The sequence below is a fragment of the Acartia tonsa genome, chromosome 4 (assembly GCF_053477335.1).
Source record: "Acartia tonsa isolate MP-2025a chromosome 4, ASM5347733v1, whole genome shotgun sequence".
In the NCBI taxonomy this organism is placed as follows: Eukaryota; Metazoa; Arthropoda; class Copepoda; order Calanoida; family Acartiidae; genus Acartia; species Acartia tonsa.
Genome location: NC_137263.1, coordinates 28,668,610 through 28,740,698, shown reverse-complemented (window position 1 = coordinate 28,740,698; position 72,089 = coordinate 28,668,610). Strand labels below are relative to the sequence as shown.

Here is a 72,089-nt window from a genome sequence, read left to right as displayed (position 1 = left end):
ACTTTGTTGTCCCAGGAATCAATATACCAAAAATCAGATCAATCAGATGATTAGATCACATAAAAATTTGTTGTTAAAAATGTAAAAAATCAACATGTTTAAAATGGACGTACGGACATTTTGGTGATGATTATAGAGTTGCTATGCTTTCTAAATCGTACCTAACTTTTAAAGGAATCACCATGCAAAATTTGAAATCGATAGGACAATTCTAACATGCCTAAATTTAAAAAAAAAGCTATCCGTTACGGACGAACGTACGGACGGACCGACCCTAATTATAGAAAAGCTTCGCCTTTAAAAAGGGGATAAATTTTAAAACTTTTGGCCGAAATATCACGAAAGACGTCAGGTTATAATAATACCTTATTTATAGGTACTACAAATGGCTTCCCTTCCCCAATATATATTTGGGTTGTGCTATAATACCAACTTTTAAAGATATTTCATATTTTTGATATACTTACTCATTCCTATATACATGGGTAATACTATAATACCAACTTTTATAGATATTTTATATTTTGCCATTTACAAGCAGAACATCTTGTGTCGTTTATTCGATAGTTCATTCATAACATACCTTTGCATACAAATATGTATTACAAACCAAGCACACACACGCACACACACACACACACACGTACACACACACACACACACTCACAAATACTGATACAAACTCACTACCAATAAGCAACAGGAAATTGTTAACTTTAAAGATATCTAATGGAAATTCTATAAATTTAGTAAAACCTAGAAATGTCAGATTAATTATATGGTATATTATTGTACCAAAGCGTGGCTAACAAAGTATTATTTTAAATCTAAATGAAATTTTACGATTTTTATTTCAAGCAAATATGTTGTCTTGTGTGAAAATTATTAATATCATACGAAAGAAAAAACATTTATATATATCAACAATAATGGTTAAAAGGTGCTTTTATGCTTGCTTAAAATGTATGAAATAAAACAATGGTTTGCCTAACATAAAATAAGGAGAAATAAAGTGTTTCCAGCAAGGGATGGGGTAAGGTGTCTCGACTCTCGGAACAAACCTTGCTGCCGTCAGCATGTCGGAGAATGGTGGTCTGAGCCCCGCGGCTCAACAGAGAAGTCCGGAGCTACAGCAAGAGAAATGTGAGGCTGGACAAAAGAGAAGGGGGAGGGAGGGGGCCCAATATCTCGCAGTTTAGAGGCTGGTGCTGTAGTGAGAACGGAACTTATTTATTCAAATTAAATATAATGAATAATATAAAGTGCCTCAAACTAGTTTCGTTAAATAAAGATTAATTATATTTTTCATACTTTATATATAGTTTGCTTTTAACTATTACAGAATTTCAAATATTTTTATTTTACTATTTCTATTTTTACTAAACGTTAGCTTGTATTAGTAACCTTTTTATATATAAACAAATATTATTTGTAGTGAGGGCTTTCCATTAATATAATTTATCATAATGTGTTCATTAGTTCATTTTATGGGTAAATTCTAATTACCCAAGACCTGTAACTAATTATATTATAAATCATTATCGCTCTTAAATAATTTTTGATTCAGAGATTAAAACATATTTTATTTGTTGTTTTTAAGGTTATATCAAACTATTTATTTGATAGAAAAATAAACAATAGGTACAAGTATTTTTTTTATAGAAACAGCAATATTTATCTAATGGTTTTTTTTTATCAAAGTTCATTTTTTATGAGATGAAAGCAATTCAGCTGATGCTAATATTTTTGATTTTTTCGCAAATGTTTTTTTTTTATTAAGTTTTAATCAATTTTAAATTTTCCCCTTTGAGTTTGCTGTGATAGAAAGTTTTTGTATTACAAAACTTCCCTTATATGATGTCCAAATAGTCCTAGTCAGTTGTTATTGGGATTCAATTTATTATACACACACACAACTATATTAGGTTTATTTTTGGTATTTCGTGTTAAAAATTTTAAGAATAACAATAAAACTAATCCTTTAAAAGGATATTCTAACTAAGAAATGTGCAAAGTGAACCATGAATGGTGTGTGTGTATGTACATAAAATATAATCTCTTCACAAAATATGGCCAACACAATAATTCAAATAAAATAAATGGAAATAAATCCATGACAATCAAGCTAACCCACTTATACATTTTGAAAGCGAAGCCTTTTTCATAATTAGGATCGACCCGTTCTTTCTTTAAGATGGGAATTAAACCTTAATTTTATTTTTCTAACTTTAGGACAACATACAGTAGAAATGTACATATAAACTAGCATGTCTTTCTTCACTTACTTTAAATAATGAATTAAGATTAAGATTAAAAATAACAAGAATACAAAATTCAAGAAGAAAAATGAAATGCCTGTTTAATTGATTTAGAATCCCTCCCCCTCCTCACAAAAACGTACAATGAAAAAGAACAAATAAATTCGAAAGTTTTATATAGTCATAAGGAAAAAGTATATAATTGTTAAATATAAAATAAATATAAAAATCTTACTTAATTAATTTTTAATTAATTAATTCAATAATTCTAAAGTATCCAGTGCAGTCCTATTTTCAATAATCTTTTCTTCAGATAAACGAATATGTAACGAGTGAATGAATAAATTTATTACATTGATTTGTAATATAGGCTGAAATGTTGAAAATACATTTAATTGCTTTTATAAAATATCACATAGGTATTAAAAGACAATTTTTCAAAGATAATTTAGACTAAATCACAATAGATTTATTACCTCAGGTGGTCAATTATACACAATAATTCGTCCAACTTGAAAAGGAATTCCAAGCAATTTAGTCCCAAATGATTTAATTCCATAATACCAGCGCCAAAATTTTTGGACATTGTTATTTTAAACCAAATCTTAATCTAATTCTTCTATTCAAATGAAAGAAATGAAGACAAAATTAAGATACAAAATTTTTCGATTCAGCCTTAGTTGCTATTACAGTCAGAGACGTTTAGTTCTTTTTGTTAATTTACTTTTACTGATAGTTGGATGGACAGACCCTAGCTATAGATTAGCTGCTCTACTAAAACTAAAAAAATTTATATTATGATTCCTTAATATTTAGTTTGATTGCATCAACCTAATATCAGATCAATTCATACGCCTTTAACCAGGGATCGGAAGCCTCACGTAAGCCGCGTGTAAGCCTCAGTGAAATCGTGATTTTATCACTATAAAATTCAGCTGGATGTATAAAACGGCTCTTTAGCAGACAATCCTTCTTTCTAAAATTTTTTTTTCTGCTCACTAGCAGGTTTAAAACTGAGGCTTATGCGCGGCTTACGTGAGGCTTCCGATCCCTGCCTTTAACTATTTTATGTCTTTTAAAATTAGTATAGATTGCATATTATTTTGCGTAACTTTTATGTGAGTTACACGCACTAGTATGTATGTGTACGCTGTCTGTGAGCGTATGTGCACGCCTGTGTATGTGTGAATGCACGCATGTGTGTGTGAGTGTGTGTGAATGCACGCCTGTGTTTGTGTGAATGTATAAACAAATATGAAGCTATTAACAAGTTGTTTATACAACTGGAAATCTTTAAGTTAGAAAATATTGAGTTGAAAGTCAGACAAGATAACTAACAATGATGAAAGTAATGATAAACAAAATACTAATTTTGGTGTCTATAGCCTGCCATTATAAAAAGCTTTTGAGCTCATTTAAAGATTGTTATTTTTTTATTTCTAATTATATGCAAATTTTGTTCAGATTTAGATTAGATGAACCAGGGAATTTTTAGTTTTGTTCAAATTTATATAGAACTTATAATTTACAAATACAATTCTCAAGAACTAGAGTGTTTTTAAAAAACCTAGATTTTTGTCACTTTTTCCAGCTTGTTTATTTCACTTGCACAAGAAAAGTATTTTTAAAAGCGAAGCTTTTCTATAATTAAGGTCGGTCCGTCCGTACGTCCGTCCGAGATAGATAGCTTTTTTTTCGTTAATTTAGGCATGTTAGAATTGTCCTATCGATTTCAAACTTTGCATGGTGATTTCTGTAGTAGTTATGTACGATTTAGAAAGGTAGCCACTCTAAAATCATTACCAGAATATCCGTACGTACATTTTAAACATTTTGATTTTTCTACTTTTTTAACAACAAATTTTTATGTGTTCTAATTATCCGTTTGATCTGATTTGTGGTATATTGATTTCTGAGACAACAAAGTACAATATTATAAGCGAAGCAACTCTATAATCAAGTCCTAAAAATGTAAGTATGTCCACAAACATTGTCCTGTATCAAGCAGTTTTTCAACAAATTTACTTTTAATTTTGCTTCGACTCTTATACTTTTATGTTCTGATTATTCAGTTCTGACACTACACAAGTGTTAATGTCCGTTTGTCCTACCGTTTCAGTGCTTCGCTTTTATGGATGTTGTCATCCTTGTTTTTTAGTGATAAGTTAAATCTTTTATTATATATGTAGACAATTGACAAATAGACAAATATTCTACAGAAACAAAGAAATTATTAAATACAGTTGAGGTCGACTAACCAGGACCAACACAATATAAAGAATTCTATTAAATAACTCTAAGAATAAAATTGACGTACATGTCAAGAAAAAAATTTTCGTCATTTCAACAAAGCTTTTGATGAAAATGACGATACTGTAATGCCTGTAGCTGTTTGAAATATTTTATGCAAAAAATTTGTTTTAAATTTAAAAATACGCAGTTGATTGTATAAACTTTGTTTGCTAGTCTTATTTTAATATGTAGTAACTGTACAAAGAAAATAGCAGATGAGTAAGATACTGATAAAAAAAAGTTTCATTAACAAGTATACAAAAGTATTTTTATATTACAGAATTTAATTAAACTGCGATTTTTGTTGTAAAATAAAACCAAAGGTAAACCCCAAAACTGAAATAAAATCCCTAGGATTCTATTTCAATTTTGTAAGAAGTCATATCAGACAGTATTGTGCCTTAATATACTCAATTTTAAATCTAGAAAGTAAACATAAAATAAATAGATATATGCTGAAATAGAATAAAGCAAATACCAAAACTTCCATAACAAAGATGGAATGGCCCGGGGATAAAAAATAAAAAAAAACTAATCAGCATGTTTGAAATGAAAATAATATTTCTGCTGATGATTATGAAGTTGCTACCCTTGGAAAATTTTGACTTGTTACAGTAATCTTCATACACGTTAGGACGATTTTAACATGCTTTTATTTCAGATGAGAGCTATCCGTATTCGTACGGACACACCCTTAATGTTTTGTAATGATAGTGTCCCATCATCCAAAAAAGTGATGTCTTACTTTATCACTTTGGCTTTAACTACCAAAGTAACTTTTTAGTAGTGAAGCTTCTTTATAATTCATTTTGTCTGACCGTCCACCTATCAGGCGTCCCCCAATCAGTTCATCTTATGCTATTGGAGAAATTTAATTTCAAAACCCGCTATTTAAAAAAGATTGCAGATATTATAGAGATTCTTAACTCTAATTTGCATCTAAAAAACAATTTACTTGGTCTGTCACTAATGCTACCAAAGACAAACATATATATTTATATTTTAAAGGTTTTGTGATTTTCTGTTTTCTGTTCCCGTTCTCTCTTTCTTTTCTTCATCTATTTTTATGGGAATATTTGTTCTATGACTTTGTCTATTTCTTGTACTTATGAATGTTATCATCCTTGTCGTGAATACTTCTCTTATTTGAATTACCCTTCGATGAAAATAATATTAGTCTTATCGCATATATTAAATGAAGACATGGTCATATTATTAATTTATAATATTGGTATCTTCTGCAGTCTGCTTGTCTCTCATAGCTTATCTGTGTATGTGGTGTGTGTGTGTGTGTGTGTCTGTGTGTATGATAGTATGAGTGTGTGATGGTGTAATGGTATGTTGAAAATATAGTAATAATTACACGGATATATGACTGTAAAAAGAAAATGGTTAGCCTAATGTTCCAGACATAAATTTGTGATGCTGCCCTTTCCTAACCAAATTCACCCATTCTTAAATCATTATTTCAATAAGCTAAGCTTTTCTATAATTAGATTGATTTCAAACTTTGCATGATGATTCCTATAACATTAAAGTATGATTTAGGGCGCGAAGCAGCTCAATAATCGTTACCAGTCCGTAAGTTCACTTAAAATATGCTGATTTTTAACTTTTTAAAACAACTTTTTGTATTACATAATTATACCATTCATCTTATTTTTTGGAATAATGATTCACAAGACATCAGGGCAGAATATTATAAGCATCTTCATGGTCAAATCCTAAAAACAATATTTTCTTTTACTATATCCTGTGTTTACAAATTTGCAACAAAATGTACAATTTTATTTAGACTTACAAATAAATTTTTTGCTTATTAAGTTCTGACACTCTACAGGAGTTATTGTTCGTTGTCCTTCCTTATGATTTTACAGCTTCACCTTGACATCCTTGTTTGTAAACGTAGCAGTCAAAAAATCTATATCTGACTTTCTTGCCCTTTCCTAACCACATGTACAAATTCTATTGTAGCAACGCTGTGCAAATGATTCTATCGTTGACTTTCTGCAGTACATCTCTATACATTCCTTACACACACACACACACAGCTGGCAAGATAGCCTAAAACTTTTTTTTTATATAGTGTATCACTCAAATATTTTATTCAAAATCTTGCTAAGTGTCAAATTAAAAATCCAAAATAAAATGCAATAAGCGACCTGAAGGCTGGGGGAAATATGCTAATTGACAAATGGCTTTCAAAATCAAGTTGCAAAGCTTATTTTTTTTTGCAAAAAACGGTAGCAAAGAAGGTCATTGCCATTTTGTGCAAGAAAAAAGCATCCACAAATTTTATAGAATTTAATGTCGATATGTCGCACTCACTTAAAATGGTAATTGTTGCTGTTGGAGATAAATGGCAAGACTGCGATCCTCACCCCAGAAACATTAATAAAATAATAAAATTTTGTAAACACTTACTTTTCCAATACTTTGCCTTACAACTTTGCACTTCACAAACAATTTTAGTTGTTTTTTTTACGTTTACATTGTAAGTTTTAACATAACAAATTACAAAAGAAACATAGTTATGATATATTGATGATTCCCCCCCCCCCTCCCCCCAAACCCTTATTATTTTATTTATATGAAATACAGTACATATATCCATAAAAAAAAAAATCAAGGTCGGTAACATCCTGTTACGTTCAAATTCATAAAAAATCCAAATGTGTTGATAGATTCAAAGAGGAGGAGGGGGGGGGGGGGTTGAAGAGGTGTTTATCCCTCCCCTCCCCTAAAACTTTAAAGCCTTTTCTTTTACCCTCCTCAATGTTTTAGAAGAAATACATTAGATCATCCAACTCAAATCCTTCATTTCACATCCTGACAAGCTTGGAAGTCCTTGCTCCCTGACCAATAAAATATTGATGTAATTATTTAAGATAATAATTAACCATAGAATTATCATTGCAAACATAACAGCTTTTACAGGGATATAACCTTCCTCATAATTCTTTCTTCTAATTCTAAAATTGATGGCTGTGAGTAAAAATTAGCATTTATGAGTTAAAAAGGAACATAAGTCATTTGCATCAAAATGTGTAATAGTTATTTCTCGTATCGTATTATAAACGGCTTTCCGCGGATATAGAATGTACAATTATAAGAAAACTAGTTTTTTTTAGCCCCGTGGTGCCGAAGGCACCGGCTAAAAAAACTAGTTTTAATCTTATGATTGTACATTTCTATATTCGTAGAAAACTGGATATAATACGATGCTAGACATAGTTTTTTCTTATGGATGAGAACCGGTTCCTATCCACCGGATTCGAATGAATACGAAAAAAAGAATTAGCGTAATAAAATGGTATAAACACAGCATACAATTTATTTACAGTATTGTTTTTCAATAAAACTTACAAAATATCTACAGTACATAACCGTAAGAATAAGCTTAAAACATTTTCCCTACCTATTAGCTTTCTTATTAGCCCAGCTTCACTTTAAATAGAGCGTATTCATTTGTTCTTCGGGCAGTTAAAGTACTGTAACGTTAAAACACAAAAGTAATTATTGTCTTTGATGTGCCCATTTTGGACAGTATTGGCTTGGTTTATACAAGTGCAATTTTCTTTAATAAATATAATAAAAAATATTATAAAATTATCAAATTAAAAAGTTACTGCAGAGATTATAAAACAAACTCCTGGAGATTATTCATTATAGTTTTCCTTTCTCAAATTCAAATCCGATATTCTCAGCTTAATTGAATAAGACGATGAATTCTTTCCAACTAAAATTGTAATTCTTCAAGTTGGTTTCACTAGCAGTGGTGCATAAATACAGATAGGAAAACTTTTAAAATATATTGGAACAAACTTCCAGGGCAGAGCAGGTTTTCTTTATACTTGAATTCATTTTAATTATTTCAGATTAGAATTATCAAATCATAGATATTCGAGTTTAGCACGACTTGAATTTTACCTTTTTAAGTCAATCAAGTAGCAAACCATGTCGACTTTTCATCTCCGTAAATCCTTTTCTAATTGAAATATTGTTTTATTATAACTCTAGAAGTAAAATTAACAAGGAACTTTGCAAACCTTTAAAGGAGGTTATTTAAATCTATTATTAATTTAAAGAATCTATGCAAATAGAATAAACAATTTAAAAAACACTAAATTTATCATTGATGTTTGTTTTCAATATAAATGGAAAGTTTAGAATGACAGCGGTCATTAAATATTTATTTAATACATTTTCATTTATTTTTGATTTTTGCTCCAGTGAGTTTTCATTTTTCATTAAAAATATTGACAGATTACCTATTGTTATGTCTTTATGACAGAGGAATTTTATATTTGTCAAGATCTTCCATAAGTTTCTTAGAAGATAATTTGATTTTGTCTGTCCCATATGTGGTTTACTCTGCAGATATCAGAGATAAAGGGCTGAATCTATTTACTAATGAGCATCTATTCTATCAATTACTCTGCCTGTTCGAGAACATTAAAGCCACTCGAAAGATGTTTTTAATAGCGAAGCACATGAGCCTGTCTGCCCTAAGTTGTAAATTTAATTTACTCTGTTATAAATCGACATGGGCAGCGGTTACACCGATGGGCATTTAGCATATTATGTACAAGGTATTTCAGAGGGCATTGAAACTCTAGTCGCAAAATCAATATTTATTTCTCTTCTCATATAAAAGATAGATAGTTGGATTTTCTCAAGAAGATTTTTATAAGAACTGAACATCTACTCACTTTGTCCGTCTAAACAATCTTTACAGGTCTGGAAATTTGTGTGATAATTGAACTTCCACGCTGTAACTCATTTGCTATCCATCTATTTAGCTCTTCTTTACGTTTTTTAAATCAATGAGTTGCGCTTAGTATCATTGTTATCATTTTATCCCCTAGACATTTAACACCTCATATTATCTGTAGGTCAATATATCGCTACAGAGACAATATATGTATTATTATTGTTGAAACTTTTATACTTGGCAGCCTTAATTCAAGAGAATTTAAATTTATTGTTTGGATTACACTGACCAGAGATCATTTCATCAATTCATTTTCTCCATCCAACTATCCTATTATATAAAGTAGTAAGCGTTTTTTGTCTGTCCCGAAGGATCTCGATAACCGCTCAACCGATATTGTTCTCTTTTACATTGAAGCTTCTTATAGGTCCTGGGAAAGTTTTAAGCTTTTTTGGGAAGGGTGTGTTCACCCCCCCCCCAAAAAAAAAAATATTATTTTATTCTTTTGTAAATCAAATTTAAAATGAGATGAGGTCGAGGTCGAGGTCGAGCAATGAGTGCTCCTAGAGGCTTCTAGGGGCGTAGCCGCTAGTAAGAAAATAAATAGCTTGAGATTACAACTGCATCAAAATTTTAAATCAAGATTCTTATGACTCGATCTTAGCCACCTAAGAAAGTCATATATATTTGTTTGTTCAATTGGACAAATTAATAAATAAAATATGTCTGTTTGTACTTTTAATAAGGATAAATGAGAAATATTTTTGTTATTATAAGAAATAAAAAAAAATGTTAAAAGTTCCTGAGAATTATTCCACACAAATAAGTTTTTCTTAATATTTTTTAATGCATTTCATGATGGCAATTATATTTTCATTTGCAGAAAAGATTGAAATGCATATTTTGAATCAGCTTCATGTTTCCGGAGTTAGAAACTTTTGATAAGAAAGAATTCTCAGATATTTTGTTGTTCTTCTGTTACTCTTGTGTTCATAGAAGCCTGAACCTGGAAGAATCTTTTATTTTATAAATATGAAGAAACAGTGCATTTTTTAAAGCAGCTGTCATAGTTCATCTTAAAATCTAAAATCATCAGAAATCTTTCTAAAAATTTTAAATTAACAAAATTATCCATTTCAAAAAAAACTTTAAATAGATTGACATAATTTTGTTTTCGTTACATTCTAGTTTATTTAACTTACTCATACATTATACATTGCATTTCTAAAGGAAATGACTACCAAATGTTTTATTTTTCACCCTAAAAATTTTATCCAGTTGTTGCATTTGCAGTTTATTTGGGGAAAGGGGGCAATGATTTCTTCAGTAGGAGGCAGTAAAAAAGGAAGTATATCTGTTAGGAAGGAAAGTGTTAGGAGGAATATTTTTCAAATAGAAAGATAGCTTTAGCCAAAGAGAGAAAAGTATTAAAGGGTGTAAGAGAGGGGGGGGAGGCTGTCAAAGTATTGCAATTTCATTGCGTCCAATGAATTAATGGGCTCTGCCACATCTTCAAGCTCAATGTACAATAACAAAAATTGTATCATTTCAAATTTTATTCCAAGCATGGAGAGAAAATATTTTAGTTTAATAATATAGATATAAAACAAGACTAAATTACTAACTCATAAAAGTTTGAACTGATTCTGGGAAAATTATCAACAGGATTAAAAGTTTAAATTTATTAGCCAAGTTTGACGAGGTGGTACTTTAGTATTACTCTTTAAACTTGAAAGAAAATTATTTTGCTAATTATTAAATTTGGGCAATAAAGTAATAAGGTTAATTTAATTTGCTATGTGAAAATTTAAAAATATAAAGTAAACATTTGTAATCTTATTTACTTTGTTAAAATAGAAGAAACAAAAAAATAAAAACAATGACTTAAACCACTATATATAATCATTCAATTTTCACGAGCAACGTTTATTTGTAATTTATGTTTTTTTCATCTTAAATAATACTAATTGACTAATATAATATTTTAAAATTGTGTAAATATAACCCTGGCCAGGCAAAACAATACGTTTTTGCAGTCCAGAAAACATATTTAATTGGCAGCTCTGGTTGTATATACATGGTTATAAAATCTTTATCTGCAGTCCACATATATTTCTTCAAAGTTGCCAACTTTTCTAATGCAAGTTAGGAATATTTGTTTTTAAAAACTCTGTCTGAGTAGGCCTGCATGTATCCTTTGGCAACTTTACTAGCCATAAAATAATTGGATAAAGTTGGCAACTCTATTTGTGCAGGCCAGGAAATGAAGGTAATTTTGAGTCCTGTTTATAAAATCTTTTACATTTATCTTTCTTTGCGTTTCCGATATGATATCTGAAGAAATAGGAATAAAATGCAATAACCGATATTTGATGTTTTATGATGTGTTTTATGTTAATACATCATTCATATATTCATTGTTAAAAATTAATTTGTAGATTTTTTGAAGTTTAAAATATTATTAATATTTATGACTGCTGAACTTTACAATAATCTTTATTTTGCTGTTATCGGTGTTCAAAAATTCATAAATACATGTCTTGATGAATTCCTTAACATGAAATAGCATAAAACCATCCTGGAACCTAAATAAGGTTTCCCTTAAATGGAGAACTCAATCGGACAAACTAAAAGACCTTACTTCTATAATGGTTACTTTTAGAACAGACTTGCTTCTAAAAAAAAAACATGTTTCTGTCATTTCTCTTGTGGTCTTTACAAATTTTTTATTAAATCCAGTTTTTGCATTTTTCTCTTATTCATTTTACAAACATAAAATAAAGCCAATATTTTCCATGAAAGATTTTTTATGAACTTATAGGTAAAAAATTGCTTTGATTTTAGTCTCATTAAAACTTGTCCAAAAAATAAAAGCTTTGTTTCTTACTAAAAAAAGATAACAAATTTTTAAAAAGTTCAAACAAAATATCAAGAGAACGAACACTGTCTAAATCTCATTTTCGATAGATATTACAGACATCTTCTATGTATTTACTAAAAAATATTATATTGATATACATATTAAGATATATATTAGTTTTCCGGAATTTTAAAGTTAGGGGTAGATTTGAAATCTGCATCAAATTTTGAGGATTTTTTATAAAATTCGTTTTTTCTATAATTCTTTATCTAAAAGCGGAAATGCAATTTAAGTTAATTAATTTTGGCATCTGTGATTGGTGGATTTAAAAAATCTGCGCTCTGATTGGATGGCGTACATCATTCAACCAATTAGAGCGCAGGTAGCTTAAAATCCACCTATCCTATTGGTCAAAATTAATTAACTTAAAATGCAATTCCGCTTTTAGATAAAGAATTATACAAAAAACGAATTTTATAAAAAATCCTTAAAATTTGATGCAGATTTCAAAACTCCCCCTAACATTAAATTCCGGAAAACTTATATATCTTAATACATATGATATATCATATTTGATAAAAGAGTTATTATTTGTTGTGCAAGATTTGGCTTATTATTTTATGTCTCAAGTCTTCATAAATCTTACTCTATTTTCGCAAAACTAATTTTACAACATTATTATAATTTCTTTTTCTCTACATGATTTGTATTAATGTTTGTAATAGCGCGCAGCTACTCTGTACAAGTAGGAGTATGTCTACACGTCCGTCAAAGTATGTTAACAAACAAGGATGGCAACATCAATAAAAGTTAAGTATAAAATCACCGTTACGGTCAGATGGACGGAAGTGTTGACCTTAATTAAAGAAAAGCTTCGCTTTAAAAATTATGATTTTTCTTTTAAAAATGGCATTATTGAAATATTGAAACTAAAACAATTTAGTGAGAGTAAGTCATTAAATATTCGAAATGTTTTAACTTATTAGAATCAATTATTACAAAAAAATGATAAAAATAACTTTAAATTTCAGATAAAAAAATGTATCCGATTTTTAAAAATTGATTTAGAATTACCTAAATTTTAAAAATCAAGAATTTTGATTACCTCTTGTTCATTATGTTGTATGTGAAAAGTGAAAAATGACTAAATAAGTGAAAAAAATAATAATCTAAAAAAAATTGTTCATAATGTTTGACTTTTTGTTGACTGTTTTGGTTCTCACGCTACCAGCACCAATACTTAGCTCTTTAGATAAAGGTAAGTCAGCGACGCTCCTCTAGAATTTGAAAAAGCCGTCTATCAGTCTGTCTGTAAGAAACGGTATTAGGATACGCGAATTTTTCGGCTGCTATTGAAGATAAACAGCTGAATTTTGTTGTGAAGATTTCCTACACCGAGTATGCAGTACATAATATATTTGATCCGTCTGTCTGTCGGTAATACTCTGTAATGTATCCATAGGGAAAATTTAGAATTTTTTTATGATTCTGCTAACTAATTAGCATCTACTCCATAACTCACTTGGTCCGTTGGTCTTTTTTTTCACAGTGAAATCTGTTCTTCTCTTTACTATAAAAGATGACCCACTGATTTCTTTGGTTCTAATTGTTCTTCCTAATGCGGGTCTTCTCTATAAATCATTTGGTCTGTCGGTATTTTACTGAAATGCATTAACTTTGTAAAAAGAAATATGAATTTTTCTCCGCTGATATCAAAAATTACTAAAATTTTGTGTGAAGATTCACACGACCATTGAGCATCTACTCTCTCTACATACAACTTTTTAATTCCGTCTGTTCTTCTGGAACGAATTTCTTTCCCCTACAAATGCACCTAAAGTTCTCAATGGGGGCAGCTGCTTGTAACAGAAATATATATATGTAAACAATACTTGTCTAACAACATCTTTGAAAATAAAAATAATTAATTTTTGAATTGCCAGGTTTAAATGTAACGTCACTAGAAGTTCTGCAAGGTGAAAGTGTTTCTCTGCCCTGTGATATCAAAACTCCAAGGTAACAAAATTATTAATATAACCAGCTTGCTGTCAGTGAGGTATCGAGTTCGAGTCTGGACCACACAACGTCATACTAAAGACGTAAAAATAGAACACTCTACTGCACAGTAAATATTAAGAGTTGGGGAAATGCCTTTGCTTATAAACAGGTGCGACACCTTACCATACATCACATTCCGAAGAAGCGGAGTATGATTCAAGGTGCGTGGAGAGAAATATAACCATATAAATATGTGTGCAATTTCTGGTAAATCCCAAAAGGTTCCGGCATTTTTCTTCTTATATCTGTAAAGTCATGCAACTGAAAAAAAACTGAAAAAAAACGAAAGCTGCTAGATTATAAATTTATTATGGTTTAACCATAGAATGGTTGCCATGTTAAAGGAATATCTTATAATATCTCAATGGATAAGACAATGGACGACAAATTACTGTACACGACCCTCGCCATAAACAACAAAATTATTGGACACTGCTAATTTGCTCAACCTAATCAAGATTGAAAAAACGTCCTCAATGTATTGAAACCACCGAAAAAGAAAAGGTTTTTTATTAATCTTAATTTTTATTGGGTTGTACAAAATAACAGTGCCAAAACGTTTCCATCAAAATCTTAAATCTACAGGAGATGTTATTTTGTTTTTCTATATTCATCGTCCATTGTCTTATCACTTTACATCCCTGGATTATTCCATACTAATAAAAGACACGCTCTTATTATATTAATTTATAGGAAACAAGATCGAATTACTCTGATACTTTGGTTTAAAGAAGATAATAGTGCTCCAATTTACAGGTTTTATTCTAATCTTGTTACTAGTGCAGCTACTTTACAGCAAGGGTGTATTCGCATATCTGAAAGTAGTAGATTTCATACTCTCTTTTCTGTTTCAATTCCACCTACAATCGTTTTATGCACAATTTACTCCAAAATTGTCCCATGATACCTATGGACTTAATTGTCATTGTGTCACGTTAATTTAGCAAAACTTTTACTTGTCAAAATTGTAGCCTTTCTTAAAATATAATCTCAATTTGTATTTGACGTGTTTATCCATTTTGAAACTTTTTTTAAGCTCCTGTTCTTTTTGATAAAAACTTTGTAATTGGGTTGTAGAAAATAAATCCAATTGTAATTTAGTATTGAGGTACCTGAAAATGTTGACCTGGCTGATCTACCCAGCGGATCCTTATGGTCCAGCTCAAAACATTTTGGAAACCGAGCTAATTTCTCAAGTTCTGGAAATCTTCTGGTGAGACAGCTGACTGTTAGAGAATCTGGAACTTACAGGTAAACTTACAAATAATGTACGTTCTGTAACAATTTAATAAGACCTTACTGTACCCAATACCAAATATATTATGGATCTTCTAATGTAACTTAGATGAACATTTTTTTCGTATTTCTAAGAGGGTTATGGTTAAATTCACAAATAGACAGTCTTAATGTTTTGTTGATGGGTAAATAAAAAAAGGAATGGGAGGATAAGTTAGGGGAATAATGTTAAGGGGTGAGATCTGGGTGGCTTGCCTACCCCATAATTAAGCATTCCTTACAATTTAAATCAAATTGGTTCAGCCCCTAGCTAGATCTTACTTAACACATATAATAAAAGAGAATGAAGGTTTAACTATATTTTTTTAGTTTTATTCCCCAAAAAATTGTTTTATTTATTCATTGTAACATGATTCTTTACAAGAGACAGGGCCAATAAAAACAACATTTTATTATGTCGTCTACACAGGGGCTTGCACAATTATTTTAAAATGCCGGTTTAGTCATGGATGTTTTTTATAGTTTTAGGGAAACACAAACTAACCTCTTTCTTCTGTTGAGTTTTTGCTAGGGTTGGACATTCGCTTCTAAACTAAATTTTCTTGATTTGGCTTAAATCGTTAAAATTTAGGTAAAAGTATTTTTTACTCCTACCATTAATAAGAAAGAAATTTGAAATGTTTTATATTTGTTTGTGTGAGCTGTTCCTGCTCATATTACACACAAATCACACAAACACTTCTAATTGTTTCACAAAACAAAAACTTTTCTCCTAAATTTCAGACAAATATCGTTTTAATAAAAAAACAACAATATTTATTTCTTTAATACTGTACGAAAAGAAATTAACAATAAAAGATTTATTTTTTTAGATGCAGGGTAGATTTTACAGAAGCACAAACAAGAAGTACTTTTATTCATCTACAAATAGTAGGTAAGATTTTTTTGTGAATATATCATAGAATTAAAAATTAGATCAATAATTATGGCAATATTGAAAACAATGGAAACGCTGAAATATAAATGATAGAATGATAAGCAGAACAACCGAAGAGAGGGGACATTGGAATGTAAATTAAACTGGTACCCAAAGTTTAATAATAACGGTATCTTTTTCCTTGTCTTATAAACATTGGGTACTTTTATTTTGCTTGGTTGGTTCAAAATATTAATTTACAGAATGGGCAATTTTGTTCATCATCATTGGGGAAGTATATCAATTTGTCGTCCATTGTCTAATCCATTAATATTTTAAATTATTAGCAACAGGGTGAATAAGATTTTTATGTAAATTCAATGTTAAACCATAACATTACCGATTACAGACATTAAAAGATATTCGTAAAAACTTCACAAGAAAAATAAATTCTGTTGTCCATGTTGATTCGTTGAATATGAACCGAGTAAATAATATTTCCATTACATTATTCCCATGTCCCCTTGAGCTTTACCAACTGGGTGATATACTCCTATTATTGTGATTTTGGACCAACTTTTGGAATAAAAGAGTTTTAGAAGCGAAAACAAGAATAGAGAAAAAAGGAAAAAGAAGTAAAATATTACAATTGTCCATTCTACCTAGGTATACATTTTAGTTCATACATTTTATTAAATACTGGGCCATTTACTGACAGCTATAGTAAATGCAAAGTTTCAAATATTTATCCCCTACCAAGAAATATTGCAGAGTAATTGTAATATTCAATAATATTGCTCCAAAGAGCCACTTAAGACGAAACCTGATAAAATTTGTTGCTGGTATTATATTATACATTATTATGCTAAAGGGTTCGTGAAGCGCTTAGGTTAATTTTAAAACCACCCTTAAACCAAGATGACACAATTCTAAGTGTAATCTAGAAATACCTACTTGGACCGAAATGCCTTTCAAATGATTACGGCAAATTTACTCTTTCGTATTTTCTTTTCTTTTTTTCAGCAAAAAAGGCAAGATTTTTATAATATTGTAATTTTCAATAATGAATTCACCGCCTGGAAGAAAACAATTTTTCAAAGTAATAACCACATGTACAATATTGTTATGGAATACATTACTTAAATGCCTCGAGAAAACATTTATTCCTGTTCAACAAATGTTTGAAAAATTGTTCAATATTGGTGAAATTTGAAAACTTTGCTGGGTTAGAATTATATCCATAAAAACATGGATAATTTATTATAACTTTCTAAGTTTTTTTTCTCTAAATCTATATAGAAATTTATCATGGTAAGAAAAAAAAATTATGAATAATTAATAATAGGCATGGATGGATATAAACATTTTTATTGTGCATTGATTAATCTTTAAAAATAACTCAGGGAATAATTTTAACTTTAATTGTATTATTTCCTATTATTTTCATCTAAGAATAACAATTTTGTAATCGAATCGAAAATTTCTTCTTATCCCTTTTGTATATTTTAGAAAAAGTCAAGAGTGTGAAAGTCGTTGATGAACGAGGATTTGAGCGGTCAACACATGTTGGTCCTTACCTGGAGGGAGATACTCTGGCACTCACATGCATAGCTATGTCAGGTAACACATGTGTTCACTACCTGAAGGGAGATACTCTAGCACTCACACATGTATAGCTATGTCAGGTAACACATGTGTTCACTACCTGGAGGGAGATACTCTAGCACTCACACATGTATAGCTATGTCATGTAACAAATGTGTTCACTACCTGGAGGGAGATACTCTAGCACGCACATGTATAGCTATAACAGGTAACAAATGTGTTCACTACCTGGAGGGAGATACTCTAGCACTCACAGTATAGCTATGTCAGGTAGCACATGTGTTCACTACCTGGAGGGAGATACTATAGCACTCACACATGTATAGCTATGTCATGTAACAAATGTGTTCACTACCTGGAGGGAGATACTCTAGCACGCACATGTATAGCTATAACAGGTAACAAATGTGTTCACTACCTGGAGGGAGATACTCTAGCACTCACACATGTATAGCTATGTCAGCTAACACATGTGTTCACTACCTGGAGGGAGATCCTCTAGCACTCACATGTATATTTATGTCAGGTAACAAATGTGTTCACTACCTGGAGGGAGATACTCTAGATACTCTTATCTAGAACTGGCTACCTGAAAGGACTTTAACATGTCTTTACTTTGAACTAATCGACCTTTCTTATTTTCATTTTTAACTCAAAACATTTTTATGTTTGGTAAAAAATGAAAATTAATAATTTTAAGGAGTGCCACAACCGCAAGTGGAATGGTTTATGAACAGAAGAAAAATGGACACACCAATAAAGACAAACCATTCCAGGAATTCAAAGATTTTAAAATTATTTTTATATAATTTTTGATTAGTTTATTTGATTTTCCAATAGAAAAGGAAGAAATAATTAATTGGTGCGGAAATAATGGCTGATTTGATGGGAGGATATCTTTATGCTTAAAAACCATATTGCCTTATTTTTTCAGCCTATAATAAATTAATATTTGTTGCCGTGTTTCAGATCACACATATATACAAAGTAACAGTTGGATAAGAAAATAAAAAGAAAGTACAATGATATTTCAGTTTTTATAACGGAAAAAACTACTTTTTTTCTAATTTTCCTTGTCTGAATTGATAAATAATTGTTCTGACATGTTTAAAAAATGTTATTCTTCGTATCCAATCAGATTTTCAAAGATATTTTGTTCTAGACAATGGTTCACATCATTTATCTTGTGTGCAGGACCAGGAATACAGACTGCAGCCATTTACAAATAAACAAAAATTAATCTTAACATATATCATAAAAAATAATTCACTAAAATCTGCAATATTAAAGAGCAAAAAATTATTGTATGGTGATAGATTGATTGGTGGGAGTTTATTCATCTTCCCTAGCTTTTTACCTCCCTGGCTTTTGTGTTAGCGCAGCTATATTAAACGCTGGATAAAAAGAAACATTTCCTAGCTAAGTTTTAAAAATAACTGTTTAGAAACTGTCCAATACGCAAACGCCGATAGAAATTGATAAAGGTTAGTTAGTTCTATATTAGCCCGGGCCTTCGGCACATCGCGTCGTATCAAATAAAGATATTAGACGGTCATCTCCAATAGCAGCTGAGAAAATAAATTTTTTCCTAAATGTTTCGGACAGGCGGACATTATGAATTCTAGGGTAAATTTTTTACTTAAAAGACTGAAATTGTATACCTTCATTAGACTACAAGATATTGTTGTTTTTTGTCAATCAAGGAAATTATTTCTTATATATAGGGTAGATGATGTAATAAAATTATTTAAAATGTCCAATATTGAAAAGAGCAACTTAATGATAAGAATATAAATACACTTTATCAACAACATAGACATCAGATTACACTCATTTCACATTTTCTTGGCAACCAATTTGGCCGCAAAATTTTATTTACAACAAGTGTATTACCGTATTTTCTATCAACTTTAAAGATATAAATCTAATTTTCAAGTAAAGTTTGTGTTAACATGTTGCATTCTTCACCTTTAGGGGAAAAATTAGCATAACCTTATAACCACAGAAATCCCTTATTTTTATTTATAAATGTACCAGGCTAAGTTAGGTCAACCATGACTAACAACTTATGAAAGAGGTAGAAGTACAAACTATATGAATATTGCAAATACATATTATGGTCCCAAAAATGGTCATGATATGCTAATAGTTTTATATTTAGTTAACAATTTCCAGACAATAGCCAACATTCAAATTTAACAATAGTTAGAAGCATAATTCAAAATATCATCTAAAACTAGTAATTCCTTATTATTGCAAGACTTAAATCGAAGTAACAGGGTGTCTATCTATGCGCAATAATCTAGCTAACCGATGTGGTTCTCCTTTGCAGTGAAACTTCTAGTAGGTCTAAGCTTACCTTTACCCTCTAAATTGAATTTTTACTTTTTCTTTTTAAAACTAAAATTGAAAGTGGGAGTTCATTAAAACTCTTCCTCAAAAGACCCAAGAGGCCTGTTTGTTGTCCATTAACCCCTGAATCGATTTAATTCTCCATTTTAGGAAAGCTTTATGTAGGTCCTGGAAGGATTTTAGGTTATTTCTCTTTCATCTCCTTTCATTACATAACTGTAATATGCTAAGGGCGAAATCGCTAATTTTAATTTTCATATGTTTCAAAAGAAACACTTCAGATGATTCGAATTTTAAAGAAATATTTACCCACGAGCTTTCATTCAAATGAGAGGACTTGGTTTCATGCTTCCAACTTGATCATGTCTACTATTTTTATCCAGAGCACAAAAACTGGAGGACAGACAGAGACTGGTTTGTTTATATTGTAGAACTGGATGTTTATTGTATATTATGAGACATATCGTATAGTTTATGAACTAGAGCTCTGCTCTTCTTATATGTACAATATTATACAATATTCAACTAAGAAATTTAATGATAGATAAAAAAAAATTTTAACTTAAAAGCTATAAATCTCGTCTCCTGGTCGAGCCTCCCTCAGCCTTCCCCGACACAATAATAAGATTCTTGCCCTATTAAGCAAAATAAATAAAAATCTGTGAAACTTGAAATATTTAGTACGTGGAGTGAGTTGATAATAAAGAACCTGACTAGATCTGACCTGCACAGCGAGGTGACATGTCGTGTCAACAACAACAATATATCCGCCAGTATCAACATTATGCTTCATCTTGATATCAATTGTAAGTTTTTTTTAGAATCAAAGCTACTCTATAATTCATGTTGTATGACCGTCCAAAAGTGTTTTTCCTATTCTCTTTCCTATTGACAACTGAACATCTGATCTTTAACTCACTTTGTAATTGTATATTTGTCCATCTTTTGTGTTTTGTGCTTCGATACCTATGGATGTTGTATTTCTTTTTATTATTAAAAAAAATAAAGTAGTAAAAGCTTGTATTTAGCTGAAGAAAAAATATTTTTAGCCAACAAAATATTTCGCCTTATAAAATGAATTGATACTAACGTACAAAAACACAAATAAATAAGAAAATTTTAAATGACATAAAATCGTTTTTCTTCGGGTAATTTTTTTTCCCGAGTAAAGGTTTTTATATATAGAAAAATATCTAAAATAATTTTATATCTAAGGTCCATTATTGACACAATAAAATATGTTTCTAGGTGTGGTACTTTATTTTTTAAAATTAAATTATAAGCGTATGTTATACAGTTTTTCAGGATCAATTTCTGAATAAAAACAAAAGTTGAAAACTGCAAATTATTAAAGAAAACATTCATTTGGATTAAGTTTCAAGCGGATAAACAAACAAAAACATAATCTACAAATTTCTGGAGCGAAATTATTTGAAATAAAACAGCAGCTTTATTGTAGATTTTAATTATGTAAACTTTAATAATTCACAAATCTGCTCCTTTAACCTTATGATGTACGTTCTAACCTTTTACATGCAAAATTATTTAAACTTTTTTTGTAGGAATAATAATTATTTGTGAAAGATTGGAAAAAATTGAGACAAAATAATTTAATTTTCTTCTTAATTATCATTTTTATTTTATATTATAGTGAGCCCTACCCATGCCGAGCTAGAGATTACTAATAGTGAGGGTGCAGGTGAGATGGTGGTGGGTAAGAGTTACCCTGTCTCCTGTACAGTACACGGCTCCAGGCCACCTCCAAGGATTACTTGGTTCATCAATTCTACTCCTCTAGGTAAATTATTTATTTCATGTGCAAATGTACATGTCTGTAAACTGTCTGGAAGTCCTTATTGTTTGGGACCAAGGAAACCTCCCTTACTAATACTGTTAGTGTCTAAAAGTAAGCACAGATTTTAATGTTTTGACCGTGATTCGAACTCGTTACCTTCTGACGAAGAGCGGATGCACTACTTGTTAAGATGCTTTTTTTTATAATAATAAGTAGCTTAGTATAATTAGGTAGCTTTCGTGCAAAAATTGGAGTCCGTCGCAATATACACAAGTTTACAAAGTTCTTCATAAGGATCTTACAATTTTTACATGGCTAAATTTGAATAAGACTTTTATATGCCTACCGTTCTTACTTTGGGACTTACAAGGAATTAGGGGTGCCGTGAGCATCGCCAAACAATTTAGGAAATTAATCAGATTTTATCCCTAACAAAAAACTTCTGAAACCCATCCCCCTCCAAATTTAAAGCTTGGATTTCTTACTTAAAGACCCAAACTAAAAATCTTAACATTGTTGGTTATAAAATTTTTTTTACGACCAAAATGCTACAACGCCTGTTCTGTATAATATAGCGCATGATAAAATCATTAAGGAAAATGAACAAATATATGGTATGCAAAATGTCTGTATAATATATTTAAAACCCAAAAAATTCAAAACAACAAAGTTATGAGGAGAAATAATTAAAAATTGAAACAGACAGATTCAAATAGTAATATCTAAATATTTTCCAGTCCTGGTTCTTTCAGGCTTTATTCTTCTCATTGTGTCTGTAGTAACTACGTAACTTTGTAATCATGAACCGCTTGGAATATCTAGTTCACGAAGTCCCACTAACTGCAACAATTATTTTTTATGGGCGGTTGTTTGTTTAATTTATCTTATTATATGTAAATACCAATAGAGAACCAATATGAAGTTTAATAAAAAAAACAATGACCGTCTACAAAATACTAAGGAACCTGTAGACTATAGACAATAGACATACATGCATTATACCTACTAAGAAAGACAAAATACTTAAGGTGAAGATGAGAAATTGGAAGAGATAGTGTGAGAGAGAAAGTGTGCTATGTTTCATGGATCTTTAGGGATAGGGCACTGGACAAATCAGTAGATGTAGGTACCCAATAATGATAGACAAAAAAACCTTCTCTAGAAAAAAGTTTCGGTAGAAAAGTTTGGACACCGCAAGTTTGAATTCCCCAATTAAGATTAAAGAAAGTATCCAAAGGTTGTTAGCCAAATCATAAGAGAATTTGTTATCCATTTTAATTTCAAGACGAATGTCCTCTCACTTTCCAGTTTGATATATACAATATACATTTAGTTGAGAACAAAACTTGATAAAACTATTATTTCACACACATTTTCATTCTCAATTAAGTTTCTGCATCTTACATATACACAGTGCATAGTGTGTAGCAATATGTGTGGCGTGTGTGTAGTTTTATGCATTTGTTTGTTCTTGTCTGCGTGTAGGTGTTTCCTCACTTCTCTATTTTATAGTTTGATGCATTCATATTCATATGTTTCTATGTATCCTTGTTTAGTTTGCAAGTCTGTGTGGTGTGTGTATATTTATTGGTATTGGCTTTGGTTAGCTGGTTTGGTTGTGTGAGTGTGTGTGTGTGTGTGTGTGTGTGGATGTATAAGATTGAAGAATGTATGTAAGTTTGTTTTTGAATTTTGTATTGTGTTCCTGCATGTGCGGAATCTATTTTCAAGTATGTGACCTCATTTTCAGAGATTCCAATAGTTCAACAATTTTTTATTTCAAGTTTACTCTTTTCACTTTTATGTAATCCTATTATTTTATGTAATCCTTATGTTTTATGTAATCCTTATATTTTATTGTTTAATCTCAATATCGTTATTAGCACAGCTCTTTTAAAACAAACCCCTGAAAAAAAGAGTCAATAAATGTAACTTAATTCCTAATTTAGGACATCTGCTGTAACGACAGCTTATCAATCCAAAAAAGCTCTGGCTAATTAATGAAAAAAAAACTTGAAACTCAAATATAACCTCAATTTTGTCATGTTGTGATATATTTAGTTAGAATCTAATGAAGTAATGATATTAAAGGAATTGAAACATCAAAAATAAAAATCTTCTCTCACACTTGAGGATTTAATTTCTTACAAATATCATGGACATATTTTTTTTAAAAAGGAAAATGAGTGCAAACAATTTTTAACACTTTACATATTATTTATAGAGTGTAAAATTGAGAATATTTTTGTACTTCAAAAAAGTTAAAAAAGATTTTTTCCCTATCTGGTTTATTTTTGGTTAATCCTTAAAATACAGAAAACTATTTACAAATAATAAAAAGTATTTTTAATCACATTTGTTACATCATCTACTGCAAATTCTATCAAAAACAAAATATGAGTGAATCTCAGAGAATAGATTAGAAACGCATTACCGATCAACCATCCATTAGAATTATCATGAAAAGATTGAATATAACCCAGAGCCAACTCTATATTCAGAATCTTCTCATTCTAAAAGTTTTCTCAAGTTTCCACTAAGATCTCATTATTTTCATCATCAAAGCTTAAGAATATCACAACAAAAATTTTGAAGCATAGAAATTAATTTTAGTTTAGATAGAATCTTCTTTAAGTTTTGAGTCTTAAAATTAATCATAATAAAATATCTATATTTCACAAAATAAAAATAAACTTTAAAAATGTATTTCTTTTAGCTCAATAGACAGTTGTTCGCAGACACGCAAATATAAGTAACAAATTAGATTTCTTTTTGTTCTTAACCAAAAGTAAAACCCCACGTGATACTTTTATCAAATATCTCGGAAACAAATGCCTCTGAACAGTTATGCTAGAGCCGCGAGTAAAAATTTACATTGTTTAGATGAAATAAGTGGTAATACAAGTACAGACTCAACCATAGCGAGGACAACAAGCTTACTTTTATTTAAACCAGGTAAATAACTGTATAAGACAAATCGTAAATTAAAAAGGTCTAAATTTGTGTACTCTAAATTTTTCTAAAATGCAGCTTTGAAATTTTAGTTTTGGGATTAAATAAGTAATTTATGTAGAGCTACGACACGAAGGTGGAGTTTTGAGCTGTAGAGGAGTAAACACGGCAATTAATAGTTCTTCATATGTAACTGACAAAATTTTACTCAACATAACATGTAAGTATTTTTTAACAGTTTTTATAATTCAAATGTGATATATGTTAAATCAAATAAAGATTTATTCAAGATTCCCTCACAAAATATAAGAAAAACATTAAGAATAGTTAAATAAAATAAACATTTTCCTTCAATTGTAAAAGCCAAATATTCCTTTTTTTATTACATATTTGGCATGAATTACGAATATGTTTTATCAAGCCAGCGTTTATTAGGAGTCTTTGACTGAGGTGCAAGCGTATTCTACTTTGAAGCCAGGCTGTTTATATTTTGTTGTTATTCTAGATGCTCCGCATGTTGAGATAGGACTAGGGAAGAATATATCTCCTAACACAGTGTATGAAGGTGGTGATGTTTATTTTGACTGTCGGGTGAAAGCGAAGCCAAGATATAATAGAATCACATGGATGCACAATGTAAGTAATCTTCTGCTAACCCTTAAAGTTCAGGCCCTTTCAGGCTTCCCGTTTATAAGGATATGATTATAAGATACCTTTGCTTAAGAAAAACTCCCGTTAAAAATTTCGTTAACGATTATATATTAATTTCAAGCCTAAATTACGATAGCCTTATCTGTTACTTATTCTTCCGCTAGTTATAGTAAATCTTTGTACTCAAGAAAATACTGATTTTTTTGTAATGAGAATAAACTGTAAATACATAAAGTAAAAATTATTGATAATATGTATTATACAACTTACATATAATGCATCAACTTATTTTATCCCCCGACTCTGATAAATGACTTTGAGGTTATGGTTTCCCCCAATCTTTCATCCTTCCACTTCATACTCCTTCCCCTGTCTTATAAAAATAACCAATTTATCATTTGATATGACAACACATATATGTGGTCATGCGTTTAAACACGTTCACAACTGTTAGCACAGAATAGAAAATTAGTCTATATTAGTACAAATGTAATTCTTTTAATAATATTTTTGTATGATTTTTTGAACACTCTGTGATACTTAGCTTTCCTCACTTTGTATGTATACTTTACTCTAGTTATATAAATAAAGTTGCTGCACTACTAGAAGTGCAATTTTTGGATAGACCAAAAGCATTTGATAATAAGTCTAAGATTTAGCACTTGTTTATTTACATTTTTATTTTGTTTTGTCAGGTTTAACTTTGTTGTAACCTGACCCTGAACTGAAATGCAATCTCTATCTTCTTATTTGTTACAAACTTTTTAAAAGCGAAGCTTTTTTACATGTAAAGTCGTTCTGTTGGTCAGTCAGCTTTGATTGTTGATTAAGGCATGACAGAATAATACTATCGTTTTCAAACTTTGTGTTATATGAATAAGCAAAGCATTTCTTTAACCAGGCCTAAAAAAGTACGTCGATATTAAACATAATGCTTTTTGAGGTTTATTGCTTTTTATTATTTGTCTTAATTATATACATAAAAAAGTTTACATCTGAATTATAAGAGTTATTATAACAATATTAAATAAAGATTATTCCAAGATATTCTCTTTAAAAAAGTGTTAGTTGATTGTAAACCAGAAGTAAAAAAGAGAAAGAAAAATTGCCGTTTATCATAAAAGGTGTACATTTAAATTAAGTCAAGACTTATTCAACATAATCTATTCTCAAAATATGTCAATTTTATACTAAAAAAATAGAACTTCAGTAAGTTCTAGAAAGAAAAATAAGCGTCATTAAGAATTTTAAAAAAATGTTTATGATACAAATATTAGGCCAATACTAATACTAATTATATACTGATAACTGTGTCTAAAGGTTACAAAGCTGAACTTTAAATTGTAAATGATGGATAAATAACAGCTTATACCAATAACGAATTTAATTCGGGGAAAAATCACGAAACCTATACATGTTTTCCAGCTGTCGTTGGGGGGCAACACATCGTAATATTGACGACCTCTCCATTTGCCCCCTAAATATTATTTTAGAATTAAATCCATTGTTTGTTATACCTAATTGGTTAATTGCAATAAGTTTTTTTTTCTTTTCTTTTGATTTTAAATTAATTTTTTGTTTTTATTATATTTCAGTTCTGTTAAAGTTGTTCTGATTTTAAGGGTTGCTTTTACAGATATTACCATCCTTGTTTTTGTAGTGTTTGCATAACTAAATCAAGAATAAATATCGCGGAGCCCCGGATGTTATTTATCAGCCCTTTTTTTTAGAGCAAGTTTAGCTCAGAGAGTCATTTTTTGGTGAAAATCCGCTAAAATTTAGAAAATGCTAATCCGAGTTAAATAAAGTCACAAAAACCTAAAAACCCTTTTGGGGTATAGATTCCAAGTTGAATAGAATTTGGCTATACTTTATAGTTACATACCACAGTTTTAACGCTTTTTTCATTGGAAAGGAAGTTAAAAGTTAAAAACAGTTTTCAAATATATTTTTGTTCCAAGATTGGGGTATGGGTCCGGTAAGAAAAGGCGAATGTTTCCTTAAATTTTGTGCATTTAATCTGTTTTTATGTTGTATTAAAAGTTGTTTTTACAATGGTTTTATTGATAACCTTCAATTTGTTCTATAAATACTAGATATATTTAAAATAATGTTATATAGTTTATTGCTTGTTAATTAATCTATTTTGACCTGAAACTGACAAAAAATGCATTCTAATAAATATTAAAACATTTCTCTGCTAGCAAGCCCAATATTAAAATTTTGCATTATGTTTTTCACTGTTTAAGAATAGGTTCTTTGTAAACATGAAAGAAATGGTGACATTGGCTATAGCATTAAAGGGTCCTATATTTAAAGGGGAAGGGGGGTGCAGAAAAATAACTTTACACATTCAAGGGGCTTTGTGAGTTGAGAACTCAATAAGTTCAGTAGTTAGTGAGATTTAAATTGGCTGAGGAAAAATACATAATACTATAGGAAAAGAGATCTCAAGTTTTTATTAATCGCTAAGAAACATTCTGGAATGCATACTATAAAGCTACAAAATATAAAATAAGGATTCTAGTTATAATTTTTCAAAATTACTCATTGCTATCTGAACTAAAAAGGCGTAAATCTTCATGTTTGTCTGATTTCTTTGTAAGATTCTTGTTACTAATACTATAATAAACGTATGATATTTTAAATAAAGCATTTTGCAAATGGTTTAATTAAAAAAAAAGTTTTATTCTAACAATTTATATTAATAAAAACAAACACTGAATTTTCTAATAAATCGTAGGATCTGAAAGCTTATTAATAATTCACTTAATCTAAATACTATTAATTAATGATTATATGTTACATCTCATTTCATTTATTTATAACTAAGTTAAATTTTTTAAAGGTCTATAAAAATACATAAATAAAAAATTCACAAATTTAAAGGATAGATGGATCAGTTTTTCTTTAAATGGCATTAGCCAAGTGCAGTTACAATTTCAACTTAGTAACACTTCCATTTCATCCTCAAAATTTGCACTAAGAAAGTTCAAGTTTGGCAAGATAAATTGTTATTTGGTAATGGATACATGAATGCTTTAGTAGGTAGTAGGGCGTTTACACTTTCAGTTTACATATTCTTTATTCATATTAGGATATTGGCAAATAATTCTTAATGATACAGGCATCACATCATATTCATTAATTTTAACATACTTGAATAAGAACAGTAAACTAACTTATTTTTGTGTAATAGTATGTTGTAATTATTTCAATGAACAAATAATAGGATAGCGAAATGGGATTGTTGATTTTTGAATGGCATCAAAATTTGTAAATTTTTCCTGTCTTTATTTCATTTCTCTTAATATCCAACACCCTTTGCCTGTGTTTAGTATACAACCCTGCCCTAAATCTGCATTCTATGCCATTCTAGAAATCTTTAAGCTATGTCCTGCTATGTGTTAATGCCCTGGAGTAGTTGAATTAAACCAAACAGACAATGTTTTTATTGTTCAGGACCAAGAACTTAAACAAGATGTTGATAACGGAGTTATTTTCACAAACTTCAGTCTAGTTCTGCAAAAAATAACCAGGTACTTTTGACATTATTATTAGCAACACAATTCTATACTTTCTGCAAACTTTGGGTTGCACTTTGAAATTGAAAAAAATTACCTTTTCATCAGCTGTTTATTTGAATTTGGTTTAATTATCGTATGCTTAGTACCTATACTTTACTGCTATTATAATTTTTATGAAAATTTTTTTTAGCGCAGCTTTTAGAACGAGAAATGTCCATTTGTCGTTTTGAACAGTTTTCAGTAAAGAAAAATGTACATTTGTTTTCGTTATGTTTTAATGTTATTTTTTAAAAATGCTTTACTTGAGTTACGTTTGGGATGTCATGAGAAAATTAAAAAAATTATTATGATTTTTTCTTGATTTTGGAAAAGAAACTTTGGCAGAATTTTTATGCCATTTTCCAAAGTTGAAATTGACTTTATTAAAGCAATTTCAACTTTTAAAAGGTAGTTGAACTCTATTTTACTATAATTACAAAATTCAACTTTTACATGTACTGAATTTCAAAGTTGAATATCATAAAATTTTCCTGTTTAAAATGACACACATAATACAAGCATATGAAATATCCTTGCATCTTTTTTTATTAAAAATTATAAAAAAAAAATACTTTTTGTGTACATAAATTATAGATTTTTTCCCTCTTGATCATATTAGCTTTTTTAGAACTGAGGTGGGTTTTTGGCAGGGTCAAAGGATTGTTGTCTGCAAAAGTTAATGACTTTGGACCTACTAAAGAGCTCTGCCCTTACATTATTTGCACCACTCTCTGAGATATTAATCAGGAATTACTAATTGTAACCGTCAAAAAATAATCCTGTCCGCATCAAATTTATTTAACACTTCGTTTTGTGTTGATTTATAAATTTAATTTTTAGGGAAAGATCTGGAAATTATGCGTGTAAGGCAACAAACAGAATTGGAGGTGGTGAAAGTCAAAATCTTTTTTTGGATGTAAAATGTAAGTTTTTTTCCAAATATTTCATGCAAATTCAAAAGTAAAAGTAAAAACCCTTTTTTAATACAAAAGTTTACATAATATCTAAAGACAAAGCTTGCTGATAGGGAGTGTCAACACCCTATTTGAAATTGTAATTGGGGTGGCCCTTGTTTTTCTTTATTATTTATTTTTTATTTCCTTATTCTCCTTTTTCACTCCCTAATGGTTTCACACAACACCGCTGCGGTATAAGAATTTCATATTCTTCGCAACACAATTCCTTGCAACTTTTATTTATGTGTAACCATATCAGTAAAATTCTACATTTAAGAAATATATAATTGTGTGATATACCAAAATAAAAATTGCTTTATTGTTTATTTAAATTCGCCCTAAAAATTATCTTTTATTGGAAAAATATATTTACAAATATTAATAAAATCGGGAAAATCTCATTTTCCCTTAAATAAAAAGAAATTTAAATCAGTGTGACTTTAGAAAAACATTTGATAGTTGAACGTATTTGATCATTTTTCTCAGAATGATAAAAATCTTGGCTTACTTGATTCTCCGTGTTCTGCCTTTGATGATGAGGGGGAGGGGGGTGGGGAATGGGAGAGGGAGGGAAAACATTGAAAAATCTTTATTTGTGTTCAGGAGATATTGATAGAAAAATAAACTCACAAGAGCTAATAACATTGGAATATTTAATGTTTATAATTGCAAAAATGCGTAGAGTTACTAACGTGATTCAGATATGTATATTTTGTATGTGTGACTGCATTATAATCCACCATAAACCTTTGGTAATGCAAATTTCCAAGTTGTTCTGACTTTCACACTTTCACATACACACACGCACGCACACACACACAACGCCTATCTACATTTCAATTTACAAAGCACTGCAACTAATATAAATGGCAAACAACTTTGGATACAACCTTTCAACAAGTTTTGTGTTTCCTACAGTTTAATATTGATAGTATATCTAAAATAAAACGCCACAAATATTATGTATTCTTTATTGAAACCAAAGTTATATAAAAAAGCTTTTGAACAAAAAAACAAATAATCCAGTCGATTTTTCTTTAAACCAACAAACAACCGGATGGACAGACAGACTGTCGTACAGACAAAAGGAAAGATAGACAGAAATACGAACAGGTGGACGGATGTATGGACAGACAGACGATCAGGTTCGGTAATACAGAAAAACTTGCTTGACCTATTTGTATTAAAATTTATTTTTGTTATTACTCCTAAAAGTATTGTTAAGATGTTCCTGTGTGTATAAGTGAGCAACCCATGGTTTATGGAGTTTCAAAGAGGGAACTTGTCAACGTATTGTGCGAGGTATAAAAACTTTTCAACAAAATGTTCAAGTGGGAATTCTATTACTTTCTAAAGTTATGGCATTGATAACAGATGATTTGAAAAAAAAGGAAAAAAGCAATTTAAATACAATAAATTAGTTTATAAGAATTTTTTTTTATTAAATTATATTTTATTCCTTTCGATATAATTTTGTTTTTTAATTAATACATTTTAACATAATTTATTGAAATATTCAATATTTATTAGAAGTTGTTAAATTTTGTTCACAACTTGAGCATAGTCTACAACTTAACCTATCTTTCCCCAAGAAAGAATCATTTTATAAATCAAGGTCTTCATTTTTGTAAATAAACTTATTTCTTCTTGTTATATATCTAACAGTCTTTGATAAATAATAGAGTTAAGCAACAATATTATTAGAAATTATGTAAACCAATTTATAAGAGATAATATTTGATACAGAAAATAAATATATTTTTAGTCTAATATGATAAGAAGTTGATACACAAAACATTATTTCTCAAGGATATTTTCTTACACTTACAAAATATTAACATAACTGCTACAATTTTCACACATTTTGGTTAGAATTTTCGGCTCAATACCAGCTGAGTATCCACAAATTTCCCAATAGTAGCTGAGTATCCACGCATATTTCCCAAGAGTAGTTGAATATCCACACTTTTCCCCTATGGTAGTTGAATATCCACAATAGTTTCCTATTGGTATTTTCATTATATCCTTTCATAATGCTGATTCCGATGACAAACAAAGCACATTAATGCAAGCAATTCACAGCTATCATTTGACTTTAATACAGATTTAGAAACTAAATATTAAAACATCCATAAAAGCGAAGCTCTGAAATGAAAGGATAAACTAACATTAACAGGATAATAATGTATAAGTCTATATAAAATTATTGTAATTATAGTAAATTTGTTGCAAATTTTCTTAAGTATATGCTACTGTTTAAGGACATACTGACATTTTTAGGACTTGATTATTGTACCTTATCGTAATAAGAATCAGTATTCCATAAATTAGATATCCTCAAACTTATAAATAATAAATACCATTTATAAATAATAATAAATCAATCCACGTATGTTTTTGTCTTGAATTTAAGTTGTACAAAGAAGCCGAAAAATCTCCACCCACTTATTGCAAGTTGGCACTTTAAAACAAGGATGACAAAATCATTAAAAGCGTAGTTGGGCATACAATAATCAATTTGATTTGTTGGAAATTAAGTTCTTTATAATGTGCTTTACAAGAATCATAACGCCAAGTTTGAAATCGACGGACGGACAGACGCACAGACCCTTATTTTTAAAATGATCAATATACAGGGCTAATAATCCATATTTTTTTTTTGGACCAAAAATCCCTAAAGCCACGATTTTAGAGTTGATATAATTTCCTAGAAATGTAGAAAAACTTTGCTTTCATTTATTACATTATATGAAAAAAAAAAATGTTAAAAAGGGTAAAAAGCAACATGTTTAAAATTGACCTACGGACTTTCTAACATGAATTGCTACGCTTCCTAAATCGTACCTTTTGTATTAAATCGATAGGACAATTCTAACATGTACAAATTAACAAAAAAGCTAACCAAAATAATTGTTTAAAAACTTTTTTCCCCCAATTGTAGTTGAATATCCACACATTTTCCCAATGGTAGCTGAGTATCCAAAAATGACCCCAATAGTAGCTGAATATCCACGTGGATACTCAGCTGGAATTGAGCCGAATTTTCATTTTATATCAAGTTAAAGAAATGATTATTTCCAAATTATTAACCAAAATTTTCTTTTTAAATTTTTCTTTTTTAAAGTCAGGTTAAAGGAATATGTCATTGTTAGAGAACAATAAATAAGAAAACGAAGTTATCAAACCTAACCTTAACGAAACATTGAATTACGTTTCTTTTTTTCTTATAATTTATGGAAGTGCAAAGTTTAATGGTGGCAAACTAATCAAATTTACTATAATCAAATGTCTCATTATTTTTTGTTATACAAATTGTTTTAATTCTAATCTGGCAATCACATTAAGGTGGAAGCAAACCCCCGCGATGTCGAGTTTAGGTGGACTTTCAATAATACAGCTGAAGTTATACAAGTTCCTAAAGCTAGACAAGAAAATAATATGTCTACTAGTCTACTGAGGTAAAAAATATATGTTATCCACCCTTATAAGACAAAATGATATCTATACAGTATACATGTCTACTAAGATAAACTGACAAATATACCAGTCTACCAATATAAAACAAAAATTTCTACCAGTCTACTAGATAAAAGAAGATAAAAGATGATTGTAGTGGTTTTGCAGCTTTAATGTAAATTTTTATTCTTCTTTTTAATTTAAACTGAATTGATTTTATCTTGCGAGAAAGTTTTATTTTTACTCGGATTTTGCAAGAGATGATTTATGAAGGGAGTTTAATAACTTTTATGAAGTGGCTACATAATCTTCCCTTTTTATCAAACCACATACATCCATACAAATATTTTGAATTTTATATCTTAATGTTGTATAATTTATAAATCTCACCACTACAGCTACGTAACTTGAAGACTGAGCTTTTCTCTGTATATGTATACAATTATTGAGTGTTCTAAACAGAAAGTTCATAGTTTAGAAATTTCAGAATCCTCCTTTTAATTGGAAGAGTATTCCTTTTATGATTAAGTGAAAATTTGAAAGCATTACAACTTAATTGCTGTAATGTCCCTCTTCTTAGAAGTTTTATTCGTTAATATTTTGAATTGAGATACGTTGTAAATTGTAAACTTAAAATCTATGTTAAGTTACACGCCTCAGACTGGTATGGACTATGGAACTTTAATGTGTACAGCAAGTAATCAAGTTGGAATACAGAAGGAACCATGTGTTTTTCATATTATTATGGCAGGTAAATAATATAAACTTTATTCTAATTTAGTAAAATTTTATGAGACGCGTCACCCTATAAGGATATAAGCTGCTTTAGTATTGATTTAATAGCAATATAAAAGAAAAACATAAGTCACAATTATACAAAATTAAAAATAACAGTTTGATTTTTAAATCATTTTTAAACTTTCAGAAATTCTTTGTACAGTAAAATTTTTAGGTTGTATCATTGGTGATAATTTGGCGTATGGTATAGGAACATTGATTAAACCTAACCACTGCACTGGGCTAAACGTTATAGTTCGAATTTTATATTATTTCGATAGATTTCGTCTTATTTTGGTATCAATAGGTTTATAAAGATATCATTTTATAAACACACATAACCATAAATATTCATACTATACACACATATAAAGAAGAAATAATGTAAAGATGTCCAAGAAGTAAAGAAAGATTGATGATAATATAATAAAGAATTATTGTGACAGTTACCTAGATGAATATTTTTATAATTATTTTATCATTTGTATTAAAGTTAAAGAATAGAGGAAATTGTTACTTATTTGGATAATTATTATTATTATTTCTAGTGACTCCTGACCCTGTGGAAAATTATTCTGTTATTATCATTATTATTATTTGTAGTGACTCCTGACCCTGTGGGGAATTATTCTGTTATTATTATTATTTGTAGTGACTCCTGACCCTGTGGGGAATTATTCTGTTATTATTATTATTATTTGTAGTGACTCCTGTCTCTGTGGAGAATTATTCTGTTATTATTATTATTATTTGTAGTGACTCCTGACCCTGTAGGGAATTATTCTGTTATTATCATTATTATTATTTGTAGTGACTCCTGACCCTGTGGGGAATTATTCTGTTATTATTATTATTTGTAGTGACTCCTGACCTGTGGGGAATTATTCTGTTATTATCATTATTATTATTTGTAGTGACTCCTGTCTCTGTGGAGAATTATTCTGTTATTATTATTATTATTTGTAGTGACTCCTGACCCTGTGGGGAATTATTCTGTTATTATTATTATTTGTAGTGACTCCTGACCTGTGGGGAATTATTCTGTTATTATCATTATTATTATTTGTAGTGACTCCTGTCTCTGTGGAGAATTATTCTGTTATTATTATTATTATTTGTAGTGACTCCTGACCCTGTAGGGAATTATTCTGTTATTATCATTATTATTATTTGTAGTGACTCCTGACCCTGTGGGGAATTATTCTGTTATTATTATTATTTGTAGTGACTCCTGACCTGTGGGGAATTATTCTGTTATTATCATTATTATTATTTGTAGTGACTCCTGTCTCTGTGGAGAATTATTCTGTTATTATTATTATTATTTGTAGTGACTCCTGACCCTGTGGGGAATTATTCTGTTATTATCATTATTATTATTTGTAGTGACTCCTGACCCTGTGGGGAATTATTCTGTTATTATTTTTATTTGTAGTGACTCCTGGCCCTGTGGGGAATTATTCTGTTATTATCATTATTATTATTTGTAGTGACTCCGGACCCTGTGGGGAATTATTCTGTTATTATTATTATTTGTAGTGACTCCTGACCCTGTGGAGAATTATTCTGTTATTATCATCATTATTATTTGTAGTGACTCCTGACCCTGTGGAGAATTATTCTGTTATTATCATTATTATTATTTGTAGTGACTCCTGTCTCTGTGGAGAATTATTCTGTTATTATTATTATTATTTGTAGTGACTCCTGACCCTGTGGGGAATTATTCTGTTATTATCATTATTATTATTTGTAGTGACTCCTGACCCTGTGGGGAATTATTCTGTTATTATTATTATTATTTGTAGTGACTCCTGACCCTGTTGAGAATTATTCTGTTATTATTATTATTATTTGTAGTGACTCCTGACCCTGTTGAGAATTATTCTGTTATTATTATTATTATTTGTAGTGACTCCTGACCCTGTGGGGAATTATTCTGTTATTATTATTATTTGTAGTGACTCCTGACCCTGTGGGGAATTATTCTGTTATTATCATTATTATTATTTGTAGTGACTCCTGACCCTGTGGAGAATTATTCTGTTATTATTATTATTATTTGTAGTGACTCCTGACCCTGTGGGGAATTATTCTGTTATTATCATTATTATTATTTGTAGTGACTCCGGACCCTGTGGGGAATTATTCTGTTATTATTATTATTTGTAGTGACTCCTGACCCTGTGGAGAATTATTCTGTTATTATCATTATTATTATTTGTAGTGACTCCTGACCCTGTGGGGAATTATTCTGTTATTATTATTATTATTTGTAGTGACTCCTGACCCTGTGGGGAATTATTCTGTTATTATTATTATTATTTGTAGTGACTCCTGTCTCTGTGGAGAATTATTCTGTTATTATTATTATTATTTGTAGTGACTCCTGACCCTGTGGAGAATTATTCTGTTATTATTATTATTATTTGTAGTGACTCCTGACCCTGTTGAAAATTATTCTGTTATTATTATTATTATTTTTAGTGACTCCTGACCCTGTTGAGAATTATTCTGTTATTATTATTATTTGTAGTGACTCCTGACCCTGTGGGGAATTATTCTGTTATTATTATTATTTGTAGTGACTCCTGACCCTGTGGGGAATTATTCTGTTATTATTATTATTTGTAGTGACTCCTGACCCTGTGGGGAATTATTCTGTTATTATTATTATTATTTGTAGTGACTCCTGACCCTGTTGAGAATTATTCTGTTATTATTATTATAATTTGTAGTGACTCCTGACCCTGTGGAGAATTGTTCTGTTATAAATAAATCTTCTGATAGTTTTCATCTTCATTGTCTTCCAGGTAATTAACTTGACATCTTTTCTATTCATTATGTTCTCTTGTTTCATTTACAATGGCAGATCAAAAGACTTTTGGCTAGTTTTTGCAGCCACTCAATGACACAAACCATGTTTCAAAAGTCAAAACATGTCTTATATCTATGATTATATTTGTATTGTGAAATAAAATATGACGAATTTTAACTTTTATTATAACAACTAATGGGTTATTGGGTCGTATAAAGGCTAAAAAAATATCCAAAACTATGTGTAAGAAAGTTAAAGAAAATTAGAGGAATATTTGAGTATTATAATGTTATTTTATAAGAAAATATTTGTTGATAAAACTTGGACACCACTTGTATTGAAATTGCATGATAAAGATTCAAATAAAATTGAAATAAAGTCAATTTATAACTCCGAGTGTTTATCCAAATATGACAAATAATATTGTATTTTTGGGTTTAAAAATTTATTTTTTTATGCACTACCAAAAAAGTCAGTATAACGTTATTTAAACAAGTTTCTCTGTATTAATAAATATAACATATAACTGTCATTAGAGTAAAGTTATAAAGATTACTATGTCAGTGACGATAACTTTATTTATTTCAAAAAGTCGATAGTATCACAAAACATTAAATTTATGTATCGAAACAATGCATTTAATGTTTCATTTTCACATCTGCGGGCAGATATATTATTTTCAGAGTTTTTATTTAGTTTTTATAAATTTATTTCTGCTTGAAAAGAAATTGTGTATATGCAAGGAATAGCCTATTTAAGAGGCTAAAGGTTTCTTCTTTTCTAAGAATTGATTATTTACCAGAAATTGAGTGGGAATGTTTCTATTGAGGGAATATCTTTTCATTATAATTCAAAGTAAAAGTTTAATTTAATAGGATTTTGTCTTAACTGAAAAATAACAAACAAAAGATAGGTTTCAAATAAGATTCAAGACAAGTAGATTAATAGCCTACAACCTATAGAATATATATTATATTTTCTTTAATTATACATTCATATTTGAACTCATTTGAGAGGATTTAATTTCTGTGCCTGACTTTGAGTATTCACTAATGGGAATTTCTATGTGTACTAGAGGCCCTGCGGATTTTGCCATGTTGGAATACAGATTCCTGATCAAATCACAGATACAGATGAAAGATACTTTATAAAAAATATTAATCCAAAATTTTAAGCCTATATGATAAGCTTTATTCACTTTTGAATATACCAATCCTCTAAAGATCCAATTCGTTCTTTTTAGTCAAATGTGCTTTTAGAGAGGCCTAATACTCATTTTTGGAATTGAAATTTGAAAGTTTTTCTTTACTTTACATGGCGAAAATCATGGGTTCCCCTAATATGTACTCTCTATCATATGGATATGAGTTATACTTCACTTCAGTTTTAAAAGATTCATTTTATTAAAACATTTATGTAGAGTTATCCCCACCATAAGTGCAAATTTGAGGTTATGATGGAGTTTTGAGTCAACCAAAAAAATGGATATTTCAGGTTAAGCAAACATTTTCGCCTTCAACTGCTTTAATTTAAAAAAACTGTTGATAAATGTACGTACATGTATAAAAATAACTGTTAAAGATAATCCACACTGCCTTGGTTATTGGAGGAAAAATAAACAACCCAGGGTCTATCTCTGATATTTATAATACTTAGTACAAGTACTTTGCATGAGTAAAACATCTGAAAATTTAGCATTAAACCTGAAATATCAGAGATAGATTGTAAAATACAAAAACATTTGCTTTTTGTCTATTTTTATCATTTATACATAAAATAGTTTGCATTTCAGTTTACTACTCTTTAACATTCAAAATTTTGTACCTGCGTTACTTACATAATTGTTGATGTCATGCCAGATAAATGGGATAGGAATATCATTCTCATTTAAACAAAAACTCATTTTTATGCTAAAATGTGGTTTAATTTTGGTTTTTAAATTTCATTTATTTCCCTGGTATCATTTTTCTTTCTTTTAGTAATTAATAAAAATTCTAAAATCTTCCAAAAAAATTAAAAATCTTCTAAAAATGATACCAGGTATTTAAATGATGATACCGGGGAAATAAATGAATATTTACATTCACTATTTAAGGGGTCGTTTATATGGGAATGTAATTATACAAAAGTAAAAGAAAAAAAGAAATGTATTTATGTAAACGCAATAAATGTATGTAATAAGCCCACCCAACCCAAAAGAAAAAGGTAATTTATATAATTAAATGGTCCATGTACAATATTATAAATATTGGGTTATATATTTATATTTTGTTTATTGCCAAGCTACTCTACAAGTCTGTGGGACTGTCTGCGACGCTAATTTGATGTTGTATTTTACTTAAATATGTTCTATTTCATTTTTTACTGTTATCCTTTTCATTTCCCTTATTTTTAGGGTTGGGCCGGATATCCGGTGTGGCCGGATATCCGGCCATTTTCAATATCCGGCCGGATACCGGATATTGAAACTATCCGGCCGGATATCCGGCTCTATAATTTTTTATACTTTACACCAAAAATCTCTGCTTTTTAAAATTTTAAATGGCTATAATTTTCTTATTATTGAAGCTAGAAGAACATTTTTCTGAATAAGTTTAACTTTATGTAAATCTATATAAGATTTCTGAAAAAAAAAAATTTTTGCTACCTTAGTATCTGGTAATTTGGCCGGTTATCCGGCCGGATATCCGGTAATTTGGCCGGATAACCGGATATTTGCCGGATATTTGGCGTTAGCCGGATATCCGGCCGGTTACCGGATATCCGGGGTTTGAAATCAGCCGGATATCCGGTATCCGGCCAAAAAAGTATCCGGCCCAACCCTACTTATTTTATTATAATGCAATTTGCTTGCTTTATATAAAATAATGGCTGTCCTTGAACATATACCGTTTACAAATTGTAATGGTCCATTTCTTTTTTCTTCAGTTTAACTATGCAGTTGTTAACATTCATAATTTGCTGACAAACAAACCCGACGAAGGATATTTCTTGAAAAAGGCTTTGCTACCTATTGACGTATTAGTACTTGTTACACATATTAACATCATCAACATAGATAATATTTTTTTCTCTCACAAAAAAAACAATTATAATAAATAATATCTAGTTCTTTTAAGAGGTAAATAATGCTACATATTTAAAGGAACGTTGTCTTGGGAGGTTATGGAACATTAAGTCATAATATGCAAACATCAAATAGAAATTATATTCTCATTAGTCCATTAAAACCTGATCAGTTATATTTACTAAGAAAACTAAATTCACAAAATTATGGTTAGTGTAAGATAATCTAAGCGTTAAGAACTAAAAAGAATAGGCTTTGCGTTTCAACAAAATTTTGTATTTAATGTTAAGATATTAAAAATTACTATATATTTACTTGAAGACTAAATGAAAATTAACTATTATTTTTCTTTAAATCTTTTAATCAGACACACAGAAACAAAATACTTAACATCAAAGTCTTTTCATAATTAGTTCTCAAACTTTGTCATAAAAAATCAACGTTAGAAGTTTGAAAAAGTTTTGCAGTGATATAGATTTATAGGAGAACTTACCCGCTTGCATTTTTGTTCAGAGTTGTGGAAAAGTTCTCAACCTTTTCCTTCTTGTGAAGTGTATCTAGTGATGCCTTTGTGTTTAATCTTTGTTAATTAGCAAAAACCTAAAGATGAACTTTGTGCCTGGCTGATTAAAATACATAGAAATGTGTTAATTAACTTTTTATTTATACATTTTACAATTTTTCACAATTGTAAAGCATTTAATATTTATTTTTTAGAATTTAATTTAAGAAAACTTTTAATATTTAAAAGAAATTTAATTCTTTAGAATTGCTAAATAATTATTATTAAATTAAGTCCAAATACTTAAATTGGGTAATGTGCCTTCACATTGACATTACATCCAACAATTTAAATTAAATACAAAACAATGTTTTAAACTTATTGTTACTATAAATAAAATACTAGCGGCTACGCCCCTAGAGGCCTCTAGGGACACTTGAGATGGGGGAGTTAAATTCGAAAATCCAACTTTTTTTTTTCTTAGTGCGATTATTCTTGAGTTGGTGTTGATACCCCCCCCCCCCCCCAAATAATTATAAACCTTTCCAGGACCTTTGAGTAGCTTCCCTATAAAGGAGAATCATATCGGTTCAGCAGTTAGCAAGATCCTTCGGTACAAACATACAGACAAACAGTCATCAAGTTACTTTATTATAAGGACTAGCGGCTACTTTGGGGAGGGAGAGAAGTTGATCAACTCTCCATTTTTAATTTAAGATTTATAAAGAAAAAGAAAAAAAAGTTTTTTGGGGGGAGGGTGGAGACACCTTTGTGCGGATATCCTATTATTAGGTTCAGATATAGGACGAATTAAATAGTTTAAAACCTTCCCTTAACCTATGAGAAGCTTTACTTTAAAGGAGAACCATGTCTTTTCAGCGCTTAGCGAGATCCTTCTCTACAGACAAAAAAAGCTTACTACTTTTTATAATAGGATATATATTGTAGTAAAGAAACTGTAATCATGTGAGTTTTTATATAGTCCAGAAACCATTAAGGAGATAATAACCCCCTTTATACATTATATGAGAATGGGGTTAGGAGAAGCTTACATGTTAGCATAATAATAATTTCTTCCTTATGTTTTATAAAAACTGTATAACAGTAATGTGAAAATTTTAAAAGAAATTTTTGTACTGCCGCGAGTAATAAAATTTGTGGGAAAGACTGGAAGTAAGTTTTGTGAGTGTGCAGTTTTTCCGAATGATGACATATATAGACAAACAAATGATATAATACGATTATATTAATTGTAATTTATTGTTAGAAAATAGCATATTAAGATTTTTAAATAAAAGTGTACAAATCTCTATTATCGCGCTTTGTTTGATTATTGTCTAAACCCATGATTTGTTTTAAACACCAAGATAAAATTTAGTAAATAAATTTGTGCGCAAAGCAAAGTGTGAAGTAAACTATAAATCTATTGCTTTGCCAAAAGGCCATTTTGTACCTTATTCTATTTATTCCTAAAGTGCATTACAAAAAGCTTAAGATTTATCTCCTGTAGTACCTTAAGAACTTTGTAATTAAACATTTGACAAGCATACTATCTATGCATTGAGCTAAAACAGTGCCATTAAATAAAAAGAATATTGGAACAAAACAAAAAAAAACTAGTTTTATTGCATAAGAAAATGACAAGGAATGTATATTTGAAAATGCACTGAAAGTTTGTAAAATTTAGTTCATTGAAATACATATTATGATATAGGAAAAAAGTCCAAATATAATTTAGAAGAGGAAAGAAAGATAAATGCATTATTTTTATATTTCTCTTTCTTATTTTACTCACCTTTCTATTGTAAATAGATGCGAGGTACGTGCAACTAAAAAGCTCAAATAATAAGTTTTGTCATTGATGGAAAAAACTGTGGAACCTGCATTGCCTCACCAAAAAATATCGTTATTAAAAAGTTCTGCCTCACTGTTGCATGTTTCTTGGTGAATTCCTCAAGCAACTGGGTTTAACATGACCTAAAAAATTCATTTAAATTCATTTCATCTAAATTGCCCAAAGATTTAGTGGGGGGTATTTTAAATGCTCCAAATACAAAATATGTATATTTAACTTCTGAAAGCTTTGAAAGTTACTTTTTGCAATTTTTTCACATTTCACAATGAAAAACATTTTTAAAAGGCAGTTAATTTGTTAACAAAAACTTTCATTGTGTAAATAAATAGAATTAAAATTCATTAATTTAAACATTTTAATGTATAGTATATAAAGTGTTTACTGATAGCTTAAGATCTTTTACTCTTATATCTCAAAGAAGATAAAGTATAGATTAGAAAACCCTAAATATTTTTTGGAAATTTGAAAGAATGTCTGACATGCGCAGTAAAGAAAATTGTACTAAAGTACAAATCACAGTTGGACAAAACAAGAAAAGTTTAATTTGTATCAAAATCTAATACATAATGTTAAATATTTGTTTTATTTTTATGCCTTTAAATTTTAATTTTATATTTTGTTTTAAGATGATTTGTCTTTTGACGGTTAAAATCTTTTTAGTGGTAAGCAGGTATTCTTTGACCCTTAAAATATATTTGTGTCATACTAAGAAAGACAACACTAAAACATGCCTCATATGGAAGTGATAAGAGCAATAGTTGCTTGGTCGTTTTAAACAAAGATGAAAAGTCACTTGTAAAAAAATTTTTAAGGGTCAGCTTAATGGTTACAACCCCTTCCTCCCTTCCCCCCCCCCCCTACCTAAAATTCATGTATGGATGTAGTTGCTAGTATGTATAATCATCTGTTTGAAAACAAACATAGGAGCGCAACCTATACTATAAATTCTTAGACCAATATTTCTGTTTTAAAAGCTATTGATCCATCTCAACCCCAGACTACAGTTAGGGAGTTGAATCCATTTTTATAGAAGCAGAAATATAATCTATGATTATGGTTTGGACCCTCTAAAACTGTAATCTACCTTTCCACTTTCCCCTCTTTTGGTGAAGATATCTTCAATGCCGATACGATTTTTGAAATGTAAGATTCCACTTTCCCTTCTCTTGGTGAAGATATCTTCAACGCCGATACGATTTTTAAAATGTAAGATTCCTTTTTCCCTTCTCTTGGTAAAGATATCTTCAACGCCGATACGATTTTTGAAATTTAAGATTCCACTTTTGCCTCTCTTGGTGAAGATATCTTCAACAAGAGAGACAAAAGTGGAATCTTATATTTCAAAAATCGTATCGGCGTTGAAGATATCTTCACCAAGAGAGGGGAAAGTGGAAGGGTAGATTACAGTTTTAGAGGGTCCAAACCATAATCATAGATTATAGTTCTGCTTCTATAAAAATAGATTCAACTCCCTAACTGGACTACTTTATCAAACTAACATCTTTGTACAGGCAAAATATATATTTCAAAAACAGAAGTTTTCTTTCTCAATCTTCCTGTAAAGGAAAAAAAACACAAATCAGTAAATAATACATACAATTGCTTTAATTAATTGTTGAGATGCACACATCTCTACAAAAAGTTTGGTAAAGAAAAATGCTGTTGAAATTAAATTTTCATAATTTGAATTAATAAAAACACATACCTATAAACTTTTTTTGACATTTTAAACATATTTACACTCCTGCTACATATCTATTTATGGTCTTATAGCAGACCAATAAAAAACAAACAAAAAAAACAGCTGAAAGAAAGGATTAAAGATTTTGAATAAGTGTAGCAAGAGGGGATTGTGGTGTGGTTGTTATTTTCAAAAAAAAAAAAAAAACTTTGCAACTGCATTTTACATTCTAATATTTAATGCAGGGTCAAATTTACGAATATAATATTTTTCTCTAGATAACAAAATCCAAGGGTCATTACTCTGCACTTGCTCTAATGACACCATTTGAAAATCATTGGACTGGTGTCCATTAGAAGAAAAATGAATACCTACAGCTTTAATTGAATTTGGTTTAATGGAACTGATATGGGCATTAAATCTATCACAAATGTGATTTTTTGTTTTGCCAATATACTGTGGGTTTAGTCTACAATTACCAGATTCTTTGACACATGTTATACAATAAATTACATTAGAAGATAAACAATTTATACTAGAAAGAATTAGAAATTTTACATTTGTTGTTGATGATGTTAAATGATTTACAAATCTGGGTGAATGTTTACAAAGGTTACAATTTCTATTACAATGTTTAAAACCAATCTTTTTTCTCTCTGATTTTCAATCATTTAAAACAGGAAGTTTGGCTCGAATTAAAATTCTCTGAGATTTTTTGGCTTAGTCCAACAAATCATGGGTGGCTGGGGAAATTGCTCTGCACCAGCCATAAATAGTCGGGGCGACTCTCAAGCCCTCGCAGTGCCTATAGTTTGATGGTAGTAAGTATTGTTAAAAACTAGGATATTACAAGTAAGAACAAATGTAAGAAGTGTAATCAGGAACGATGTTGGTGCAGATTTATCTTGCCTCTGGTTAAAAAAGTAGCAGAAAATCTCTATACCTAGTTGAATCGGTATATTTGTGTATAGAGACTGCACGTCTAAGGTGACTGAAATTGTGCCAGGCGGCTGCGGTCTGGCGTTGTTCTCAGACTTAAAAAAACGCAGCATGTCAGGTTTATCTTGCTACTATGGCGGTAGACTTTTAACAATGTCATTACTGTGCATGTCAACAAAGTGTGAACAGTTTTCAATATTTATGTAAAATTTTGTAAAAGTAATTTTCTTACTTAATTAAAATTTTTAAGGCTTTGCACTTAAAATTAAATTTTAATCCATTGAGAATAGGATAAAGAAAGCTGGTTACAAGTCTATATGGCTTTAAGTAAATTATTGCTAAAGGTATTTATTTAAAATATTTTTTTCAGAATAATTACTGAAATCATGTGATTTACTAACAGCCATATTGACTTTTTGGTCTTTCAAAAGTTCCAATTTTAGAATAGCCGGGCAGAATCTTCTACCTGGATTCTATTCTATACTTGATCTTCTTTGTTATATCTACACGTCTGTTTGTATGGATTTAATGTTCAGTTCAAACTGTTAAAATGTCAAAAAATTTAATACTTAATTTTAAATAAGTCAACTGTGTTCGGACTTCTGTTCCAAAGAAATGTTCTTTTTATGGGTTTAATATCTATGTATGAGTGAAATGGTATAATGAAATGGTGAACATAATTGAACATATAAGAAGCTTAGAATCTGCATTTCAATTTGCCAATTCAATATTGAGTCTACACATTTCCAGTGCAATTTGGCAAAAAAGATCCTATAGAGATTTACCAAGTTCTTTTTATATGATTTGTGTCCTGCAAAGATGGAGAGAAAGAGAGAGAAGTATGAAAAAGAAAATAAGAGAACAAGAAGGATAATATTCATAAGTAGTGAAGCATAGACAAATCTTTTCAGACTGACTGTCAGACCGACGGATCAAGTAAGTTGTATGTTGGGTGCTCTTTGGTAAGGGCTATCTCATCTAAAAAATCATTTATCGGTCTTAAATAGCAGCAAATAAAATCACATTTACCCCATAGTGTTATAGACTGACAGACGGACAGACACAGTAAAATATAGAAAAGCTTCCCAACTAAATAGAAATAGAAAGAAAGTAAGAGAGTAAGATAGATTGAGAAAGAACTAGCGGGAGAAAGAGAGTAGGTCACCATTATTCCTACGGGACATTTGGCGACTATTCAGACTTTCTTTGAAAATTTGTACCATTACAATTTCTGGTTTGTTAGGTCACGTCTCTGAACATTTTTAACAATAAAAATTAGTTTAACGTTGTTTTTAAAGAAAAAAAGTAATATCTACTTATAAATTTTGTTGTGATTTAAACTTGATTTCATTATTGAATGACTTTCAGCTTTATTTTTTCTTTCTTTTAATACACAGTGCATAACAATATCACATTTTAAAATATATTCTACATTTTATATCATCTGTAAGTATTATGATTGTAAGCAGCCTTGTTAAGATAAATAAGATAAAGCACGTTCCACATCAATTTTCAAGACCTCTTACTCTGAAATGCTGATCATCCACAAATTCTTATACAACATTTTATGTTAAAATTTCATTAGAATATTTAGTATAGTTTGATACATTTCAACAAAACAATGAAGATATTTCTATATGGTCTTAGCTCAATTTCTCTTTAGGGTCATTTCAGTTTTAATCCAGAGAGATAGGAAAAGAAAAACTTTGTTGTTATAATGAAATAAGAAATATTACCTATACAGGAAATATTTACAACAATAGCTGGTCTTATTTGGTATCACTTTTCTACTGGTAATATTTCCAGGGTTGGGTTTACAATAGTTTCCACCCCCTCCCCCCCACCCTCCCATTCTTTTAGAGAAGATGCTTAGGATGAAGTCAATGGTTATAAATATTATATGTTATATATTTTCAAAGACAAAGATATAAAGCCCAATAATTAATGTACTAATAAATCAATTTTCTGTATTATATGTAGAAAAGGAAATGAAAAGATACAGTACATCTTAAAAGGTGCTGCACAATAATAAAACATCAAAACAAATACTAGTTAAATTAAACTGTTCTTTAACATATTTTATGAATTTAATTTTATTTCTTATATAAATATAATCAAAATATTGAAAAGAAAAATCAAGTAAGTGAATTAAGTAAGTGTAGGGTGGCCGCTAAAGTTGAGATTTTTTCAGAGAAAAAAAATAAATATTTTTACTTTGCTTTTTTCCAGCAGTGCTCTTCAAAAAGTTTTCTGTCCGTCAAATTTAATGAATTTTCTTTTCCTTTTTTTTCCTTCGGATTTTCAATCTGTTAATCTAGACATGTTGAATCTGAAGGGTAATAGTCGAATATGAAGGGTGCCAAAATAGTAATGTACCTATACATCGATCAAATTCGTGGAGTGACATGTATATGTGTAGAATGTTTTGAATTGGTAGGGTGTCTGTTTGTTCAATACATAAGATGTCTGTCTATAACTAAATGTCGAATTAGTCATGTCTTTTATAATTTGGCATTTCTTAGCTGTTTCCATACATTTTCAAACTTTTGTAGTAAGACTTATCAAATCTAAATAATCGTTTGTTCTATTAGGTTTGGGGGGTATATAGCAAAATAGTTAGTCTATTTTATTTCTAAATTTAACAAATATTTAGGTTTTGACGGCGGTATGAACCAAACCTTCCATATAATGGTAAAGGAGAGTGCCACAAGTGTTGTCAAATATGATAATTCTAATCTACAAAAGGTAAATAACAAATATGATAATTCTAATCTACAAAAGATAAATTCCAATTATGAAAATTCTAATCTACAAAAGGTAAATTACAAATATGATAATTTTAATCTACGAAAGGTAAATTACAAATATGATAATTCTAATCTACAAAATGTAAATTACAAATATGATAATTCTAATCTACAAAAGGTAAATTACAAATATGATAATTCTAATCTACGAAAGGTAAATAACAAATATGTTATTTCTAATCTACAAAAATAAATTCCAAATATGATAATTCTAATCTACAAAAGGTAAATACTTAATATGATATTTCTAATCTACAAAAGGTAAATAACTTATCTTTGCGTGTTATTTGCTCAGAAATATTTTTGTAGAAGATTTTGTTGTTGTTTTTGCTTAAGTTTTAATGTGTCATAAAATTTGATTAAACAAGGATGACAACATCCATAAAAGCGAAGCACTGAAATGGTAGGACAAACGGACATTAACACTTATATAGTGTCTAAACTGAAGAATCAGAATATAAAAGTATAAGAGTCAAAGCATAATTGTAAATAAATTTGTTGAAAAACTGCTTGATACAGGATAATGTTTATGGACATACTTACATTTTTGGGACTTGATTAAAGAGTTGCTTCGCTTAAATATTGTTCTTTGTTGTCCCAGGAATCAATATACCAAAAATCAGATCAAACGGATAATTAGATCACATAAAAATTTGTTTTTAAAAAAGTAGAAAAATCAACATGTTTAAAATGGACGTACGGACATTCTGGTAATGATTATAGAGTTGCTACGCTTTCTAAATCGTACCTAACTACTACAGGAATCACCATGCAAAGTTTGAAATCGATAGGACAATTCTAACATGCCTAAATTATCGAATAAAAGCTATCTATCTCGGACGGACGTACGGACGGACCGACCCTAATTATAGAAAAGCTTCGCTTTTAATAATTATAGAAAAGCTTCGCTTTTAAAAATTACTTTTTATTCAGCCTGACGTAAAAATCCACGAATTGCAGCCTGGGGAAGCATACCTGGCATCTGTGACATCATACAACAAGAAAGGGACCTCAGTACCTAAGCAGTTGCTGGTGGAAACATTGCGCTTACCTGACCCTCAGCTTGTGGAGGAAAAACTTAAGGTAAAAATTATAGAATTGATCCATTTTTTTCACTGGATAAAACAAAGCCCTTAGTTTTAATTTTGATTTTAAAATCTGATTTTAGCTATAATAAAACACAATAAAAGAAGTCTTAGATTTTGTAAGACGTAACCTAATAGTTTAAATAGATGAATATCAGCTAACTGTATTGATTTTATATATATGTATTAAATTTTGTAAATCTATTTGAATTTATATGGCAATTTAAGGTTATGTTCTGAGCGTAATGCATTTTATGCAGGGGCGTGAAACACACTGCAAATTGGCATAGAATACATTCATATAGGCGTACTTGAGACATCACAGGGGTGTGAACATCACTACATAGTGGTGTGCATTACACTGCCTAGGAACAACGAATATAGAATAATCAGGGGTAATTTTTCTTTATTTTAGCTTGCTAGTATGAACCTCTTTTATAGGTCAGTTCATTCATCCAGTGGGAGGGGAGAGGATGGGGTAAAGGGGATGGGTGGAGGAATCTTTAGAAAAATAAATGAAAATTTGGTGTAACATTCAAGTTATAATACACTGGGGTGAGATTGATGCTATTTATTGGGTGTGCATCACGCTGCAAAGGGGCATATGGGCGAGCATCACATCCAGACTGGCCACATTGCACTAGGGATTGCTTCACACTGCATAGGGGTTTTAACCATACAAAATAGGGGAGTTCATAACAATACACAGGGGCTTGTGAAAGTATTAAACCTTGCAAGTGAATTATATAACCACACAGACAGACAGATAGACAGACATACCAAAATATAAGAAATATATTTGATGTGTACGCTGTATAGTTTATGATATATTTTTTAGGATAAGCATGTTGGTGGAATCTCATGGGAGCTGGGTAGTGGAATACTAGCTGGAGCTATACTCTCATGCATTCTTATTCTAGGAATATACTTCATACACACACATATATATAATAACTCCAAATATTTAGTATCATTTACATATATATATGCAAACTAAAATAATTAGTAAGGATCTTATTTAAAAAGATTGTATAATTTACGACAGAAAAACATAATAGCAACGGATGATTACATTTAAATAAAAAAAAGTTAAAGAACGTGTTCTAACTTTTGTGATTTTTAAAAATAGCTAGTCGATGTAAAATGATCCATAGAATTTAGATATGTAATCGGTTTGCAAGAAAATTGCCATTATGAACAAAAATAGTAAGATCTTTAATTTAACACCTTACTTTTTAAAATATTGTTGAGTAATTATTGAAATAATCTATTTTGTTGAAGCCCGGTGAATCAAAACTTTAAACTTTGGAAGATCGTCACGAATGGGTTAAAACAAAATCACAAAAGCTGGGACACGTTCTTTGCATAAATAAAGTAAAATTATTAACCAAAACCAACATTGATGTTTAAAAGTGCAGACACACAAACAGTTAGCTATAATGTTTAAAAGGCGAAAAAACAAACATACAAATTAATCAGTCGAATCTTCTCAATGAATTTTAGAATCTAAATCCTTATAGGAACCTTTTTCTTAGCATTAGACAGACACAGTCACTAAAAGATGAGTTTTGGAACTAAGAATGCATATCAAGGCATGACTAATTGAAATCTAAAAAGCTTTAAAATTTTGTGTGTGTTCAGAGGTAAAGAATTTGATTAATTTTATCAAAACAATACCAGAGTAATCATTACTGAGAGCATAGATGAGAGAGAGAAAGAGAGACAGAGAGGAAGGGGGTAATTAAAGTGTATAATTATGTTGTATTGTACATTTCTCTTTGTTCTTTGCACAATTTTCAGCTTTACAATTGATGTCTTATTTGAATTTATTTTTAAAAGCAAACACAAATGATAGCATTCATTTGCATCAGAATGAATCTATACTCATACACAACACTATACAGGGTGCATACACAGCACTATACAGGGTGCATACACAAAACTATATAGGTTGCATACTCAACATTATACAGGGTGCATACACAGCACTATACAGGGTGCATACACAAAACTATATAAGTTGCATACTCAACACTATACAGGGTGCATACATAACACTATACTGGGTGCATACACAACACTATACAGGGTGCATACACAGCACTGTACAGGGTAAATACACAGCACTATACAGGGTGCATACACAGCACTATACAGGGTGCATACACAACACTATACAGGTTGCATACTCAAGACTATACAGGGTGCATACAAAACACTATACAGTGTGCATACACAACACTATACAGTGTGCATACACAGCACTATACAGGGTGCATACACAGCACTATACAAGGTGCATAAACAACATTATACAGGGTTCATACACAACACTATACAGGGTGAATACACAACACTATACAGGGTGCTACACAAAATCACAAAAGCTGGGACACGTTCTTTGCATAAATAAAGTAAAATTATTAACCAAAACCAACATTGATGTTTAAAAGTGCAGACACACAAACAGTTAGCTATAATGTTTAAAAGGCGAAAAAACAAACATACAAATTAATCAGTCGAATCTTCTCAATGAATTTTAGAATCTAAATCCTTATAGGAACCTTTTTCTTAGCATTAGACAGACACAGTCACTAAAAGATGAGTTTTGGAACTAAGAATGCATATCAAGGCATGACTAATTGAAATCTAAAAAGCTTTAAAATTTTGTGTGTGTTCAGAGGTAAAGAATTTGATTAATTTTATCAAAACAATACCAGAGTAATCATTACTGAGAGCATAGATGAGAGAGAGAAAGAGAGACAGAGAGGAAGGGGGTAATTAAAGTGTATAATTATGTTGTATTGTACATTTCTCTTTGTTCTTTGCACAATTTTCAGCTTTACAATTGATGTCTTATTTGAATTTATTTTTAAAAGCAAACACAAATGATAGCATTCATTTGCATCAGAATGAATCTATACTCATACACAACACTATACAGGGTGCATACACAGCACTATACAGGGTGCATACACAAAACTATATAGGTTGCATACTCAACATTATACAGGGTGCATACACAGCACTATACAGGGTGCATACACAAAACTATATAAGTTGCATACTCAACACTATACAGGGTGCATACATAACACTATACTGGGTGCATACACAACACTATACAGGGTGCATACACAGCACTGTACAGGGTAAATACACAGCACTATACAGGGTGCATACACAGCACTATACAGGGTGCATACACAACACTATACAGGTTGCATACTCAAGACTATACAGGGTGCATACAAAACACTATACAGTGTGCATACACAACACTATACAGTGTGCATACACAGCACTATACAGGGTGCATACACAGCACTATACAAGGTGCATAAACAACATTATACAGGGTTCATACACAACACTATACAGGGTGAATACACAACACTATACAGGGTGCTACACAACATTATACAGGGTGCATATACAACACTATACAGGTTGCATACTCAACACTATACAGGGTGCATACACAACACTATACATGGAGCATACACAGCACTATACAGGGTGAATACACAACACTATACAGGTTGCATACTCAACACTATACAGAGTGCATACACACCACTACACAGGGTGCATACACAGCACTATACAGGGTGCATACACAACACTATACAGGGTGCATACACAGCACTATACAGGGTGCATACACAACACTATACAGGAAGTATACACAACACTATGCAATGTGCATACACAACTTCGTACAGGGTGCATACTCAACACTATACAGGGTGCATACACAGCACTATACAGGGTGAATACACAGCACTATACAGTGTGCATACACAACATTATATAGGTTGCATACTTAACACTATACAAGGTGCATACAAAACACTATACAGTGTGCATACACAACACTATACAGGGTGCATACACAACACTATACAGGGTGCATACACAGCACTATACAAGATGCATACAACATTATACAGGGTGCATATACAACACTATACAGTGTGCATACACAACACTATATAGTGTGCATACACAACACTATACATGGTGCATACACAACGCTATACAGGGTGTATACAGAACACTATACAGGGTGCATACACAACACTATACAGGGTGCATACACAACACTATACAGGGTGCATACACAACACTATACAGGGTTCATACACAACACTATACAGGGTGCATACACAGCACTATACAGTGTGCATACACAACACTATATAGGTTGCATATATATGTATAGTGTATACACAACACTATACAGGGTGCAAACTCAACACTATACAGGGTGCATACTCAACACTATATATTTATTCTACCGGGTTAAGTGGATTTTTTCTTTACTTTTTTAATATATTTAAATGATGTAATGTTGTTAATGATTGTACTGAGGTTTCACCAATATATCCAATAATATTAACATAAGCCTGAGAGAATTGTAAAATATTATGTATGTTAGGGTCTATTCTGAATATGTATCAAGAAAATGGAATAATTTTACTAAAATATGTATATTTAAACGAAGATGTTAACATCCATAAAAACTTAGCCCAACAAAAGAGACCTTTGGACAAATGAACCTTAATCATTAAAATAAAAAGGTATTTACAGCATCGCGTTCCACGCCACTTTGAAGGCCGACTTTTTAGTTAGCCCTACCGATTTTGAAAGTACGTGCGGCGAATATTTTTTGAAAGTATGCTTTTTTCTCGTCCATATATCAATATGAAGATAAAAATTTGCGATTTTCATTAATTTTCTTTTTATCTTTACTAATATGTATATGCTACGCAGAATAAATTTTTGAAACCGGGGCTAGCTTCCAGCTGCAAGTTTGTGACAGATTAAACTTAGGTCACTTAGCTGTGTGTACAACACGAGTGCGAATGAATTAAAATTTGTTTAATTTACTTTCTTGTATTCATTCGAATCCGGTGAATAAGAACCAGTTCTCATCCATACGAAAAAACCATGTCTAGCATCGTATTATATCCAGCTTTCTAAGAATACATATAAAAATGCACAATCATAAGATTTAAACCAGTTTTAATCTTATAATTGTACATTCTATATCCGCGGAAAGCTGTTTAAAATAGATGCGAGAAATAACTATTCTCTATTCGGCACTGGCTGTGGATGGGCGGATGCGACTAAGGGCGTCAAACAAGAAAATTAGCAAATTAATTGAAACTAAAATACATATAAAGTAGCTGCAACTGTTTAAAAGCTTACCTGTCTGATTGCTGCTGCAGTTTATTTGAATTTAAGCGGCTAATTGGGGATGCAGCTGCCGAGCCTTTATTGAAACTGCACAAAACATCACTTTAACAGTTTTTAATTCTGTCACTATATCTTATTTCAAATCATCTTATCTTTTTTTTCTTGCATTAAATCCAACTCATAAATTTAGTTTTTCTGTGTTATCAAGTCCCCATAATAATATGATTTGAGAAAAAAAGAAAGAAAACTATTAAATATAATTTGGGTTTAATGATGAGAGTGAAAGAACAGGTGGTTGTCTATTTATAGTAAGAAATAGTGGTGTAGTGAGAAATTCTGTCATGAATAGGATGTGCAGTTATATGCATGAAACAAATTTATGGATATGTCATTAGAGGAAGCTATACATATAAGCTGTTCACATTAAAATTAAAAAACTTGAATATTTCTAAACTTATATCTGCATTTGTAACAAAGAATGTGTTTATTAATTTTGAATATAATAATAGGAGTAGAAATAGGTAGAATCACACACAATAAAAGAATGAAACCAATTTACCTAATGATTACATTTATATTTTTATAAATTCTGGCAAAATTTTCCCTTAATGGGTTACACATTAACATTATGTTCTTTAACTTTTATTTTGAAAGTCTTATCAAGAGATAGAAAAAATAATTAAATACATAGTCAACAAAAAAAGGTTTCATAGCGATTTTAGAATATATATTTATTTGAAGCTATTATTTTATATTAAGAGGTTGTACGTGTGCCCAGTAAGTTCTCGAAAACGACTAGATTATGTTGGTAATAAAGTGAAAATTATTTTGGAAAGCTTCTTGTTCTTGTTCAAGAAAAATATTCCCCAAATACAAGTCCAGAAGTCAATGTATAAGAGACGGGGCAATTGGTTATACAGTAATACCTGAGTTAATAATGAAGTATAAAAATATTATAGTTATATCTCTGGTAGTTCATAGAAGATGTCGACGAGACAATGTTTCTGGTGGAAAGAGTCGACAGCGTGGCTCCACAAGTTCTGGAGACACCAACTATATCCTGGATCCAGGGCACGAGCCAGGTTTACCCAGCCTGTCTGAATCAACATGTTCTAATATCCACATATGCTCAGCCGGAGGAAATAACACAGTAGCAATGAAGAGCTCTGGTCAGGGACCCCCGGGGTCTAGGATGTCGAGCACAGCGGCCTCGCTGAGCATGTCAATGGAGCAGGTGACAGAACTTGGAGAGCTGGAAGCAACAGGACTTGTGCACGCTGCAAATATATCAGCTACTGCTAGTATACACAGGTTAAACATTAATACTTTAGTTGGGTCATAAGTGTGAAACCAAAAAAATCATCCTTTTTCCATTTTATTCTTTTTTTCTTGAAGAAAAGTTAGTATTAGAAAAATGTAAGAAGTAAAATTCATATTTGAATGACATGTCTTGAGGCAGAAATATGTCAAAAAAGAGGAAGTCTTTAAGCTATTACAGGATGCAGAAAAAATATAATTTATTGCATATATAATGTAGGTTATCTGTGGTATTTTTTATGATGAATGATTTACAGACTCATTAAAGAAATGATTACTTCTAAATACTAGAAACAAATATTGCATAAATTGTTGTAGCCAGCTCAGCCTCGATCAGTAGTTATGCTCCCCCTCATGAGCCAAAATTAACAATATTTTTCTTTTTGTGTACAATTTCAATGGACTTAGGATTACAACAATTATTCATTTTTTTTAGGAAAGGCATTTTGAAGAAAAATCTGGAAGGGGAAAATTCTGAATGTGACGGCTTGAGACTTCTGGGAAGTCACTCAGATCTTATTTTAAATCCTCCAGGTAAAACAAATAGTTCCGAAGTATCCTTAAATTAATTATAAAGGAAGAACATCTAAGCAGATGGAAAGTAAAATTGTACATAACTCACAGGTAGATGGACATAATGTTTTGTAGAGTAGATGCGCAGGGGTCTTGTGAATCTTCACACAAAATTTCAGCTGTCAATTTTTGATAACAGCTGAGAAAACACATATTACATTTATTGGAGGATTCCTTTACAATTTATATGCAAGGAATAAAAAAATAAACTGATTTGTTTGGTAAGGGCTTACTACCCTAGGAATTTTTTATGGGTTTTAAAGGTAAAGGGGTGGGAGGGGGTGGGTGCCCCTCGACATATTCCAACGACTAAACTTTAGAAATCATTACTATATTTTAAAAGAATTGATTTTAAATTTAAGGAAAGTAACAATTATACGGAAATGCAATTTAGCAAAGAAAACAAAATGAAAGTTTAGATAAATTTATTTTGTGTTTGTAACTGAGAGAGAAAACTCATTTATATCCATCTGACTATCAGTTATATATATCTATCCATCTACACTCAAACAGACAAATACCACACACACACACACACACACACACACAAACACACCCTTACCCACATAAACCTATTTATCAAGTGTATCTTTTTATCTGGTCAATTGTACGGAGATATATAAATTGATGAAGAAAATAAAAACATGGATAACATCATCCATAAATAGGGAAGCCTAAATATTTTAAAATCCGACAGAAAACTGCTAGTTATGTGAATAAAATAAAAAATAGATTTAGATAGAACGACTGGAAATTTACTACACACACAAAATTTGAAAATCAGACAAAAAACACCAAAAATATGTGAAAATCAGTGAAAATAAAAAAAAAACTACAAAAGGCAGCCGAATAACAACCCATAGATGTATCAGAATTTAGCGGTTTTAGAGGTTTAGCTTATATTGTAGCTCATTTTTCCCATATTTAGTCGCACGGATTTACAGACGAACAATTTGAGTTATATGATAGATTTGCTACTAAAAAAGATATATGTTGTTTTATTTCTATTTTTTGTTCCCTCGAGTAAAACTAATTTTATATGTATGAAACCATTTTACTCAGCTCCAACTGTTTCGTTTTTAATACCAAATGCATTGTTTGTTTCTTTCTTGAATATTAGTGTACTGTACATATAAGAGTCACGGGTTTTTCAAACACATTATAATAAAATATTGATCATAGCTGATAAAAATGCATATTTCTTAGTTTGAAAATTTGATGCATTCCAGAGCAGTAGAGTCCGACTGAATGACCAATCAATTTGCAATATTGAACAATATATCAATTATGGAGCAGATTAAAAAGTGTAAACATAACGTTTTACATTTCACATCACAATCGTCTAAATATGTCTGCGTAAGGCAATGTGTAATTTATAAAACTAAATCTCTGAATAAAACTTTGTTAAGGTTAACTTTTTGCATAAATTTACTTACTTTCTTTTGGGGATTAAAAATTGATAATTTAGTCAAAAGCTTCGGTAACAATCTGCACATAAAAATTTTTGTAATCTTTGAAGGAGATTGTTTTTAAATTAATTACTAAAAGGTAAAAAAATAACACATACATATAGACATTGATTTAAGCATTATAAAACTAGAAGCCAACAAGGATGACTAAATCCATAAAAGTGAAGCACTGAAACGGTAGAACAAACGGACATTAATATTGTATAGTGTCAGAACTGAAACATCAGAATATAATTGTACTAGAGTTGGCTCGATATAATTATCTCCCTATTGGCTAGTTTTCTATATGCATATCTATTTCTCAATAAATCTATTTTCCTCACCCGGCATTACTATCTAAAAGAAAGTAAATATTTAATAATTTAAATGATTTTAAAAAGATTTTTTAAATAATATTTTTTTCTTTACATTACCATCACTAAAGGGTTAATGATGCTGATTACAATTTTAGTTAAATATTTGACCACACAAAATGTCGCCACAATCGAATTCTTTTAAAACAGAGTTTTCTTAAATTTATTATATTATAAATTTAAATTTTCTCTTTTATGATTAGAAATTAAATACATCAATATAAGGTAAATAGCTACATGAAATAAAAAAAAGGAATTTATTTTTAATAAAGTAAAATAATGAGTCTTATCGTTCTGGGCAATGAGAGTTTATTATGGATTATTGGAGCACTATGAGTTTTAGTCATATATTCTTTGGAAAACTTGAGCTCGTTTATAGACATTTATTTCCTATATAGATCTGACATGGATCTTGAAGCAAGTAAACAGGCCGTTTTGTACATGTTAAAAATTGGAAGATTTCATTAAATAAAAGTTATCGCAAATATACTTAGTAAATAAGCGTCAAAGTAAAATTCTAAGTAAATTTGTTAAAAAACTGCTTGATACAGGATAATGTTTATGGACATACTTACATTTTTAGGACTTGGTTATAGAGTTGCTTCGCTTATAACATTATACTTTGTTGTCCCAGGAATCAATATACCAAAATTCAGATCAATCGGATGATTAGATCACATAAAAATTTGTTGTTAAAAAAGTTAAAAAATCAACATGTTTAAAATGAACGTACAGACATTCTGGTTATGATTATAGAGTTGCTACGCTTTCTAAATCGTACCTAACTACTAAAGGAATCACCATGCAAAGTTTGAAATCGATAGGACAATTCTAACATGCCTAAATTAACGAAAAAAGCTATCCGTTACGGACGGACGTACGGACGGACGGACGGACCGACCGTGAAATATTTATTATAAAGGTACAGACAAATACGGATAAAACCTAATTAAAATGCTTATGTAAATAAAACTTACTAAACTTAAGATTTGTTTTTAGATTCTTGGAGTATGATGTTACAAGATGATGGTGGCAGAGTTCCTCTTCTCAACTCAACACAAGCTTATAAAACTCTTCCAGTAAGTAAACATGTATTATTCTACATTTAAAATAGCAGCTATGTAGCGATACTTGAGTCGACCCTCCACTTTACAGTTCAGTTTAAAAGTAAAAAGTAAAAGTTATTTTTTGGAGTTTAGGGATTTTTTTTCCAGGATAAAAAAGATAAAAAAAACCTTCTCTGAACCTAAGAAAAGCTTCATTGTAAAGGAGTAAGTGGAATACGAGTGCACCCTCAAATCAACTGTTTTGATCATACTTTTCTGTTTATGAAGCGAGTTGTGTACGGTTTAGTCTTCAGAATGAATATTTAATTGGTTTAATTTTAACAATATCAGCGTACAAACCTATGTTATAATAAATCAACAATTCCTGATCAATATTAGTACAATACTCCACCCTACAAGTCCGTAACCATGAAAAAAAGGGTAAAAAGAGATTAATAGTTATTTCTTTCATCGTATTATAAACGGCTTTTCGCGGATATAGAATGTACAATTATAAGATTAAAACAAGTTTTTTAGCCCCGAGGTGCCGAAGGCACGGTCTAAAAAAAAACTGGTTTTAATCTTATGATTGTACATTTTTATATTCGTAGAAAGCCGTTTATAATACGATGCTAGACATAGTTTTTTCGTATGGATGAGAACCGGTTCCTATCCACCGGATTCGAATGAATACGAGAATAGTTATTTCTCGTATCGTATTATAAACGGCTTTCCGCGGATATAGAATGTACAATTATAAGATTAAAACTAGTTTTTTTAGCCCCGTGGTGCCGAAGGCACCGGCTAAAAAAACTAGTTTTAATCTTATGATTGTACATTTCTATATTCGTAGAAAACTGGATATAATACGATGCTAGACATAGTTTTTTCGTATTCATGAGAACCGGTTCCTATCCACCGGATTCAAATGAATACGAGAAATAGGTTTATGTTATATTTAATTTTACTTATGTTATATTTACATTTCACATGTTTTGGCGAATGACAAAAGCACATATTTTAACCTTTTTCATTTGATAAATCTATTTAATAGGGAGCAAAGTAAACAATAAACATATATTTTGTATGATAAAAATAAATATTATAAACTAGGCCCGGACCATGAGAAGTGGATTATTACCTCCATTATCACCTACAACATCAGATGTTATACACTACTGTACCACTCCTCCACCACCTCCAATATTGGATTCTCCTGACTCGGGTAGCCTCGCCAATGGCCTCCACACAGAGGACACCTTCCTACCTGGGGTGCAGGCAGCTGCCAGCACAGGCATGGACACAGCTTCACAGTGCTCTCATACACTGAAAAAGAAGAAACAGGAAAGTATGGTGTAGATGCATCACAGTTATCATTGTGGCATTAGATGGTTGTAGTTCATACTTAAATAAACTAGATTATTTATTACAAATAAGAATATTGGATTCAAACAAAAGTTATATTCATAAGTGATAAAGTAATTATTGATTTGGTTCTTAAAGTAATTAAACCTATATTGATAATTTTAATAATTTCATCTAAAGATTTTCATACGAAGGCAAAGAAAAATTAAAACATTTTTACTTTTAACTACAATATCAGTTTTCATAATAATTTTGTTTTTAAAAGTTATTATAAAAAATATATGATATTATAATAGATCTTGGCAAAAAAAATTTGAGTATAACTAACAAATATTTACATTGAAAATATTCTTTTCAAATTTGAAAAATTGCAACACTATGTTGAAAATTGTAAAATGTAAAAGTTGTGGATTAATTGGCAATCTTTAGAGGATTAAAGGCTGGAGAAGAATTGGAACAATTTTGTACAAGATTCAAGGATGTGCACGGAATAATTTCAAATCATTCAGATCTTTACACATCTTTTATTCCAGCTCAGAATATGCAAGTTTTTATTTCTTAATATTTTAAGAAAATTTTTATAAATTTACCAACGTTAAAACAATACAAAAGCTTAAAATAAAGAAATCTACTTTTTTTCTAGTTAAATTTAAAAAGAATTTTTCAATAAAAAATATTTGTTTTGTTTTCTAAAAATTTATTAAGTTACAATAACTAAGATTGTATTTTGTATATTTTTAATAATACAGTTAACATAAATATCCATACAAATGAATGAATAAATGATTTAATAGATTGTTATTTTCTTTCATAAATAAACTCCATTTCTGGAGAAAAGCAACTCGATGCAAGTGGCGGATTCAGTGGTAATTATAAAAAAAAATTAATTTGTATTATGTTTTCCTCTGATTCTTTAATAGTAAATAACTTTGTCAGAAGAACATTACTCATGTAAGATTTTTACAAAACTGGGGTTTTAGTAGCATAGCTAATCTATAATTACAAATGTCCATCTGAAACATTATCGTCTCGGATACAACTAAAGATAGACGGCTGAGGTTTCACATTTTCATTATTAACGAGAATATTTAAGAATAAAACATCAATTGTGGTCGTACTGCTTTTACGCCGCTTTTCTCTTCAAATTTCCAAATATTTTGGTGTTTGTGGTACGATTTTAAATTGTTTTGATAATTCCATCAAAAATCAAAACTGAATTTCCCGTTATTCCACGGAGAATTCGTCTCTATGAATGAAAAAAAGCCTTATTTTTTTCCAAATATCTTTATAAAACAGTAATAGAGTCTCCACTATACTGTTCATATTAGTTTATATGATATAGTAAACTTTGCATTTATGTTATCCTTGTTTATAACAAGAAATAAGTAGCTAACAGACTTACTCTGACTTATAGAGCCTGAAAACAAACATAATTCCATACAAATCCACACACACACAGACACACGCACACACACACAATATTATTCAAACATAAAATTCTCCTTCTCTTCTTCTTTGTATTCTTAAATTCCACATTTATACCAGAATACAATAGCAAGCTTCAAGAAAATATAAAAGTTTTAGTTTTTTGCAGAAATAAAAAAAAATGCAATAAACCTTTTATTCCAAAAAATAACTAATTATTTTCTTGTAAATTTTCTTGCATCATGAGACATAATGCCGTTAAGTAGAAGTAAATATTTGATTTAACTTTAAAATTATGTTATATCAGCTACGGCCACTTTTATCAAATCCGTGGCCGGAGTCAACATTAAACATTGGAATTGCATATGGTTAAAAGGCCATCAGTTTTGGCAACTGACTGTTTAAAACCTCTCCAATCCCCAAATCCTAAATATTCTTATTATAATTGAAAAATATATCTGGGGAAAAACAATTACCTCAAAGATTTTAAGAAGAGAGGGAGGGGTTGGGGGTTCATCATCATCGTCTCGTAAACTCCTACCTTTTCAATAAGGTCATGCATACAATGAGTTTTAAAAACTATGAATGAAAAGGTTTAGAAACCTGTGACAGAGGGGAAAAAAGGTTGCAATGACTCTTTGAAAAAATTTGCTAAACCCGAGATAAGTAATCAAGACCTGTTATAAAACCTTGGTAAAGGTAGGACCAGGATGAAATTACTTTCTCACAGTAGATTTCTTTTTCTGTGAATTTGGCATTCTATGATGTGAAATGAGGAGGAAAATAAAGGAAGAGTTTTACATAGTATCAAGGGCATTTGTATAAAAAGGGGAAAGGTTTACTAAAGAAAACTTTATGGTATGGGGTAATTTTTGAATTTATGGAGGTAGCATAAAGGGAGGGTGTGAGTGGGGGGGGGGGGGGCTATTCTTTAAGTTTTAGAATTTGTGATTTTAAATAGGTATACTAAAACAACTTCTACCTTACAACATTTACAAATGGAAAATCCTCATTAGAGAATATAAATCTTCAACCTAATTCTCTTATTTCAAAGTTACTGGACAAGTTTAAATATCTTTTTACAGAGGTTACAGTAAATTTGTTTGAAATAGGTACAGATAAAAGTGCAATTTTTACGAAATTTAAAAACTCTTTTAAACGTATTAGCCATTCGAATGCCTTACAATAACGAAAACAGTCATAGATGCATAAATGTTTGCATAATTAATATGATTAAACACAGAATGAATATCATTCATAATATTTAGAGAGAGAGTTTGAATTTTCATTGTCCTCTCCCTCCTGGAATATTTAGAAATTTTTAAAAATGATAAAATATTTTTTGAAAAACTATTTAAATTAATCTAATAATCTATTAAAAGTATAAATTAGTAAATTTATTCTGCCTCTAACATCAAGAATTAGCATCTTAAAAATAAAAGATTTGTTATTTAACATATAATTTGATATACTTTATTAGCTTTGACTCTAAAGACAATTTTACAGCATTTTTTTGACGAAGCCCAATCTGTCCCACTTTTGTCACTTTTGTCATGATCGTTTTATTCTCGTAGCTGGAATATTGGTTCTATTTTGTGAGTTGAAGACAGAAAAGGAAGAATGACAAAGAGATTACAACAAAATTTGCTTCAATATTTATTATCATCATTTGTCCGGACATTTGCCAGTAAAACCCTTCGCATATATTTTCACAATTGAAGCTTAATGGCCGGCAAACAAGACTAAGAAATGATGTGGGCGGGAAGAGGGTATACATACATTTTTGTACTAGTTAGTAGTCAGTGTCACAAATACAATATTTTACAGTCCCAATCTGTCCCATCCCAAGCAGTGTTTATTTTCCCCCCTTAAATACAAGTTTACTTGAAATATTTTTCATAGATATATATACTCCTAAGGGTTCAGGAATCTAATGGAATAAGACAATAAGCAAAGAAATAAATACTGCTGTAACAAAAATAATAGGGAAGAAATTTAAATAAGACTATGGTAGTTGTGTCAACCTATGGTAGTTGTGTCAAACTACGGTTGTTGTGTCAACCTATGGTTGTTGTGTCAACCTATGGTAGTTGTGTCAACCTATGGTAGATGTGTCAACATATGGTTGTTGTGTCAACCTATGGTAGTTGTGTCAACCTATTGTTGTTGTGTCAACCTATGGTTGTTGTGTCAACCTACGGTTGTTGTGTCAACCTATGGTAGTTGTGTCAACCTATTGTTGTTGTGTCAACCTATGGTTGTTGTGTCAACCTATGGTAGTTGTGTCAAACTACGGTTGTTGTGTCAACCTATGGTTGTTGTGTCAACCTATGGTAGTTGTGTCAACCTATGGTAGTTGTGTCAACCTATGGTTGTTGTGTCAACCTATGGTAGTTGTGTCAACCTATTGTTGTTGTGTCAACCTATGGTTGTTGTGTCAACCTATGGTTGCTGTGTCAACCTATGGTAGTTGTGTCAACCTATTGTTGTTGTGTCAACCTATGGTTGTTGTGTCAACCTATGGTAGTTGTGTCAGCCTATTGTTGTTGTGTCAACCTATGGTTGTTGTGTCAACCTATGGTTGTTGTGTCAACCTATGGTTGTTGTGTCAACCTATGGTTGTTGTGTCAACCTATTGTTATTGTGTCAACCTATGGTTGTTGTGTCAACCTATGGTTGTTGTGTCAACCTATGGTAGTTGTGTCAACCTAATGTTGTTGTGTCAACCTATGGTTGTTGTGTCAACCTATGGTTGTTGTGTCAACCTATGGTAGTTGTGTCAGCCTATTGTTGGCCAAACATTAAATTCAATAGTAAATAATATTTCCATAGAAGGAGGGATAATGGACTGTTGATCAATTTGCCCTCTTTAATTTATCGTCCATTGTCCAATTCCTTAGATCCTAGTATTTTTCTGTAAAGGCAGAGTTATGTCTTCTTTTAATTTCTATCTTAATTTGAAGACATATTATGAAAAATAACCTAGATGTATTATAAAGCATTTTTATTGTAGTGAAAGCAAATATGCATAGATGTATGGTAATCCTATAACCCTTTGCGGGAGCGCAGCTACTCTATGATTATAAAGGAAAATACTTACCTAAGTCTGTCCGACCAAGTAACTTGCTGATATTTTTTTGTTTTATATAAAATATTATATTATGATTATGATTATCAAACATTGAACTGTTTTCTAAGACCAAGTGCAACAGTATTGAAGCAGAAGTGAAATATAAAAGACTAAGGTGGTTAGGACATGTGTTCAGAATGGAACAAAACAGGATGCCAAAAAAGTGCTTAAAGGACGCCTGCAAGAAATAATACGCTTTAACTGCTGAAAGACTGCCACAAGAAGACCCAATACCCAAAATTTAAAGCCTTCAGCTTCAATAACAAAAAAGTTCTAGGCATTTCAAAATAGCATTTTATGTACAATAGAATTTTTGAAAGATTTTCAATGCTCATAAAAGAAAAAACAATATTAAATTACGTCGCGTAGACACAAAATTATAACCTTATCTTTGTCAGAAACTTAGATTGCCTGTAACTGATTAAATTTTTACAATAAAAACACCACATTTCATAGTCAAAATCTATGAAAAAAATTCGATCTAAATTGCATTTGTAAACGAAAATCATAGCGGAAACAAAGGGGTAAACTAATACAAGCTTAGCTGTGATTGGTTGTTAAGCTGATTCAGCCTTCTGATTGGCTACAGTACATTCGGTACAACGCAAGTAAAACTTAATTTTTTTTAATGATTTTGACTATAAAAATGGGTATTTTTATTGTAAAAATGTAATCAGTTACTGGAAACCTAAATTTATGACAAAAATAAGCTTATAATTTTGTTTCTAGGCCACGTAGTTTAATTTTAAAGTTTTTAACATGAGCATTGCAATTCTTTCAAAATTTTCATTGTACATAAAATGTCATTTTAAAATGCCTAGAACTTTTTTGTTATAGAAGCTAAAGGCTTCAAATTTGGGGTATTTGGTCTACTTGTGGCAGTCTTTCAGCAGTTAAAGCGTAGTATTTCTTGCAGGCTTCCTTTAAGATGGAACCCCACCACTGGTAAACGTAAACAGGGACGACCGAAAATGACCTGGAGGCAGAGCACTGAAAAAGACCTAATTAAATTAGAATTGACATGGGGAGAAGCTGAAAAACTTGCCAAAGACAGGAATTCAAGGAGGAACAGGGTGTCCGTATTCTCTGGACTTCACAGTCAAATAGAGAGACGGGCCTGATGATGATTATATTATGATTCCTAAAACACACATTTACTCTTTGATAAGCCTAAGAAATTATCATAAAAACATAAATAATGCAATAATGAAGTCTAAAAACGTTTGCATGTGAACATGTTTTCCAGTATTTGTTTGTTGATCTTCACTTCTAATGACAGTGTCATCCTTGTTAAATGTTGTTAAAATGTCATTTTCTTTCTTTTGTCCCTTTCATTCGTTTATGGAATTAATTTTTCTTTCTGTCATAAACAAGGCCTTAGTTTCGCCGAAGTTTTCTAATTTGACATAAATTACACTAAAGTCAATGGATCTCATTGAGTGATTTTTGTTTGCCTTGATACTTGTAATGTGTTTTCATCAAAATATAAGTCTTTCGAAACTTTAGAAAATAAAGAAAACTTTAAGTCTGGTATCATCCGACCCTCAACTATTCGGTATACATATTTGTGAACTTTCAAATTTAACCAGCTTAGTATTATTTATTTTATATTATATGTATACAGGGCAGCTATTTAATAAATAGGAAACATCGTTCGTGAGTTAAATCAATCCATATAATTTAAATCAAGTCAGCAGACAGAAATAACCTAACTTAATCTTTTGAAGAATAAAACATTAAAGTAAGAAAGTATATAAAGTGATAAAATTATCACTAACCAACTTTTTCTACGTAAATCTAGAAATAATCGATTAAGTTTCAAAAACTTTTTTGATAAGGTTTGATAAAAAATTTGCTTTAAATTAAAGAAATGGAAATCATTTTCATCGAAAACTCTCAATGTTTAAATGGATAACTGAAACTTTTACTGTATCATATTTATAACTCTAAAGATTGGTATGTAAATTGGAATTAAAATGAAGCTCAAACTACTCATCTTATGTAATATTGTATACTATTGACTTCACCCCTAGCGTATTAGAACTTCTCCCCTCGAAGTGTTTTTATTTTATTTTTGAAAGAAGTTGTATCAACTTTTTTTTTTATAGCTAGCCGGTTCTTTTAGTAAGTAGTAGATGTAAAATTTTTCATAGAATTCAGATATGCAATCGGTTTTTTTGTAGACCTCTTATTTTTTAAGTAATTTAAGTTTTTTAAAAAAATAATTAAGTCGGTTTTAAGGTACTAAAACGCAACAAAATAAAAGAAGAAAATGGCCAGTAAGAACAAAAATAGTAAGATCTTTAATTTGACACCTTACTTTTAAAATTCTGTTGAGTAATTATTGAAAAAATCTATTTTTTTAACCTCGGTATAATAAAAACTTTAGACCTAAATATTTTCTCAAACAGACATAAAAAACATGGGTTCATATATACCTTCAGAATCAGAAAAATATTACGAATCCATTGTAAGCAAAATTGAAAAAAATTAAAAAATTAAAAAATTAAAGAAATGGCCAATTATTTTTTTTGTTCAGACAACACTATTGTCTTCCCTTTTTTACCCCCTCTTTACCCCCTCTTTACCCCCTTCCCATTTTTATACTCAATTGAAGAATTAAGACGTTGCCTGTACAATATAATATGATATTTTCATATAATTCCTTTTATTGTAGTTTATATACTATATTGTAAACTTTTTTTTTCAATTTTGCTTACAATGGATTCGTAATATTTTTCTGATTCTGAAGGTATATATGAACCCATATTTTTTTATTTGTGAAATAATAAAATTAAGTTCAAAGTTTTTATTCTCGTGGGTTAAAAAAAATCGATTTTTTCAATAATTACCTGACAGAATTGAAAAAGTAAGGTGTCAAATTAAAGATCTTACTATTTTTGTTCATAATGACCATTTTCTTTCTTTTTTTTGTTGCATTTTAGTACCTTAAAATCGACTTAATTTTTTTTTTTTTAAACTTAAATTACTTAAAAAATAAGAGGTCTACAAAAAAACCGATTGCATATCTGAATTCTATGAAAAATTTTACATCTACTACTTACTAAAAGAACCGGCTAGCTATAAAAAAATAGTTGATACACCTTCTTTGAAATTTTGATGAATATTTATGATGGTATACTTAATAAGACTAGCGGGCTCGTCCCTTAAGGCCTGGGCACTTGAGGGAGAGGGGTGAATTTGACAACCCAATATTTTTTTGTGGCACCCTCTCCAAAATAGTTATAAACCTTTCCAGGACTTATGAGAGGTTCAATTGTACCATATCGGTTTAGCAGTTATCGAAATCCTTCGGTACAGATACACACAAACACAGACAGAGATCCTGTTATTTTTTCTATAAGGATTTTTAGTTATAAAGATTCATAATAAATATCCTAATCATATAAAATATCTAATTAAATTGATTCTTCTCTAGAATCGTAACCCTTCCTTTAAAGTCAACATGTTTTAACATTAAGTTTATTGGCAATATTTCTGCTTATAAAAATATAAATGTTTTCTTATTCTTCCAACTATCCACCGCCAAGTGAGAATGGTAAAAACTTTTATCAGTTACATTTTCCACACCTCTCTGATAAATTATGGGTGCAATCTTTTCATTCAATATCATTAATCATAACTTCAATCTATTCAAAGTTGGGATACAATAATTCAAATAGAAGAATTTGGGTTCATAAGTTTGGCAATTTTAGTTTGTTCATAATGGAAATTTTCTTCTTTTTAAAAGCGAAGCTTTTCTATATTTAGGGTAGGTCCGTCCGTACGCCCGAGACAGATAGCTTTTTTCGTTAAAAGGAGTGTAAACGTAAAAAATTCTTATCTGATTATCAAATCTTAACATTTTCTAAGCGCATTTTACTACACTGATCAACCAAAAACGTCCTATCAACAAAAATATCCAGGAATAATGCCTTGATTTTATGGTATTTTGGGAGGGAAAAAGGAAAAAACAGGGAAAATCTTAAAATGTTTGTAGGGATATTTAACTTGTCATATATAGTTGAAACAATTTACTTACTGTTAAGGATTTATTTTATGATATAAAATTGCCAATTAGTTTTTTTATAACGTAGTAATTAGGTAATAAAGACCTATTTTAAATTCGTATTATTGACAAAAAAATACCTCACTGTCTACAAAGGGTTGAATCTCATAGGTTATTTAAAATAATACTATCCTTTTTTATTGTGTTGGACAATAAATTACCCCATTTGGAGAATTAGTTTACACTTTTATCAGACTGTTTATAAAGAAATATTGCGTCTTTATTATTTACAAATTTGTAATTAAAGGTGGGCGAGAGATAGGCCATCTAAAGTTAATTGGATACTAATAAAACAAGGATGACAACATCCATAAAAGCGAAGCACTGAAACGGTAGGACAAACAGACATTAACACTTGTATAGTGTCCGAACTGAATAATCAGAATATAAAAGTATCGAAAGAGTCAAAGCAAAATTTAAGCAAATTTGTTGGAAAACTGCTTGATAAAGGATAAAGTTTATAGACATACTGACATTTTTAGGACTTGATTATAAAGTTGATTTGCTTATACTATTGTTCTTTGTTGTCCCAGGAATCCATATACCAAAAATCAGATCTAACGGATAATTAGATCACATAAAAATTTGTTGTTAAAAAAGTAGAAAAATCAACATGTTTAAAATGGACGTACGGACATTCTGGTAATGATTATAGAGTTGCTACGGTTTCTCAATCGTACCTAACTACTACAGGAATCATCATGCAAAATTTGAAATCAATAGGATAATTCTAACATGCCTAGATTAACGAATAAAAGCTAACTATCTCGGACGGGCGGACGTACGGACGGACGGACCAACCCTAATTATAGAAAAGCTTTGCTTTTAAAAATCTGTTTCTAGCTTTGTTATTGTATTTGGTTTTCGATAAAAAATATTGCTTATTTTATCAATTTCTAAGTAACTATACATTGGTTTAAAGCAAGGATTATGTTAAAAGTCAGCTTAACCGTTAGGAAAAATCAAGAACTATAATGGGAGAAAAAAGCAATTTAATGCACATTTTATATAATACAGAAAATTTTTTCCTTTCCCTTTACCTTATAAAAATCGTCGGAAAATGTTGTTTTTTAAGCAAACAAAAGCGCGTTTTGCTCTATCTGTGAGATATTATGAATGAGATAATGTTAAGATTTGATATTAAGATGAGAAAAATTTACGTTCACAGTCCCTTTAATAAGTTTATTCCAGTAAGATGCCATAAAAGCCGTTGAATCAGTGCAGGAGTAACAAGAATATTCTTTTTTACAATTAAGAATAGAATAATATTTTGACTTTTTTGTTCTGCTAAGTTTTATATTTTGTGATGACACTTTCATGCTATAGAATTATGGGAAACTTGTTTGTAGAAGTAAAAAGTATTTACAAGGAATATGGTAAAATCAAATTATGGTTGGTACGCTTGTATGTGTAACTTTAGGATTCTGTTTCTGTCTTGTACCTTTCTGTCCTAACTTTGTTTCAAACTTTAAAGCAAATCAATCATATTTATTTGTAAAACATAAATCTGTTGAATAAACATTTTAACTTTTCAATAAGATTTAGTCCAAATTAAAATGCTATAAATACAATTTTTTATTTTTATATATTTCTTTTACTCAACATACATGTAATAATCTGGTAGGGTGAGAGGTTCGAATCCCTACTAGGCGGCGTAAATAGATCACGCTGGCGGAAAAGTTGGCGGCCGGATTGAAACTGCAACTGTTGCTTGTAGAAGGAGTATATTTGAACTGAAGTAATATGGCAAATACATGGGTTTAAATAGTAAATGTACAATAAATAGATAGATAGCAAGGGTAGGATAGACAATGGCTTCTTGGTGGTGTTGGACGGGTACATGAAGAAGGGGGTGGTGGACGGCCAGGTGATAAGGGTGGTGCAGATGTGTAGCTGGAGAAAAGGGAAGGCTCCTCAGTGGGGATGGGAAAGCTCTGATCTAGCTGGCTTCTGGGCAGGCAGTTCCACGGTCGCTGCTGCAAGTGAACTTAAGGCACAACATCCTGGGATCTCTCCCCTAGCCGGGAAGTGACCTGGCACTTCATTTCCACCCTGGCTAGGGAGAATTGTCAAAGATTTTCGATATTTATGCTCGGGCTCATCTCTGGGTGCATCCATTTTCATCTTCTCTCCCCAGGCGGCGTCCGCAGCTTCTTCAGGTTGGCTGGTAATAGCTTATGTCTTTATTCCTGGGTCCCACACATCATCAGCTGGAGGCGTAGGTCCTGAGGGTCTCCTCTGGCCGGCAGGTTCTTCTTAGCTGGCATTTGACAAGGATGTCCAGCTGGGGGTGTCCACTAATTGTCAGTTGGGGGTAGCGGTGGCGGATCCTCCCCAGGAACAGGCAGGTTTGTTGCTACTGGGTCCTTGCAGAGGCAGGTGGCTGATAGCCTCACAGGGGCTTCTAGGCCTCTTGGGGGGTGGTGTACTATCATCTTTCTGCACCTCTGATCCAGTTCACGGCTGGGGGCGGCGGCCTTAGCTAAAGCTTCCTTCTTCTCATCCGGCTGGGGCCAGACGCTGCTGTTCGTAGGCTGGGTAGGACACGGCTGTTCTCTGGGGGTAGTCAGGATTTTACGCAGGGAGTCCAGGCTGAGGTAGGCGGCTGGCGGTCCTGTGGTAGCACCAATCTCCTCTGGTGGCGCTGCTGCAGACATCCTGGGCATCTGTTCCTCTCCGTTGGGCTGAAACTGTGCTTCCTTTATGTCTGTAGATTCATCCAGGCTGGCAGGTGGGTGACAGCCAGCGGTAAGCTCTGCAGGGCACTGGTTCCATTCTCCTACAGGTGCTGCTACTCTCTTCAGGCTGACCGGTGGCATGGCTGGCTTTGGGGACCTCTGTCATGCTGGATCCCATCAGTCCAGATCCCACAGAATTGGTCAACCGGCAAGGCTTCTCATCCACCAGCTGGAGCACCAGATGCCAAGCAGGGTCTCCAACTT

General features: G+C 30.6%; 1 protein-coding gene across 2 annotated transcripts; it reads left to right on the top strand.

Annotated features, from left to right (window-relative positions):
• The first annotated feature begins 13,159 nt into the window (after nt 1-13,159).
• LOC145316660 (neural cell adhesion molecule 2-like) lies at nt 13,160-61,313 on the top strand. Of its 2 annotated transcripts, XM_080157327.1 has the most exons (25): nt 13,160-13,382; nt 14,068-14,140; nt 14,876-14,938; nt 15,284-15,433; nt 16,291-16,352; nt 17,844-17,954; nt 18,640-18,715; nt 20,973-21,097; nt 21,943-22,089; nt 24,970-25,041; nt 25,160-25,258; nt 25,544-25,674; nt 29,152-29,228; nt 30,096-30,178; nt 31,437-31,513; nt 33,557-33,669; nt 34,315-34,418; nt 37,183-37,257; nt 47,960-48,051; nt 49,047-49,196; nt 50,037-50,118; nt 55,360-55,711; nt 56,154-56,251; nt 59,112-59,191; nt 60,272-61,313. In XM_080157327.1, exons 1-25 carry the CDS (start codon nt 13,313-13,315, stop codon nt 60,515-60,517), a joined length of 2,808 nt encoding a protein of 935 aa, XP_080013453.1. In that variant the 5' UTR covers nt 13,160-13,312; the 3' UTR covers nt 60,518-61,313. The 2 variants fall into 2 exon arrangements, with proteins under 2 accessions (XP_080013453.1, XP_080013454.1); XM_080157328.1 differs by lacking the exons at nt 13,160-13,382; nt 14,068-14,140; nt 14,876-14,938; ... (1 more) ...; nt 16,291-16,352; nt 17,844-17,954 and adding an exon at nt 18,176-18,209.
• The last annotated feature ends 10,776 nt before the right edge of the window (nt 61,314-72,089 follow it).

Bases quoted from the DNA above. Each gene is read 5' to 3' on its own strand.
- LOC145316660 (XM_080157327.1), top strand. From the start codon at position 13,313: ATGTTTGACTTTTTGTTGACTGTTTTGGTTCTCACGCTACCAGCACCA. The intron at 16,353-17,843 runs GTAAGATTTTTT...TGTATATTTTAG, and splicing joins TATTCATCTACAAATAGTAG to AAAAAGTCAAGAGTGTGAAA. The intron at 33,670-34,314 runs GTAAAAAATATA...ATCTATGTTAAG, and splicing joins ATGTCTACTAGTCTACTGAG to TTACACGCCTCAGACTGGTA.